Consider the following 56,400-nt stretch of genomic DNA (forward strand, 5'->3'; position numbering starts at 1 on the left):
AGAGGCAACTCAACCCGAGGAAGAAGTGCATGGGGTACACACCTTCACCACCAAGAGCCCTCATATTATGCTGAAAGTCAAATTGAACAGTATTCCGGTGTCAATGGAATTGGACACAGGGGCGAGTCAGTCAATTATGAGCCAGAAGGCTTTTGAGAAACTGGGGCAACAAGGCACAAGGGCCCAAACTGAGCCCAATTCAGACAAAGCTATGCACCTACACCAAAGAGCTCATACCAGTCATTGGCAGTGCGGCAGTTAAGGTACCATACGCTGGAGCTGTGCTTGATTTATCACTGTGGATTGTACCATGTGATGGCCCAACGCTATTTGGCAGAAGCTGGCTGGGAAAGATTCGATGGAACTGGGACGACATCAAAGCACTATCTTCAGTGGATGATGCCTTGTGCGCCCAAGTGCTGAGCAAGTTTCCGTCGCTATTTGAACCAGGCATCGGCAACTTCACAGGTGCCACGGTGCAGATCCATCTAGTCCCCGGTGCAAGGCCCGTTCATCACAAGGCTTGAGCGGTTCCATATATGATGAGGGAGAAAGTTGAGATCAAACTGGAGAGACTTCAACGAGAGAGAATCATATCGCTAGTTGAGTTCAACGAGTGGGCCAGTCCGATTGTTCCGGTGTTGAAAAGCGATAGCACAGTCAGAATCTGCCAAGACTACAAGGTAACGATCAACAGAGTCTCGTTACAGGACCAGTACCCGCTACCCAAGACGGGTTTGCAACGTTAGCAGGGGGGAAGTCGTTCACCAAGTTGGACCTAACCGCCGCCTACATGTCACAGGAGCTGGCTGAACCTTTGAAAAGATTGACGTGCATCAACACGCACAAAGGCCTGTTTATATACCACAGGTGCCCTTTTGGGATTCACTCGACTGCTACCATCTTCCTAAGGAACATGGAGAGTCTGCTGAAATCGGTTCCGCGCATCGTAGTGTTTCAAGACGACATTCTGATCACCGGTCGTGATACCACCGAACACCTGCACAACCTGGAAGAGGTTCTAAGTTGACTAGACAGAGTGGGACTCAGGCTGAAATGCTCCAAGTGTGTTTTCCTGGCGCCAGAGGTCAAATTTTTGGGGAGAAAGATTGCGGCAAACGGCATCAGACCCATGGACGGACTCAAAGACAGAGGCCATCAAGAGTGCACCCAGACCACAGAATGTGACGGAGCTGCGTTCGTTCCTGGGACTCCTCAACTATTTTGGTAACTTTCTACCCGGGTTAAGCACTTTGCTGGAACCTTTGCATTTATTGCTATGTAAGGGTGACGACTGGGTTTGGGGTATGTAGTGTCTCTGCATCTTGTTACAAACTCACACGAGGCATGGATATATCAGACACGGTCACTCTGTGACCTTCACTTTATTCCCAGGACTAAAGAGTGTTGATCCTGGGTGGGACCTCCCCTTTTATACCTGGAAGCCCAGGTGAGGAGCTCACTCCCTGTGGTCAGGGTGTGCATTACAAGGGTACAGGTACAGTGTGCATGAGTTACAGTTACATACTTACAGTCATTGCAAGATGGTGAAATACATGACATCACCTCCCCCCTTAGGTCTTTTAGTTTCAGAGGTTAAGTCTATCGGGTGGTCGGCGCTCTCTCGTGGAGTGCCGCAGTTGTGGCTCTGGTGGCTGAGCCTCAGCACGCGTCTCTGTCACTTGAGGTGATTCCGGCCTGTCCGGGCTGGCCGCAGGGGCTGTGCATGCTGAGGGCTGGCTTTGTTGCTCGTGCGCTGGCAGTGGTGTGGGTGCTATCTCATCATGCTCTTCTTCAGGTTCCTCCGTGTCTGCATTGAACCTTGTCTTTACTTGGTCCAAGTGTTTACAGCATATCTGCCCATTGTTTAGTCTGACCACCATGATCCTGTTTCCTTTTTTGCCAATTACGGTGCCCTCAAGCCATTTGGGTCCCAAAGCATGGTTAAGAACAAATACCGGGTCATCTATTTCTATACACCTCCTCCTTGAGCCTCGATCATGGAGCTCGGTTTGGGACTGGCGCTTGCCCTCAACAATGTCTGCCAGGGCTGGGTGAATGAGGGACAGCCGCGTCTTGAACGTAAGTTTCATGAGGAGTTCCGCTGGTGGGACTCCCGTGAACGAGTGCGGCCGGGACCTGTAGGCCAGCAGGAGGCGCGATAGGCGGTACTGAAGGGAGGGTCCTTGGATGCGTAGCATGCCCTGCTTTATGACTTGGACCGCCCGTTCCGCCTGGCCACTGGAGGCTGGCTTGAACTGCACTGTTCGGACATGCTTGATCCCATTGCCCGACATAAACTCCGAGAATTCATGGCTGGTAAAACACGGGCCATTATCGCTGACCAGGATGTCTGGCAAGCCATGGGTCGCGAAAACCGTACGCAGACTCTCCACAGTGATGGATGTCATGCACGAGTTCAATATGATGCACTCGATCCACTTCGAGTATGCATCGACAACGATCAGGAACATTTTTCCCATGAACGGGCCCGCATAGTCTACGTGAATGCGTGACCATGGCCTGGTAGGCCAGGGTCACGGGCTGAGTGGGGCCTCCCTGGGGGCATTGCCCAGTTGGGCACACGTCATGCACCTGTGAACCAAGTGTCCCAGGTCTGAGTCAATCCCCAGCCACCACACGTGTGACCGGGCAATGGCCTTCATTAACACGATGCCAGGGTGCTCACTGTGGAGTTCCCTGATGAATGCTTCCCTTCCTTTCTGGGACATGACTACCCAGCTGCCCCATAACAGGCAGTCGGCTCGGACGGAGAGTTCATCCATCCGTCTCTGAAACGGCCTGACTTCCTCGGGGCACGCCCTGTGTGCGGGCGCCCAGTCCCCAGTCAGGACACATTTCTTTATCATGGATAGGAGGGGGTCTCTGTTGGTCCAGAGTTTGATCTGGCGGGCTGTGATGGGGGAGCCCACAGTATCAAAAGCCTCAACGGCCATGACCATCTCGGCGCTCTGCTCCGACGCCCCCTCGGTGATGGCCAGTGGGAGCCTGCTGAGCGCGTCAGCGCAATTTTCAGTGCCAGGCCGGTGCCGTATGGTGTAGTCATATGCAGCCAGTGTGAGGGCCCATCGCTGTATGCGAGCTGACGCATTAACATTGACAGCCTTGCTGTCGGACAACAGGGATGTTAACAGCTTGTGGTCCGTCTCTAGCTCGAACTGTCTACCGAAAAGGTACTGGTGCATCTTTTTCACACCGTAAACACACGCGAGTGCCTCCTTCTCGACCATGCTGTATCCACTCTCTGCCTGGGAGAGCGACCTGGAGGCATAAGCCACTGGTTGGAGTCAGCCGTCATCGTTACCTTGCTGCAATACACACCCAACCCCGTAGGATGACACATCGCATGTTAAAACCAGTTTTTTACAGAGGTCATACAAAGTCAACAGTTTGTTGGAACACAGCAGGTTCCTCGCCTTATTGAAAGCCCGTTCTTGACAATCCCCCCAAGACCATTCACAACCATTATGGAAGAGCATGTGTAACGGCTCCAACAATGTGCTTAAGTTCGGCAGGAAGTTCCCAAAATAGTTCAAGAGTCCCAGGAATGATCGCAACTCCGACGTGTTGCCGGGCCTGGGCGCCCGGCGACTCACCTCAGTTTTTGATTCAGTGGGCCGGATCCCGTCTGTGGCAACCCTCCTGCCCAGGAACTCGACCTCTGGGCCAAAAACACGCACTTGGCCTTTTTCAGCCGCAAGCCAACCCGTTCCAATCGGCATAGCACCTCCTTCAGGTTGCTGAGGTGTTCGACCCATTATAAGGATGTCGTCTTGGAACACGATCATTCCAGGGATGGACTTGAGCAAACTTTCCATGTTTTTCTGAAAGATAGCCGCTGCTGAACGAGTGCCAAACGGGCACCTATTGTAAACAAATAATCCTTTGTGTGTCGTGATGGTGGTCAGAAACTTGAATTCTTCAGCCAGTTCCTGAGTCATGTAGGCCGAAGTGAGGTCCAGCTTCGTGAACAGCTTACCACCTGCCAGTGTGGCAAAAAGGTCCTCCGCTCTCGGGAGCGTGTATTGGTCTTGCAGCGATACTCGGTTGATGATGGCTTTGTAGCCGTCACAAATCCTAACCGAGCCATCTGCTTTGAGGTCAGGAACAATGGGACTTGCTCAGTTGCTGAAATCAACAGGTGAAATTATGTCCTCTCTGAGCAGCCTGTCCAATTCACTTTCAATTTTTTCACGCATCACGTACGTCACCGCTCTGGCTTTGTGGTGCACTGGTCTGGCATCCGGAGTGATGTGTGTCACTACTTTGGTGCCCTTGAACGTTCCGACATCGGCTTGAAAGAGTGGCTCGAATTTTTGCAATACCTGCGAGCATGAACTTCGCTCCACGGATGAAATGGCGTGCACATCCCCCCATTTCCAATTCATCTCAGCTAGCCAACTCCTCCCCAAGAGCGCGGGGCCATTTCCCAGAACAATCCAGAGTGGTAGCCAGTTCTGTGATCCATTATGCGTTACCACCAAGTTTGCACTGCCCAGCACTGGGATGATCTCTTTGGTGTACGTACGTAGCTGCGTCTCAATGCGTTCCAATTTGGGCCTGCTAGCTCTGTGTGGCCATCGTCTTTCAAATTGTTGGGTGCTCATGAGTGACTGGCTAGCTCCCGTATCCAGTTCCATGTGCACCGGGATGCCATTCAGTAAGACTTTCATCATCATGGGTGGCGTTTTGGTGTATGATCTGTGGACGTCAGCCACATGAACTCTCTGAACTTCAGCCTCCATGGTAGTTCCCCAGGCCTCATCCTGCATTTCAGACCCCTCGTCTGGTTCCTCTGTCTCGCAGACTAGCCTCGCTACTGCCTTTTTGCACATCCTGGCCAGGTGTACCTTGACATTACAAATCCGACAGGTGTAAAGTTGGAACCTGCAGATTTTTGCAGTGTGTCTGCTCCCACATCTCCAACATGAGCTGAGATTGCTGTTAACAAAAGGACTATTCCCAGGCATTCCTCTCTGATGGCCCTTTTGGCTGTTTCTAAGCACTCTGATGGGGGATGTTAATTGTCCCATCACAGGATGTTTTGTTCCTCGTGATGGCGTGAATTGCCGATCCCCTTTCCATTGTCCCTTTTGCCAGGAGCTTGTTGCTACCTGGGTGGTGTCGAATTGCCCTTGCCTGCATGCCTGGACGGTGTCGAATTGCCCTTGCCTGCCTGCCTGGACGGTGTTGAATTGCCCTTGCCTGCCTGTGGGGTTCTGTGTCATTTTTATAACATTGATTCCCTGTTTCAACGCAACTTTAAAACCAGGGCTGTGTGCATAGATTAGCTTGGTCTCTTCTTCCCCTGCCATAAAGGTCTGAGCTAGCAACGCCGCCTCTTCTAATGTCAAATCCTTAGTCTTTATGAGCTTCCTGAAAATGCCGGCATGATTAATGCCCTCGATGAAAAAGTCCCTTAACATCTCCCCCCTGCAGGCATCGGAGAACTTACAGAGACTGGCCAAACTCCGCAGTTCTGCCACGAAGTCCGAGATGTTTTGACCCTCCCGACGCCGGTGAGAGTAGAACAAGGACTTGTCCGCTGGTTTTTGGGGTGCGAGCAGGTCTTTCATTAGCGCATACGACTGTGGACCACAGCTGGTCAGTAGATGCGCCCTCCACTTGTCAGCCGCTGCCTCTTCCAGCCAGTCCTTTGTGACAAAGCTCTGCTGGAGTCTTTCCACAAAGTCGTCCCAGTCCTCACCCACACAGTAGCGTTCCTCTGTGCCACCGGTGGTCATCCTCGTGGTTCGGTGATTCCCGATTCTCATCGCCAGATGTAGTGTCTCTGCACCTTGTTACAAACTTACACGAGGCATGGATACATCAGACATGGTCGCTCTGTGACCTTCGCTTTATTCCCAGGACTAAAGAGTGTTGATTCTGGGTGGGACCTCCCCTTTTATACCTGGAAGCCCAGGTGAGGAGCTCACTCCCTGTAGTCAGGGTGTGCATTACAAGGGTACAGGTACAGTTATGCATGAGTTACAGTTACATATTTATAGTCATTGCAAGATGGTGAAATACATGAAAGGGTAAATCTCAAGAGACAGCCTTTGAGAAGGCCAGAAATCTACTTTATTCTAATAAGTTACTTGTACTGTATGACCCATGTAAATGATTATTGCTAGCTTGTGATGCATCTTCTTATGGGGTCGGCTGTGTGTTACAGCAAATCAATGTATCGGGCAATCTTCAACCAGTTGCATATGCATATAGAGGTCTGTCTAAGGCTGGAAGAGCCTACAGTATGGTCGAGAAAGCATGTGTATATGGGGTTAAGAAAATGCACCAATACCTATTTGGACTTCGGTTTGAGCTCGAAACCGACGACAAACCGCTCATTTTGCTGTTCTCAGAAAGCAAAGGTATGAACACCAATGCTTCGTCCCACATCCAAAGATGGGCACTAACATTGTCCGCCTATGACTACGTTATCCGCCACAGACCAGGCACGGAGAACTGCTGATGCCCTCAGTCGGCTACCATTGCCCACTACTGGGGTGGAAATGGCACAGCCCGCAGACTTGCTTCTGGTCATGGATGCTTTTGAGAGCGAGGGGTCACCCGTCACTGCTCGCCAGATGAGGACCTGGACCAGCCAGGATCCTGTGCTATCACTTGTAAAAAGTTACGTCCTCAATGGGAGCTGGTCGGCCGTTCCCGGGGAGATGCAAGATGAAATGAAGCAGAACAAAGATGAAATGTCCATCCAGTCGGATTGTCTCTTATGGGGTAATCGCGTGGTTTTGCCAAGTAAAGACAGGGAAACGTTCAGACGCGACCTACACAGTACCCACGCAGGCATAGTCATGATGAAGGCTATAGCCAGGTCGCATGTTTGGTGGTTCGACATTGACTCTGGCTTAGAGTCATGCATACACCAGTGCAACACGTGCTCACAACTGAGCAATGCACCAAGGGAGGCTCCATTGAGTCTGTGGTTATGGCCCTCCAAACCGTGGTCCAGGATCCACGTAGATTTTGCTGGCCCCTTTCTCAGAAAGATGTTTTTAGTTGTAGTAGACGCTTACTCTAAATGGATTGAATGCATAATCATGTCATCCAGCGCATCCACTGCCACCATTGAAAGCCTCCGTGCTATGTTTGCCACCCATGGCTTGCCCGACGTCCTTGTCAGTGACAATGGACCGTGTTTCGCCAGCTCGGAATTCAATGAGTTTATGACCCGTAATGGTATATCAAGCATTTCAGGTCTGCCCCGTTTAAGCCCGCATCCAATGGTCAAGCAGAATGGGCAGTCCAAACTATCAAGCAGAGCTTGAGACGCGTGATGGAAAGCTCCTTGCAGAGCCGCTTATCTTGGGTTCTGTTCAGCTACTGGACGTGACCCCACTCGCTCACTGGGGTTCCCCCTGCAGAATTGTTAATGAAGAGAGCATTCAAAACCAGGCTCTCCCTAGTCCACCCGGATCTAAATGATCATGTGGAAACCCGGTGTCACCGGCAAAACATGTACCACGATCGCGCAGCTGTATCGCGTGACATTGATGTTAATGACCCTGTGTTTGTCCTGAATTATGATCATGGTCCTAAATGGGTTGCTGGCACTGTCTTAGCCAAGGAGGGGAATAGAGTGTTTGCTGTCAAACTATTGAATGGACAAACGTGCAGAAAGCATTTGGATCAGACCAAACTGCAGTTCACCGACAACCAGGAACAACCTGAAGAGGACATCACCATCATCGATCCACCAACACACACCCAACCAGCAATCGACCTCACCGTCAATCAAGAGGATGAACCCACCATTCTCAACAGTCCTGTCAGACCAGCCGCGCCACAGTGCAGCAATGGTCCGACCAACTCACCCATGCCAGAGTTTGAACTCAGACGATCAACCAGGGAATGCAGGGCTCCGGATCATCTCAACTTGTAAATAACTTGTATCAAAGACCTTGGGGGGGGGGGGGGAGTGATGTTATGTATGTAAACATTGTAACTGTGTAAGACTTGTCATCAGAGGGTGCAACTGTTGGAGGACCAAGGGTCACTTGTGTCATGTATGTAACCATCATGCAACAGTAACTTTCGTGTAACTGTAACCTTCATGCAACTCCTGTACACTGTACTTATACCCTAGAAATGCACACCCTGACCACAGGGGGTGAACTTGTGGGAGACACTCCTCACCAGGGTTTCCAGGTATAAAAGGGGAGGTCCCACCCAGGATCAGCACTCCTTGGTCCGGGGAATAAAGGTTAAGGTCACATAGTGACTGTGTCTGCAGTATATGCCTCGTGTGATTTTGTAGTAAGGTGCAGGGACACCACATTTGGCGACGAGAAACGGGAATCACCGAACCACGAGGATGGCCACCAGTAGCACAGAAGAATGTTACTGTGTGGGTGAGGACCGGGACGACTTCGTGAAGAGACTCCAGCAGAGCTTTGTCACGAAGGACTGGCTGGGAGCGGCAGCGGCTGACAAGTGGAGGGCGCATCTACTGACCAGCTGCAGACCACAGACGTATGCGCTGATGAAAGACCTGCTCGCACCCCAAAAGCCAGTGGACAAGTCCTTTGAAGAGTTCAGCCAGCTGATCAGTGAGCATCTCAAGCCGGCGAGTAGCGTACACATGGCCCAGCACCGGTTCTACACACACCGGCGTCGGGAGAGACAAAAAATCTTGGACTTCGTTGCGGACCTGCGGCGCTTGGCCAGTCTCTAAGTTCACAGACGCCTGCAGGGGGGAGATGTTAAGGGATTTCTTCATTGAGGGCATTAATCATGCTGGAATTTTCAGGAAGCTCATAGAGACCAAGGACTTGACTTTAGAAGGGGCGGTGTTGATAGCTCAGACCTTCATGGCAGGGGAAGAGGAGACCAAGCTAATTTACACTCGCAGCCTGGTCCCAATGTGGTGATGGACCAGGGAGTTAACATGGTGAACACGGCTAGGGACCCCGCAGGCAGGCAAGGGCATTTCGAAACCGCCCAGGCAGCAACAGACTCTAGGGTGGGCCCGCAACAGGGACATTGGAAAGGGGATCAGCAATTCATGCCATCACGAGGAACAATGCGTCCCGCGATGGGATCATTAACACCCACCATCAGAGTGCTTAGAAAGAACCAAATGGGCAATCAGAGAGGAATGCCTGGTAACAGTCCTTTTGTTAACAACAATCTCAGCTCATGCTGGAGGTGCGGGTGTAGACATACTGCGAAAAGCTGCAGGTTTCAGCAATATACCTGTAGGATTTGTAACGTCAGTGGACACTTGGCCAGGATGTGCAAAAAGGTAGTAGCGAGGCTAATCTGCGAGACAGAGGAACCAGACGAGAGGTCTGCAATGCATGATGATGCCTCGGGAAAAGCCATGGATGCTGAAGTTCAGCGGGTTCATGTGGCTGACATCCACAGCTCATACACTAAAACGCCACCCATGATGATGAAAGTTTTATTGAATGACATCCTGGTGCGCATGGAGCTGGATACGGGAGCTAGCCAGTCACTTATAAGCACCCAACAATTTGAGAGACTATGGCCACACAGAGCTAGCAGGCCCAAACTGGAACGCATTGGCACGCAGCTACGGACATACACCCAAAGAGATCATCCCAGTGCTAGGCAGAGCAAACTTGGTGGTAACACATAATCGATCACAGAACCGGCTGCAACTCTGGATCATCCCGGGAAATGGCCCCGCGCTCTTGGGGAGGAGTTGGCTAGCCGAGATGAACTGGAAATGGGGGGATGTGCACACTATTTCATCTGTGGAGTGAAGTTCATGCTCACAGTCCTACAAAAATTCGGGTCACTGTTTCAAACTGGCGTCGGAACGTTCAAGGGCACCAAAGCAGTGATACATATCACTCCGGACGCCAGACCAGTGCACCACAAAGCCAGAGCGGTGCCGTATGTGATGCGTGAGAAAATTTTAAATGAATTGGACAGGCTGCTCAGAGAGGGCATAATTTCGGAAATTGATTTCAGCGACTGGGCAAGTCCCATCGTTCCTGTCCTTAAAGCAGATGGCTCGGTCAGGATTTGTGGCGACTACAAAGCCACCATCAACCGAGTGTCGCTGCAAAACCAATACCCACTCCCGAGAGCGGAGGACCTTTTTGCCACACTGGCAGGTGGCAAGTTGTTCACGAAGTTGGACCTCACTTCGGCCTACATGACTCAGGAACTGGCTGAAGAATCCAAGCTTCTGACCACCATCACGATGCACAAGGGATTATTTATCTACAACAGGTGTCCGTTTGGCATCCGTTTGGTGGCAGCTATCTTTCAGAGAAACATGGAAAGCTTGCTCAAATCCATTCCTGGAACAATCGTATTCCAAGACGACATCCTTATAATGGGTCGAGACACCGAGGAACACCTCCACAACCTGGAGGAGGTGCTATGCCCACCGGGTAGGCTTGCGGCTGAAAAAGGCCAAGTGTGTGTTTTTGACCCCAGAGGTCGAGTTTTTGGGCAGGAGGATTGCCACAGACGGGATCCGGCCCACTGAATCAAAAACGGAGGTGATCGGCTGGGCGCCCAGGCCCGGCAACACGTCAGAGTTGCGATCATTCCTGGGACTTTTGAACTATTTCGGGAACTTTCTGCCGAACTTAAGCACATTGTTAGAGCCGTTACACATGCTCCTGCGTAAAGGTTGTGAATGGCTTTGGGGGGACTATCAAGAACGGGCTTTCAATAAGATGAGGAACCTGCTGTGTTCTAACAAACTATTGACTTTGTATGACCCCTGTAAAAAAATGGTTTTAACATGCGATGCATCATCATACGGGGTTGGGTGTGTGTTGCAGCAGGGTAATGATGACGGCCGACTCCAACCGGTGGCTTATGCCTCCACGTCACTCTCCTAGGCAGATCGTGGATATGGCATGGTCGAAAAGGAAGCACTCGCTTGTGTTTATGGTGTGAAAAAGATGCACCAGTATCTTTTCGGTAGATGGTTCGAGCTAGAAACAGACCACAAGCCGTTAACATCCCTGTTGTCCGACAGCAAGGCTGTCAATGCCAATACGTCAGCTCGCATACAGCGATGGGCTCTCACGCTGGCTGTGTATGACTACACCAAACGACCAGGCACCGAAAATTGCACTGACGCGCTCAGCAGGCTCCCACTGGCCACTGTCGAAGACACCGATTCAAGGTAAGACTCTTAACACAAGCAGAACGTCAGATTGTTAGTTTATTGTTACTTGCATACAAGGGGAGAGTGCCCTAGACAAAGAAAGGCCTAGGGTACCAACTCCGACAATCTACAGAAATGTGGAACATTTATACACCCAAGTAAAGAAGTGCTATCATATGTGATGGTTCCTCTTTTTTTTTGTAATAGTGCGGAGTCTAGTAGTTTACAATGACCTCATCAGTGTTATCCAATGGAAACTTGTCTTAGTTACCCTTTGGGCTAACCTTTTCCTTGACCCCCCTGTTCACTCTGTCTGGTTTTTGGTTATCACATCCTTATTGTGATTATAATTAGACAGAGAAGACAGATGACCTTAGCTGTTGTGAGGTATTGCAACCCGTGGTTTCAACTGCTGACAGCTTGTTTGCTGAAGTAAGCTCTAATTCCTAGGTTGACCAAATATAATGTCCCAGAAAGCCTTGCAATCTATGGTTGCTCTTTTTCTATCTTTCCACACCACCACTGAGGGGACGGCGGAGCAAAGCGCTGAGATGGTCATGGCCGTTGAGGCTTTTGACACCGCAGGCTCCCCCATCACAGCCCGCCAGATCAATCTCTGGACCAACAGAGACCCTCTCCTATCCATGATAAAGAAATGTGTTCTGACTGGGGATTGGGCGCCCGCACACGGGGCATGCCCCGAGGAGGTCAGACCATTTCAGAGACGGATGGATGCGCTCTCCATCCAAGCCGACTGCCTGCTATGGGGCAGCCGGGTAGTCATGCCCCAGAAAGGAAGGGAAGCGTTCATCAGGGAACTCCACAGCGAGCACCCTGGCATCGTGTTAATGAAGGCCATTGCCCGGTCACATGTACGGTGGCCGGGGATTGACTCAGACCTGGAACACTGGGTTTACAGGTGCATGACGTGTGCCCAACTGGGCAATGCCCCCAGGGAGGCCCCATTCAGCCCATGACCCTGGCCTACCAGGCCATGGTCACGCATTCACGTAGACTATGCGGGCCCGTTCATGGGGAAAATGTTCCTGATCATTGTCGATGCATACTCGAAATGGATCGAGTGCATCATATTAAACTCGTGCACGGCATCCATCACTGTACGATTTTCGCAACCCACGGCTTGCCGGACATCCTGGTCAGCGACAATGGCCCGTGTTTCACCAGCCATGGATTCCAGGAGTTTATGTCGGGCAATGGTATCAAACACGTCCGGACAGCGCCGTTCAAGCCGGCTTCCAAAGGCCAGGCGGAACATGCGGTCCAAGTCATAAAACAGGACATGCTACGCCTCCAAGGACCCTCCCTTCAGTACCGCCTATCGCGCCTCCTGCTGGCCTACAGGTCCCACTCGCTCACGGGAGTCCCGCCAGCAGAACTCCTCATGAAACGCACGCTCAAGACGCAGCTGTCCCTCATTCACCCAGCCCTAGCAGACATTGTTGAGGGTAAGCGCCAGTCCCAAACCGAGCTCCGTGATCGAAACTTAAGGGGGAGGTGTATAGAAATGGATGACCCGGTATTTGTTCTTAACCATGCTTTGGGACCCAAATAGCTTGAGGGCACTGTAATTGGCAAAGAAGGGAATAGGGTCATAGTGGTCAGACTAAACAATGAGCAGATATGCCGCAAACACTTGGACCAAGTAAAGAAAAGGTTCAGCATAGACATGGAGGAACCTGAAGAAGAGCATGATATGTCACCCACACCACTGCCAGTGGACGAGCAACAAGGACAGTCCACAGCATGCACAGTCCCTGCGGCCAGCTCGGTCAGGCTGGAATCACCTCAGGTGACAGAGACGCATGCCAAGGCTCAGCCACCAGAGCTCCAACTGTGGCGCTCCACGAGAGAGCGTCGACCACCTGAAAGACTTAACCTTTGACACAAAAAGACGTAAGGGGGGAGGTGATGTCATGTATGTAACCATCATGCAACGGTAACCTTCGTGTAACTGTAACCTTCATGCAACTCCTGTACACTGTACTTATACCCTAGAAATGCACACCCTGACCACAGGGGGTGAACTTGTGGGAGACACTCCTCACCTGGGTTTCTAGTATAAAAGGGGAGGTCCCACCCAAGGTCAGCACTCCTTGGTCCGGGGAATAAAGGTTAAGGTCACGTAGTAAGGTGCAGGGACACCACAACTTGCATACCTCGTGCAAGGGAGTATAAAAGGTTGTCTGCCATGCTGCTTAAGCATGCTGGAGTTGTATTAAAGAGATTAATGTCACATCAGTTTTAGCTCACAGTACTCAGCCTTGTGGAGTTCTTCCATACGTAACACTCTTCATGCTTCTCAGCCTCTGCAGGCTGCTGCTGGCAAGCATCTGTCTCGTTGCCCACTATCTGGTGCAGGAGGTCAGCGTATCTGACCCTCCTTCTCACGCCAGTATGAGAGGAAGCTTGCAGGTAACATAAAAACTGACTGCAAAAGCTTCTATAGATATGTGAAGAGAAAAAGATTAGTGAAGACGAATGTAGATCCCTTGCAGTCAGAATCAGGTGAATTCTTAATCGGGAACAAGGAAATGGCAGACCAATTGAACAAATACTTTGGTTCTGTCTTCACTAAGGAAGACACAAATAACCTTCCGAAAACACTAGGGACCGAGGGTCTAGCGAGAAGGGTGAACTGAGGGAAATCCTTATTAGTCAGGAAGTGGTGTTAGGGAAATTGAAGGGACTGAAGACCAATAAATCCCCAGGACCTGATAGTCTGCATCCCAGAGTACTTAAGGAAGTGGCCATAGAAATAGTAGATGCATTGGTGGTCATTTTCCAACATTCCATGGACTGGATCGGTTCCTATGGATTGGAGGGTAGATAATGTAACCCCACTTTTTAAAAAAGGAGGGAGAGAGAAAACAGGGCATTATAGACCGGTTAGCCTGACATTGGTGGTGGGGAAAATGCTGGAGTCAATTATTAAAGATGAAATAGCAGCGCATTTGGAAAGCAGTGCCAGATTCGGTCCAAGTCAGCATGGATTTGTGAAAGGGAAATCATGCTTGACAAATCTTCTAGAGTTTTTTGAGGAAGTAACTAGTAGCGTGGACAAGGGAGAAACAGTAGATGTGGTGTATTGGGACTTTCAAAAGGCTTTTTACAAGGTCCCACACAAGAGATTAGTGTGCAAAATTAAGGCACATGGTATTGAGGGTAATGTATTGACGTGGTTGGCAGACAGGAAGCAGAGAGTCGGGATAAACGGGTACATTTAAGAATGGCAGGCAGTGACTAGTGGAGTGCTGCAGGGCTCAGTGCTGGGACCCCAGCTCTTTACAATATATATTAATGATTTAGATGAAGGAATTGCGTGTAATATCTCCAAGTTTGCAGATGACACTAAACTGGGTGGCGGTGTGAGCTGTGTGGAGGACGCTAAAAGGCTGCAGGGTGACTTGGACAAGTTAGGTGAGTGGGCAACTGATTCCAACATTTTCCCCACTACTGATGTCAGGCTAACTGGTCTGTAATTCCCCGTTTTCTCTCTCCCTCCTTTTTAAAAAAGTGGTGTTACATTATATTGTGTTCCTAACATAGATGAGACTGCACACAGGGAGGTTAAAGTGACCTCAGTCTTTATTAAGACACTCCAGAGTGAGGAACAGGCCTTAGGGGCCGGCTTATATACAGTGCTCCCAAGGGATGCTGGGATCCCTTGGGACTTCAGGGGATGCGTTCCCTGGTGGTGGAACATGGGAGTGCATGTTTTACAGAAACACAACACATTATATACCGTCCAGTCCATAGGAACTGATCCAGAGTCAATAAACTGTTGGAAAATGATCACCAATGTACCCACTATTTCTATGGCCACTTCCTTAATTACTCTGGGATGCAGACTATCAGGCCCCGGGGATTTATCGGCCTTCAATCCCATCAATTTCCCTAACACAATTTCCCGCTTTATAAGGATATCCTTCAGTTCCTCCTTCTCACTAGACCCTCGGTCCCCTAGTATTTCCGGGAGGTTATTTGTGTCTTCCTTCGTGAAAACAGTACCAAAGTATTTGTTTAACTGGTCTGCCATTTCTTTGTTCCCCATTATAAATTCACCTGAATCTGACTGCAAAGGACCTACCTTTGTTTTCACTAATCTTTTTCTCTTCGCATATCTATAGAAGCTTTTGCAGTCAGTTTTTATGTTCTCAGCAAGCTTCCTCTTATACTCTATTTTCCCCCTCCTAATTAAACCCTTTGTCCTCCTCTGCTGTATTACAAAATTCTCCCAGTCCTCAGGTTTGCTGCTTTTTCTGGCCAATATATACGTCTCTTCCTTGGATTTAACACTATCTTTAATTTCCCTTGTTAGCCACGGTTGAACCACCTTCCCCGTTTTATTTTTTACTCCAGAAAGGGATGTACAATTGTTGAAGTTCATCCATGTGATCTTTAAATGTTTGCCATTGCCTGTCCACCATCAACCCTTTAAGTATCACTTGCCAGTCTATTCTAGCCAATTCACGTCTCATACCATCGAAGTTACTTTCCCCCAAATTTAGGACCCTAGTCTCTGAATTAACTGTGTCACTCTCCATCTTAATAAAGAATTCTACCATATTATGATCACTCTTCCCCAAGGGGCCTTGCACAACAAGATTGTTAATTAGTTCTTTCTCATTACACATCACCCAGTCTAGGATGGCCAGCCCTCTAGTTGGTTCCTCGACATATTGGTCTAGAAAATCATCCCTAATACACTCCAGGAAATCCTCCTTCACCGCATTGCTACCAGTTTGGTTAGCCCAATCAATATGTAGATTAAAGTCACCCGTGATAACAACTGTACCTTTATTGCACGCATCCTTAATTTCTTGTTTGATACTGTCCCCATCTTCATTACTACTGTTTGGTGGTCTGTACACAACTCCCACTAGCGTTTTCTGCCCTTTGGTATTCCGTAGTTCCACCCATACAGATTCCACATCATCCAAGCTAATGTCCTTCCTTACTATTGCAATAATTTCCTCTTTAACCAGCAACGCCACCCCATCTCCTTTTCCTTTCTGTCTATCATTCCTAAATGTTGAATACCTCTGGATGTTGAGTTCCCAGCCTTGGTCACCCTGGAGCCATGTCTCCGTGATGCCAATTACATCATATCCATTAACTGCTATCTGCGCAGTTAATTCGTCCACCTTATTCTGAATACTCCTCGCATTGAGGAACAGAGCCTTCAGGCTTGCCTTGTTAACACCCTTTGTCCCTTTAGGATTTTGCTGTTTTGCTTTTTGCCTTGGGTTTCTCTGTCCTCCACTTTTACTTTTCTTCTTTCTCTCTTTTGCTTCTGCCCCCATTCTACTTCCCTCTGTCTCCCTGCATAGGTTCCCATCCCCCTGCCATATGAGTTTAACTCCTCCCTAACAGCACTAGCAAACACTCCCCCTAGGACATTGGTTCCCTGTCCTGCCCAGGTGCAGACTATCCGGTTTGTACTGGTCCCACCTCCCCCAGAACCAGTTCTAAATGTCCCAGGAATTTGAATCCCTCCCTTCTGCACCACTTCTCATCTGAGCTATCCTGCGATTCCTACTGTGACTAGCACGTGGCACTGATAGCAAGCCTGAGATACTACTTTTGAGGTCCTACTTTTTAATTTAGCTCCTAGCTCCCTAAATTCATCTTGTAGGATCTCATCCCGTTTTTTATCTATATGCACCACGACAACTGGCTGTTTACCCTCCCCCTTAAAAATGTCCCGCTCTGAAACATCCTTGACCCTTGCACCAGGGAGGCAACATACCATCCTAGAGTCTCGGTTGCGGCCGCAGAAATGCCTATCTATTCCTCTTACAATAGAATCCCCTATCACTATAGCTCTCCCACTCAGTCCCATGGTGAGGGAAATTGAAAGGACGGGAAAGAATGGAGTGGGGGGGGAAATGGAAGGGGAGAGGAGGAAGGATGAATGAGAGCGAGGAGGGTGAATGAGAGCAGGGAAAAGAGGGAGGAGATTTGCCGTATAGTTCATCCTGGCTGATCACGTCATTGCCATCTAACTGTGCAGCTTGTTGACCCTGTACTTTGCTGGCAGTACTCGCCCTCTGCTCAGCCCTTTTGAAAGTGTGGCCCGTTCCCGCCAGCGCCAGCAGTTTGTCGTCACTTCCCGCGGCAGTGGCTGTATTCTGGGAACTGCAACTGTGGCTTTAAGGAAGTCCCCGGGAGTCCCCGAGCGCGACACCGCCGCGGTCGCCAGATACAGAAACGTTTATAGATATATTTAATTTTTTTTTGCAAAAGTGTTTGCGGTGCAATGGCTGCTCTGCGGGCCTCCTCGACATTCAACAAGTTGAGCAGTGTGCGGAGGGCGGGGAGACAGTCCGGGGCCGGGGGCTTCACCCTGCTCCGCTCGCTCAGCTCCAGTCCAGATCCCGACTATCTGCACAGGAGCATCGTGCCCACCGACCACTTCCAAAAGAGCCTCCCGCGGTCAGTGTGAACCCAGCCCCGATGCCTCTAAACTCCGCTTCTCTCGGCAGCTCACTGGGTGAAAGGTCATCTCGCACAACCGGGGCGGCACCGCCTGCTGCAGGCTGCTGGTTTGCGGCGTTAAATGTACAAACAAACAAGAAGTGATTCGCCGCCGGGCGGAGCGGATTCTTGCAGCTATCAGCTGGAGTTGGAATGAATTGTAGTTTGGGAGCCGCAGTGGATTGAATTGGAGGTTTCCGGGCACGCTGAGACTTTTAATGCTGATCAGCTTTTAAATATTTACACATTGACCTCCATTTGTGAAACTTGGTGTTTCCAGTGAGTCACTTTGCTGGTCTAAATGCCGCTTGTGGCATTGGCCCCAAGCTGCTAACTCTAAATATGAGCGGGTTTATAGAGGTGATATTAACCGTCAGATAGAGCATAAATGGGTTACAATGAAGAAACTTTAAAAAAAAAGATGCATGGGGTTTGTAGCTTCCTCGCTTCCCAATGTTGCCAGATCTTAACCGATAAGGGGTCATGGGGAGCGGGCAGGGAAGTGGACCTGAGTCCATGATCGGATCAGTCATGATATTAAATGGGGGAGCAGGCTCGAGGGGCGTATGACCTACTCCTGCTCCTATTTCTTATGTTCTTATAATGGCCTGGAATTTGCGGTTCGGATGGCAGCATTCGCCATCATTCAGTCTTTGAAACTGACCGCAACTTTGAGGTTTATTGCATGCGCTGCCTAATGCCAATAACCTGTCATTCACTGCTCCTCCACAGGCTGTACTGTTTTTCTCCTCCCCGCAATCTGGGAAATCACTCAAATCAGGGAAACTGATACAAACTTTGGCTGTTAAATTCCCCACTAAAAGTTAGATCGAAAGGAATTAGGTGTAACTGGAGTTTTAACAGCGTATTGACTGCTAAAAGGTTATGGCTCTGAAAAACGAATTTAACTTTTGTGCAGTGTCAAATTTACCCATTTTACTAATTTAAATGTTTAACAAACTTTACAAAAAAAATTAATTTATAATCTTTTTTTCAGGTTTGCCTTTTCCCCATGTGAGAGCCCCAATCTTCGTTTCATTCTCTTTACATTTTTAGAAAGTTCGAATTTTAAGAACTTACTCACTTCCTGGTTCACTGTCCGAGAGAATTCTGCATTTTGATTGGCTGCTTAGACAGCTTGTTGATGTCACAGCAGCTTGCACTATGGAATTCCCACTATACTCCGTTGATTTGAATTACACGTCGGAAAACCTGAACTTCCCGACACGGAGTTCGTGAGATCATTGTGTGAAGCTTACTTTGGGGCCAGCGCGAACGCCATTGTTTCGCTGCTGACCGCAAATTCAGGCTCATTTTCTCTGGGTCAGGATTTTCAGGTCAGCCTGAAGTTGCAGCTCTTATTAACTGAGGCTGCAGTGGGTTGGGGAGTGTCTCCCCAAGGCCTAAAAAAGCGACATTTTAATATTGTTTTAAAAAAAGCTTAAGTATTCACTTTGAACAGAAAATATTTCTGACCCTTTTAAATTTATTAGTACTTGCTGAACCTATGCCACTTGCATTAGGGAGAACTCAGATATGCACAATTCTAGGAACTTGCCATGGTCCCCACTGGAGAAAATCATGTATTACTTTACAGTGACTTGCATTCAGTGTTGTGATTATACATGTGACTTTACAAGATAGATCTTTTTTAAAATGTATAATACTGGGGACAGAGTAGTTTATTTTGATATAACGTGTGACAGAGCCCTGTTCAATCAATGTTGTGAATATACAAGAGATGTTATAAGAAAACAAATCCCCCCCCCAATTGTATAATAATAGAAACTCAATGATGCTACGATGAGTTGTTTAGGTATTTGTCTTTCACTTCTGAGGTTTGGGCTCATATTTAACTCAGACAAATGTGACAGGAATCTCTACGGGCCCTACTTGAGCTGAGTTTGAAGTCTCAGTCTACTTTCTGGTGAGCTTGGAACCACAGCACCAAACTAGCCCAAATTTGGCACCGATTGCATTCACATGATAATAGAAACATAGAAAATAGGTGCAGGAGTAGGCCATTCGGCCCTTCGAGCTTGCACCGCCATTCAATGAGTTCATGGCTGAACATGTAACTTCAGTACCCCATTCCTGCTTTCTCGCCATATTCCTTGATCCCCCTAGTAGTAAGGACTACATCTAACTCCTTTTTGAATATATTTAGTGAATTGGCCTCAACAACTTCCTGTGGTAGAGAATTCCACAGGTTCACTGCTCTCTGGGTGAAGAAGTTTCTCCTCATCTCGGTCCTAAATGGCTTACCCCTTATCCTTAGACTGTGCCAATGACCTTAAGAGATCAGGATGGCTAGTGTGGAGAACGGGAAAATGTCACATTGGTGTAGTTGGGGTTGCCATTGTGAGGTTGTGGCTGAGGTATATTGTCCAGCGTACAGGGAGTTAATCTGCATCAGCCATGCTATCCCTGATCCGGGGGCACTTGATGCTATCACTAGCTGTCCAAAATAGAAAATATTTTAATCCCTGGTGCTACTATCCTTCCTCTTTAAAGTTATAAAAAAATGTATAATGTGATTTTTTTTTAAAAATGAGGTCCCCAGATACACTTGGGCTTCCGCAATAAGTCACAAGTGATTAACTGAGGGATATGACTGTATTGCAAGATGGTTTCTCTCATTGTCTGTTTATGCCATACTAAGTAAGTAGTTAAAACAAATTAGGGTAATTTTTAAATGGAAATTATATTGATACAACTGTAAACATTTTCTTATGACTCATCAATTTTCAGCTGTGAAATGTAACATTTCATGCAATTGAAGACCGTTACTGTGGTATACGCAATACTAAGTACACAATTCAACAAGATTACATTACAACTCCTAGGAGATAATGTTCCAAGCTGTGATACCAAGCAATATCCGTAAATGAAAAATGTCAGTGTTCCACAGTTGGGTTAGGAGAATCCTTGTTGATACACCTAACCAGTGTGACAAATGCTGATTAAAATGTAATGTAGAGCTGTATGCGTGAAAATTGTAAATGATGTAAATGACAACATTTCATTTGTAATTATACCTGCCAATCTATTTATTTTGTTACCGTGCAGGTTTAGGCTCTACTGGTCATGTATTTCCTAACCCATTTTATTTTACACCTAAAGGTTACCCATTCCAAAGCTGCAGGACACAATCCAGCGTTTCCTGACTGCACAGAAGCCACTTTTAGATGATGACCAGTATAGGTAAGTAAACAGAAGACGGAGTCTCAGGTAGCCAATATTTTAGTATTGTTATCTAATGATCTCAATAGGTAACAACAAGGAATAAATCCCCAGTCCTCTGATGATCTGTGTCTGTTCCAGTATTTTGTCGTTGGGATAAGTGTATCACTCAGCCACATTGACCACTCATCACGAGTTACAATAGCTGACTAAATAGGCAAGTATTTGAATAAAATACACAAGGCATGACAATCTATCCTGTCTTACCCAGAATCACAATAGTTTGTAGACACAGAGCACAGACCATCCAGAAGTGCTACATCTTTATAAGTTAAATTAAAATCTCTCTGGCAGTTTAAAATTATATTAAAAAATTTGCACTGTACTGTTATGGAACTCTGCAATTATCTTTAATTGTTATACTATTCTACAGTTTGTTATACTAGTGCATATTACTTGTTCAAATTATGACATTCATAAGTTCAATATCTACTGACAATGCTGCAAAATACCAGTTATCAATCAGTGTTGTGGAGTGGCAGAATGTAGGTTAGATTTCCAAATTCCCATGTTGCAGTAAAGAATTGCTGACTGGATATATGAGGCCTTTTTCCTACAGGGAGAGAGAAACTGATCACTCGAATGTGCCTCCTTAGCAGCTGGTTTAAACCCTCATTACCAGTACCTCATCGGACACACCTACCTAATCCTACCTGACCTTTGTGCCTACACAATGATCAGGACACAGGAACCCTGGCAGAGTTTTCCTCTCCCTGTTGCTGATGCTGAGGCCTCAGCTAAGATCAGTTAACTGGGCACAGACTGGAATCATCCTAGTGTGTAGGAGCTCGGGTACTCTTTGGATAAACTCAGTAAGTCATTAGAGAACTGGGAATTGTATAGGTTATTCTTACTGGTGGTTTTGTTTCTCCATAAACCATTCAGTTCTATATGCACCTTGATTTATATCAGATGCTGGTTGGTTTTTATACCTTGACTTTTAAAAAAGATTAATGTGTCATTTGAAAATTATAATTGTGATGTTCCATGGGGATTTACTATGTGCTGAATTAGCTGTTCTCTGCACAATGGGACACCACAGTAGCTTTTGTGTCCCCAGCATAGAGAGACAGAAAAATAAATCGTGGTTCCAACTCCTACTGGTTATTCAGCAAACGCCCCTACCAGAACTTGCATGTGTACAGACATTAGGGCCCCAAGTTTCGTGCCGCAGTGAAAACGGCGCACCTCCGAGCTGGGCGCCTGTTTTTCGCGCCGAAAACTGCGCCTAAAAAAAAGTCCGATATTCTGTCTGCTTGGCGCGGCGCGCTCTTCGCAGCAGGGGGCGGAGCCTAACACTCGCGCCGATTTTCTAAGTAGCAGGGGGCGGGTACAATTTAAATTAGCCTTCGTGGTGCCGGCAACCCTGCGCGTGCGCGTACGCACAGTCTCACACAAACATTGGCACTCGGCCATTTTAAAAAATACTGCAGAAAAAGTGAAGATTTGTTTCTTGGACCCCTGCAAAGGCTTGTAATTTAATTTTTTTTGATATTTCGGTGTGTGAGGGAGTGCTTTTAGCAGCACTGCTGAATAAATCACCTGCTGAAATCAGTGAGTTCAGCTTTTCACTGCTAAACTTGCAGAACCGGTGCTGCATTGGTGCATGCAAATTAAGGACTGTGTGTTTGGAGAAATAAGAGTGCCAATTCAACTTTGCAATAATACGTGGTGTTGACAATGCAGCACCCATTCTGCAAATTAAAAATAAAACTGTCGATGTGGCTGCCTCTCCCTGTCCAAATGGCCCCAGTCCCCCTCACAGCTCGAAGGCTGCTGCTGTATCTTCGGCTGCCGGCCAGCCACTGACATCCTATGGCCGAATGGCCTCACGTCCGTTCGCTGCTGATTCTTTGGCTGCCAGCCAGCCACTGACGCCGCCCCTAAAGCGTGGCCGAATGGCCTCAAGAACCTTAATGAGCTGCGTGTGTCCTGCATTGATTCTTCGGCTGCCGGCCAGCCACTGACGCCGTTGCTATCTCATAGCCGAATGGCCTCACATCGGTCCGCTGATTCTTCGGCTGCTGGCCAGCCACTGACGCCGCTGATATCTCATGGCCGAATGGCCTCGGATCTGTCCGGTGCTGCTTCTTCGCGGCCAGCCACGAAGAGAATGAAGGCCTGCCTCAAGCACTGCAGCTCAGCTCGAAGCTTGCTGCCGCTGCCGTCGAGACACTGACGCCACACCGCTGCCTGTCTCCAACATGAAAGGCCTGCCTGAAGCACTTTCACACAGGTAGGAACATGGTTTATTTAATCTTTTCTTTGCTTATAAATTTTTATTCAGGTTGGATTTATTTGTATAATATTTGTATAAGTATAACTAAGGATTGATTGTAGAATTTAATGACTTCCCTTCCCCCCTTCCTCGTTCCCTACGCCTAATTTGTAACCTACGCCTGATTTTCTAAAGTGTAGACAAGGTTTTTTCGAGCGTACAAAAATCTTCACTTACTCCATTCTAAGTTAGTTTGGAGTAAGTTTTCACTCACGAAACTTTGAAATCAGGCGTAAGTGGCCGGACACGCCCCCTTTTGGAAAAAAAAATTCTGTTCCAAAGTGAAACTGTTCTAACTGACTAGAACTGGAGCAAACTAAATGTGGAGAATTCCGATTTCTAAGATACTCCGTTCTACACCAGTTGCTCCTAAAAATCAGGAGCAAATCATGTGGAAACTTGAGAACTGAATCAGGCTCAACAGCAATGCCCTGTAAATAAATAGCCTACTGACGCTCACTGTTCAGACACAAGCAAGAAGAATGGCTACTTTGGTGGGGCACCCGAGAGCTGCTGGCACCTTGGAACTACTCCTGTATGAATCGCCACCTTCAGGAGAGCTGGGGAGAAAATTAAGAAAGGAAAATATTTTGCAGCTGTTTCTGCTATATACAATGACTTCCCTCTTCTTCATACAATTGATATTCCCACTACTTAAAAAGAATGATGGAAAAATAAAAATAAGGTTGTAAATGTAATATAAAGGAACATAGCTATGTCTCTCTATCTAAGATAAATAATGTTCCCAACTGTCCAATTTTGAATGGGAAAGTCCAGTGTTTGAGCAGATCATTCAGAAACCTGTAACATGTAAACCAGACACCAAAAGCTTGATTCCTCTGTCCATGAAGTGGAGCCATATTAAGGTTTGTGTCATTTCTTCAGCTAAGTAAATCTCTGAACTTAAGCTGTGATCTTACCCCTTTGCCTGATTTTAGACTTGGCAAATGTGGTAGTTAACAATTCTGAGCAAATTAAATTATTTATCTCTATTTAAACTGCATTGACTTATTGGTCAGATTTGTACACATCTGCTCACATTCTGTGGTCTGTTTTTCGATTGTAGAAGAACTGAACAGTTGGCTCAAGACTTTGAAAATGGAATTGGTAAACAGCTGCATGAAGAGCTTGTGGCCCAGGACAAAAGAAACAAACACACCAGTTACATTTCGGGTGAGGTCCACAAACTGCTTGATCTGATTTGCTGGACCAAGAGTAAAGACAGAACTGAAATATATCAAACTCTGCTATTTGCACATGGAAAGTGTCTGGCTAGTTCATAGTTCAGGAAAGACAACTGCTGTCAGTGCTTGTACTTCTTCAGTATCATGCTGGAAAAAATTACACGTACAGAACTAGGGTCGAATGGCCTTCTGTGCCGTAAACTTCTCTGATTCTATGACTATTTGGTATAATATTTGTCTTGTTTTTACCAACCTGAAGCAAATCCATTGGTTGAAAGGAGCCGTTAACAACTAAGTATAAAAAATTGATGTCTGATTTTGCCATTTTTGCAAAATGATGCAGCTAATGAGATTTTTACACGCGATGCTCCTTGTTTCTGTGCTAAATTTCTGGCACATTTGTTACTCTATACCTGTCCCAATGGCATACTGGATAATTGTAATGAGAATTGTGGTACTGACTCACTCGCATAAAAGTCCCATCTTCAACCTCTGACTGGGTGCAAGTGTCACAATTGGCCTCAGCACCCATGGCCTAGGGTAGAGAGAAATATGCCAAGGTTCACCGCTCACTCAATGATCTCTAGAGGAAAGAGCTTGTGTGAGCATTGAATGACGGCTGGATCAAATTCAACTGTGATGTCTACCAATGGAATCTCCTGCCAACACCTGCTAGGCTCATACATGGAGAATGGCTGTTTGGGTGAGTTACTGGAGGACTGACAATGCCGCAGCACGAGTCACTGAGTCAGGAAAGATGAGGATGCCAGAAAACAAACTGGATAAGCAAATAAAAAGTTCATTATGGGATATGTTACTCTAATGTAAAGATAAAATGTATATTTTGAATGCTTAATATATTCAGTGCTTTTAGAATCTTTTTTTCCCCTTATTTCTTTAGGACCCTGGTTTGATATGTACCTCAGTGCTCGTGAATCAGTCGTCTTGAATTTTAACCCTTTTATATCTTTTAATCCTGATCCAAATCCCGCATACAACACTCAGCTTATTAGAGCGACCAACATGACTGTGTCTGCACTGCGTTTCATGAAGACCTTTCGAGCTGGCTTATTGGAACCTGAAGTTTTCCACCTCAATCCTGCTAAAAGTGACACAGCTCTTTTTAAGAACATCATTCGATTTGTTCCTTCCTCCCTTTCATGGTATGGCGCCTACATGGTTAATGCCTACCCGCTTGATATGTCTCAGTACTACAGACTCTTCAACTCCACTCGTATTCCCAAAGCTGTTCGCGATGAGCTTCTTACAGAGGACAGCGGCAAGCACTTGCTGGTGATGAGAAATGGACATTTCTATACATTTGATGTTATTGATCGAGATGGAAGAATCACAAAGGCTTCTGAAATTCAGGCCCACTTCAAATATATTTTGTCTGATCTCAGGCCCCCACCTGATTTTTCTCTTGGATACTTGACGAGTGAAAATCGAGATACCTGGACTGTGCTGAGACAGAGGCTGCTGGAGGCTGGGAATACACAGGTGCTGAATAAAATAGATTCAGCTGTCTTCTGCATTTGCCTTGATGATATCACCATAAAGGACCACTTTCAGCTCTCCCACAATATGCTTCATGGAAATGGCCTCAACCGTTGGTATGACAAATCCTTCAGCATTATATTAACCAAAGACGGCAGTGCAGCTGTGAACTTTGAGCACTCGTGGGGTGATGGTGTGGCTGTCCTGCGTTTACTGAATGAAGTTTTCAGAGATACGATCCAGAGACCTGCAATTTCACCCACAATGTTGCCTGCAGCAGTCGACTCCTTTCAGACTGTACAGAAGCTAGAGTTTAAGCTTGATGACGTTCTGAAATCAGGTATTGAGAGTGCGAAGGCACAATTCAATGCCTCAGTGAGCACCTTGTCTATTGACGCACTGGAATTCAAAAAAGGTGGGAAGGAATTCCTAAAAAAGCAAAACCTCAGTCCTGACGCAGTGGCACAACTCTCTTTTCAGATGGGGTTTCTGAGACAGTATGGCAAAACGGTAGCCACCTATGAGTCGTGCAGCACCGCGGCATTTAAACACGGTCGTACAGAAACCATCCGCCCTGCCACCATTTACACAAAGAAGTGCTGTGAAGCGTTTGTGAAGGATCCGTCAACACACAGCATCTCAGACTTGCAGACGATGCTAGGCGAGTGCTCCAAGTATCATGGGCAGCTGACCAGAGAGGCCGCTATGGGTAAGTGCAGACGTCCCGTGGGTCCTGTCACTCACTTTGCCTTAATTTATCATTTTGTTTCTAGTATTCCTCTACTGAGGGTACTAGCAGCCTTCAGGTATTGTGGCCATTCTTAATATGTGAGCATTACACCTAAACCAAATCCTCGTCAACTGATATCCATAGAATTTTACTGCAGCAAAGGATATTTGGCCCGTCATGCCTTTCTTTGAAGTAGGTAATCAATTAGTTCCTTTCCTTTCCACCTAACTTTTTTAATGTTTTTATTCTATTTTCCAACATGGTTCACAGGGTAGTGATTAAGAGCAGAAAAGGTGGGTGATTTTTACCTTCTCTAGCTCAGAGCAGTTCAGCTTTCTGAAGTTCCACTGTAACTTTCATAATTAAAGTAGTAAAGACATGAGTAGTACTTTCTGATCAAAGTACATCTCCCTGACCCCATTCTGGGAGGGGAAATGGTAGTATATTAATTTGGTCCCTGTCAGAAATACTGATCCAATCAGCAGCTTGGGAGCCTGCTCCTTGGCCAGCAGATATTACCATCACTCCCTCTGATTTTTCTAAATGTCTCTAATCTTAGTTAAGATTGACCTCACCATTTGCAAATTAACCCATTTACAAGAAACCACATGTAGGTGCTATTAATGCACTAGAGGCCACATGCATCTGAGTCCTATTCTGTGCCCAATAGAGTTGGTCAGTGGCATGGGTAGCCTGCATGTAATGCTCATTAAGATTCACTACATAAGCCAGCAACTTGTTTCATGGGTCTAAAAGAATGGGTGACCCCAGGTTAAGGTGTTTTAAACTGGGAATCATTCTTGTGGCCCTTCTCTGAACCTTTTCCAAAGCCTCAACATCACCCACCATGTGAGGGAATAAAACTGGACTCCGCATTCTAAATCAGTCCTAACTAAGGTCTTGTACATGGACAAAATGGTATGTTTAATTTTATACTGGATAGAATGTAAGGGTGACTTTTCAAATGTATCTGTCGGAAACATCGGTCAGTATGTTTTGTTCTTACTATATTTTTTGTTTCTCAACAGCTCAGGGATTTGACCGCCATTTGTTTGCCTTGTGTTACCTATCAAAATCTAAAGGAATGTCTTTACCAGAACTATTCCAAGACCCTTCGTATATACAAATCAACCATAACATTCTTTCTACTAGCACCCTAAGCAGTCCTGCAGTCCATTTAGGGGGCTTTGCACCTGTTGTTCCTGATGGTTTTGGTGTGGGTTACGGTGTCCATGATCACTGGATAGGCTACAACGTCTCCAGCTATCCTGCTCGAGACGTTAAGGAATTCCTAAAGTGTGTGCACAAAAGCCTGGATGATATTTTTGATGTGTTGGAAGGACGACCCATCAGCAGCTGAGTTACATGAGCTGAAGGGATGGAAATGGATCAGTTGTAATGTAATGATAGTACTCTGCAATTATTGAAACTGATGCACTGTATCTCAAAGAACTGTAGCATTAGTTTTGTCACTAAGTTTATCAATATTCTACAGGGAAAATTGATACTTGAATCAACATTCTACAGGGAAAATTGATACTTGAATCAACATGTGGAGGATTGAGTCATGTAGTAGGTTGGACATTAGCAATTCACTTCTCTAATCTGGGTCAAATCTGACCCAGATTGATGGAGTGAAAGTCTCCTTTGATTACTGGCTATAAGGTGTCCTGTGAAATGAGTATGGGCCCAAACTAATTAAATGCTCAATGACATTAACTTGACATTCTCAATCAGGAGACCACAGAATGATTGCAAATATAACACTGATGCAATATAAGTGCTGTTCTGCAGTTGAAGTTGAAGGACATTAAAGAACCCAACAATGTGTATCCAACTGTGCTACTCGAAGTACTTGATAATAGAGGGTTGAGTGTTCCAATCCCTAGCACTAACATCCCTCACTTTTAAGCGCACAAAATTCAGTTATTTTAATTTTGTATGATATGCATTTTGTCTAATACTCTTATTTCATTACTTCAAATAGCTGCTGTGGCATTACTGTTATACAGCTGAAAATACTGTTCAGCCACAACCTGTGAATATTGTGTACATCTACCATTACTTTATTCAAATCCTAGTTACAACACTTAAAGAATAGTACTAGCTCATATTCATTATAAATTTTAACTTGGTTTAGTTAATCAATTTGAGATGATTTGTAAACCTACATTTTGTTCCATACACTTGACCTTGATTCTTTTCATATTTACACAGTCCTGTAATCTTACAATACGGATGTGTTGGGGACGTTTGAGCTTCCCTTGAATAATGGCTAATCATTTCTAAACATTGCTTAATAAATAATGTGATTTAAACATAAGTTCAGTATACATTCTATAGGTTTTAATATTAGGATGTAACACTTCACATGAAGACTTCTTTAGGGTTTTTTTTTATTTTGAGTTTTGATGCTATAGGTTTGACCAAAGGAATTTTATTTTGGGCACTATAAAACATTTACTTAGCATTCAGAGTGAAGTGAAGCTTTTAATTTTGCAAACTCAATGCAAATTCTGGGTACTTTGCCCTGTGTTCATTTTATATTTGAATCAGCAGTAGAAACATGACCTGACTTTACAATACTCATACACCAACTAATTGTCATGTTTCAAAATGAAGCTGGATGAATTATTAAAATGGAATTAGACTAACATTGTTGATATTTCTATTGTGCAAATATAAGGGACCTAATTTAATAGGATAATCACTGTTTTGAAATGAAACCAAAAATAAAAAGTGACTCGCTTAATATTTGCATTGGGATTTCCTTGTCTCTCAATCAGAACAATTATCTTCTGCACTTAATTTGTGATACGACTGCCATTGAAACAATTGGAAGACATTCGCCAGGAATTTCCAGAGTTACTCCCATTCTGGTGCTGTAACAGTCAGAGGTTTAGCGGAAACCCCATTTACATGCATAAATCAGGTTTCCTCCAAAATTAGTGATGGAATGGGAGACACCCGAGGAAATTCATCCCCATTCTTTCATATTTTGAATAACTGTTTGAAGTTATACTTCAATTACATAAAATACATCGTTGATATCGTGAAAAGTGACAAACATGTAATGGACGATTTCCACTGAAATGTATAGCAAAATTGTTAAAATATATACTTTACACAAATATTTGATTTCACTACAAATAGTAAACGGGATATCTACCTATTCTCCATCCCAATCATAAAATCTGCTAAGATAAAACTTGTGATCTTCCATTAGATCCATTTCTCAGTTTATCAACTTCGCATACAGCATCCATGGCACTAGGATCAAGAGATATAAAATGATCTGTTGAGCATAAGGCCGTGTTACTTAGAATGTGCAGTACAGACCCCAGGCATGTCTCAGAGATGAAGGTCGATTTATGCAATGGCCAACCTACCACCTTTTGGTTAACTCCGTATTGCCCTCTGCTTGGAGAGGAGAACTGCATGTGTCTACTAATTTAGCTCGTGTAGTGACAAAAATAAACAAACTAACGAGATTAAAAAAAGTACATTCTGACTAACTTGTTTAACACTACATCATTGTCATGAGTATTTTTTATTAGTATTTAACTTTAAACTCCTGAAAAAATGACTTGTAACTTAATATCCAGCTTTCCTGGCAGTAGCCTCAGAATGCTGAAGAGCTGCAGCAGACTCAGATACAGGAATCAAACGATGTCTTCCACAGGTGAACATGACAGAACCTTCATGAAGCCTTTTAATGCTAATTCAGCTGCCTAGTGTTAATTTTAATTGGACATAATATAATTAAACTTCTTCAACCTTGGTACAAGGTGTAGAACTGATGAATTGGCACAGTTGCTTCTCTGACTTGGGGATTTGTTGGTCATTTCAGTGGAAGAGAGGATCCTCAGCTGGCAAATGTCAGTCAGAGTCAAGTTCAAATTTTAACAAATTGATGCATGACTTCATAGATTCCCACTGATTCATGGATTTTCTCATCATATTCATTCCAGTCCTAAAAAAAATAAAATGTAGCACTAAATTATTCTAGTACAGGGTACTTGATTAGCAAGTGTTATTTACACTTTTGCTTTCCAACTAGAATATGTAAGGAGCTCACCTTTTCCTGCAGGTTAACCTCACCAAATTGTGTGCCAGACTCTGCCCCTTCTGCTGCAAATCCAGCCTAAAGGCACAGAAGGAATTTCAGTTAATAGCTCAACAACACTTTGTAATAATCATTGAATTTTCAATGAAGCTTATATTTTACTGGGGCAAAGAATACACATCAATGGGCCGGATTTTATTCTTAGCAGCGCCAGCTGTTCATTACACTTACACTTGCCCAGAGACTTTCCGTGGAATTTTGCACCGTAACTTAATGTGATCAGAATGCATTTTGGCACAGCGCCCTCGACAGGGGATCTGGGACCTGTGTAAACAGGGAAAGCAACTGTGCATCTCCTGAACCAATCAGATTGACGAATCGTTAATGGGGAGCGCATAGTCTGAACCAGGAAGTATCAGTTGGAATATTTAATATCAAATCAGGTACAGAAAGTGAAATAAAGAGGGAATGAGAGAGATAAAACTAGACAAAAAGAAAACGTAACAAAAATTACTTTATTTTTTAAAAATCTCCAATAATCAAAATCTGAAGGAATAAGACTCCATGCTTGTAAAAGTTAATTTTCAGTGCCAGAGAGGTTGTTTGGAAATAATTAAAGACTTAACACACTGTTAAAAATTGACTTACACTGGAATGGACACACTAATTTTTTCTGGTCAGTTTAGTGTGTATCTATGATGCAAATAATAGCAAATTCATGCCGTTTCGTGTATTTCAATGCCGAGTCTCTCAATGAAATACCATTATTGTACAGCTTCTGAAGGAGCAGGGCAATTCAGCACCTCTTGGAGGTGTTGGGGTCAGGGCCAAGGTCAAGTGGTTTAAAGAGATGGCTGGAAATAAGTCTTGCATTATCTTTGCTCTCCAGGATGATCCTCAGGTGGTAAATGGTTTTGAAAGAGGTGAGTGAGGCTCGATCGAGCTTGCCGTGGTCCATGTGCTGATGGATGGCTAAACCAGTTGTGCATCAGATATGTTCAAGCAAAGATCGGTACATTCCAGCGGGAAAGACCAGGATAAGAGAGACTAAAGGTTTTACTGGGGGCAATGCATCAAAGGTGGCGATGAGGGAGTGGTTGAGAAAAATCGATGACTTAGAAACTCGATGGCTGCAGAAGTATTGTGGCGAATGGAAGACCAAAGTGGGGAGTTTGAAACTGCAGCTGCAAGTGATCTGGGGGCAGTTTTTTTCCAGGATGTAGAAGGGTTGCAAGAGCATAGGGGAATGTGGGTGGTAATTAATACAAGGAAGTGATTGGAGATGGCCTTGTCAGGAAATTGATCCCATGAAAGTAGGGCAGCCATGGAAATGGCAGGGTCGAGGGCATAGCCATATGGATAGGCGAGTTTAAAATGGAGGGAGGGCAGTGAAATCAGAGGAAAGGACAAGCAGAGCTGAGTTTGAAACCTGAGAATGTCCCAGTCTGTTGGTTTAGCACAAGACAGGGCAATAATATAGATTCCTAAGGAAGTCTCTTATTTACCTGAGGTTGAAAATCCACTGGTTCCAATCCTCGACACTCGAAGTGTACTATAGTCTTAAACTTTTCACTGTCTTCAGCCTTAGTATAAAAGAATTACAGCCCGATTAACACCACATTCGCAGAATCATTCTGTAAGCAAATACATAGAAGTAGAAACAACATAATTCAAGAATTGCTTTAGGAAGAACAGCAGATACACATCCAAATAAAACAGACCAATCACCCACACAAGAAAGCAAGTTTACAATATCACAGAGCAGGATAACATTTTGTATGGTTCATAAGCCCACTTACATTGTACGGCGTGATGGTGTCCTTCAGAATATCTAAAAAACCAACACAAAATACATCAAGGGTTAAAACTGTAATTACATTTAAGTCCAAAAATGAAATTTTAATCACTGCAGTCGAAATAATGCAAAGATTAAAAAGCACTTAAGGGGTTAAATTCTATGATGTAACAACTATATTATGGGTTTTAAATATCACTGCACTGAACTGCCAAATAATTTTTATAGAGTTCAAATATTTGAATTAAGTAGTGGCCAACAAGCATAATTAGCGCAGTTTTTGCTTTTTGATCAGGATAATTAATGCTCTCCTTCTACAAAAGGACGATAATGTGAGGCTGCAGCAATAGATTTTAATGGACAATTACTGAATTGTATATCTGGCAATCAGATATCAGCAACTGGGAGTGCCAGCTGAGCCCAAGTAACAGTACAGTGGTGAGTACACTGCTCTGAGCCAGTGCCACTGGAAACCACGAGTAAATGTAATTTAGTCACGGCTTAGCGTAAGAAGTAACAAGCTGATTAAATGAGAAGTGGCAATGACAATAATTTCAACATATAAATAGTTTCTTCCACAGCCCCAACTAGAAGTACCACGGATACAAAATGTAACAATATCTTAGCTGGTAGTACATATTCCTAGTCCTATTACTGCTTTCTCATCATACTGAGCCCTACCATTTCAGATGTTTCCTTCCTTTTGGGAGTGAGTTTGCTGACATCAGCTGCAAGAGTGCCAATGAGCTGCTGCATAGGGAATACCAGATTGATATATTTCTAGCCCTGGGATAACAACAATTTGTATTTATATAGCACTTTTAATGCAGTAAAACATCCCATGGCATTTCACAGGAGCGTAATCAGACAAAATTTGACACTAAGCCACATAAGAAGATAAGATAGGTTTTAAGGAGCATCTTAAAGAGAGGTAAAGAGGCAGAAAGGTTTAGGGAGGGAATTCCAGAGCTTGGAGCCTAGACAGTTGAAAGCACAAATGGCAATGGTGGGACAAAGGAAATCAGGAATACACAAGAGGCCAGAATTGGAGGAACGTGGTTGTAGGGCTGGAGGAAGTGAGAGACAGAAAGAGGGGATTTGAATAAAACAATAACTATTTTCAATTTTAGACACTGCTGGACCAGGAGCCAATTGAGGTTAGTGATCAAGGGATGGTGGAAGAATGGAACTTGGTGCGAATTAGGATACGGGCAGCCATGTTTTGAATGAGTTCAAGTTTACGGAGGGTGGAAGGTGGAGGCCAGTCAGGGGAGCATTGAAATAGTCAAATCTGAAGGGAAGAAAGGCATGGATGACGGTTTTGGCAACAGTTGCATTAAGGCAGAGGTGGAGATGGGCAATAATGCCGAGGCGGAAGTAGACAACTTTGTGATGGGAGAGGATATGGGATCGGAAGCTCAGCTCAGGATCAAATAGCACAGTCTGGTTCTAAACACTCAACTACTACTAAACACTCAGCTAATATTGAATGTATACAATATGGAACTCTTCTTCTCAGCAACTAGCTTCTCGGACTGAAAAGGATTTCCTGAGGAACAGCTCAAGGATGCTTCCACAGCCGATGTCAGTGACACCCTGAAATGGGCACTTTCCACAAGAAGTTAAACAGCACCAAACCTGATAATATGCCACAAAAATCCTTTGCAAAGTTACTTGTTCTCTAGTGGCAGGGATTGCACAAGGTAGCTGTGTAACTGTTATGCTCTTCATAAAAATTTATGGCACACGAGGCCTTTCAGCCCATCGTGGCTGTGCCAGCCGAAAAAGACCTATCTCCAACGTAATCCCATTTTCCAGCTTGAGTTAATGTTTGTTTTGTTTTGCAACAAGAGTTGTTTACATGCTATAGCCTTGTAAGTTACGGCACTTCAAGTGCGTCTCTGCCAGTTTTGCAGGCAGTGAGTTCCAGACCCACAACACCCTCTGGGTGAAAAATTTTCTCCTCAACTTCCCTCTAATCCTTCAGCCAATTACTTTACATCTTTGCCCTCTGATTATTGACCTCTCTGCTCTTCATAGAAATGAAAAATATCAACATTAGTATTTTTTTCCTCAAAATCATTTTTACCATTGATGAGACACTTCATTTATTGTTGTTAATTCTGAAGAATTTCTCGGTCTTGTGATGTGGATTTCCAAGACACCCACAGAAGCGAAGCACAAGACATCACTGCCCACCATTTAGGTTATGGGCAGGCTAAGCTCTCAGCCCACTATATAAGCCAGCATGCATTGCTTATAAAAACTTTCCCCCAGATGCAAGACACAACCAAACATTTAAATGCCATGACTGTGACTTTTGAACAACTGAGCCTCAATACCTTGTATACTGGCAGTTGTTTCAGTATTGCTGCCAGCGCTCTGATGTTTCTTTGCAAAATGAACAAAATGAATTCAGAGCACCAGCACCCTCCCCACATTTAGATCTGTATTTAGTTCCCCAGCATAAATGCACCATTCAAAAAATTAAGCTTTTGTTCTCCAATTTTGGTGAGGTTTTCAATCTGGGTAGGATGCAAACCAAAAATAAATGATCAAGCAGAAATGTCATCATCATAGGCAGTCCCTCGGAATCGAGGAAGAACTTGCTTCCACTCTTAACATGAATTCTTATGTGGCTGTACAGTCCAATACAAGAACCACAGTCTCTGTCACAGGTGAGGCAGATAGTCGTTGAGGGAAGGGGTGGTTGGGACTGGTTTGCTGCACGCGTTTGATTTCTGCACGCTCTCGGCGATGAGACTCGAGATGCTCAGCGCCCTCCCGGATCTGCTTCCTCCACTTAGGGTGGTATTTGGCCAGGGACTCCCAGGAGTCAGTGGGGATGTTGCACTTTATCAGGGAGGCTTTGAAGGTGTCCTTGTAATGTTTCCGCTGCCCATCTTTGGCTCGTTTGCCGTGAAGGAGTTCCGAGTAGAGCGCTTGCTTTGGGAGTCTCGTGTCTGGCATGCTAATTATGTGGCCTGCCAAGCGGAGCTGATCAAGTGCGGTCAGTGCTTCGATGCTGGGGATGTTGGCCTGGTCGAGGACGCTAACGTTGGTGCGTCTGTCCTCCCAGGGGATTTGTAGGATCTTGCTGAGACATCGTTGGTGGTATTTCTCCAGCGACTTGAGGTGTCTACTGTACATGGTCCATGCCTCTGAGCCATACAGGAGGGCGGGTATTAGAAAAGTATTCAGACATTGACACACGTTTGCAAAATATAAAAAAACCTCCTTTTCACAGCTGTCATCATTGCCAACCAATAAGGTTGATTTAAAGAGTGTGAAAAAAATTAAAGAGAGTAGCGTAATTAAAGCAACACTGGCCACTGAAAAAGAATGAGCTTCCTGTACCAATTACCTACCAATGGAGTTCTCTCTCGAGCACAGCTTGCACTTCTGTATCATACTGGCACTTCCTCTCCCACCTTTGAGTGGGACACTGTCCTGTACAAAACAACAATAACTTGCATTTATGTGGCACCTTTCAACATAGAAAATGTCCTCAGGCACATTATAGGGGGAGTGGAAAGAGAAGAAAGCTCTTTTTGCAGCTCATCTCAGGGTTAAACAAGACACCAATGTTTTGCATGAACAGGTTCAAGTGAGTCGCAAGGGAATGGAGTTTGTGGTGGAAGCCATAAATAATGTCTTCAATCTTTTCCATGTTCAGCTGGAGGAAATTGTGACTGATCCATGACTTAATGGTGGTAATTTTGACTTTGATGGTGTAAAAAGGGAGATGGCGAATCGGCAGCCCGTTTTACATCTCTCCTGATTTTTATTTCCATTGAAATTACTCCCCAAAGTCAGTAAGGTAATCTGACAGCAGGTATTTCTTGAGGGGTCAAGAAAAATAGTGGACCACTACAGTTGGGCATCATCAGCAGACATATGGAAGTTGATCCCTTGCCTGGAAGAGATATCATTGAGGGTCTGCATGTATATGAAGAGGAGGAGGGGAGGCCTCGGACAGATCCCTGGAATACTTCAAAGGTAATGTTGCAGAAGCAAAGAGAGAAACCATTGCTAGAGAAGCACTGGCTGAGTTTGGACAGGTAGGAGTGGAACAAAGCAAGGCTGTCCCAGAGAGCTACAAGCAGAGAAGATGCAGTGGAAGAGGATGGTGTGGTGCAATATGTCAAGCTCTGTGGAGAAGTCAAGGAATAATGATGCACCATAATCGCTGTCATGGAAGATGTAATTTGAAACATTGGCCACAAAGAAAAAAGAAAGGCTTGCATTTATACAGTACCTTTCATGACCTCAGGATGTCCCAAAGTGCTTTACAGCCAATGAAGTATTTTTGAAGTGTAGTCACTGTTTTAATGTAGGACACATGGCAGCTGATTACTGTTTATGGGAGCTTGCTGTGCGCAATATGCTAATGATCAGATAATCTGTTTTTGGCATGTTATTGCGGGATAAATATTGGCCAGACAGTTTTCATGCTTTGAGTAAGGCAGAAGTCAAACTGGAGGAATTCAAAAGGTGAATTTTGGAACAGCTGGACATAGAGTTGGGAGGCGATAGCATGATTGAAGGCCTTAGAGAAGAAAAGCATGTTTGAGATGACTTAATAGTTAGAGAGGATAAGATGGGTGGAAGCTCATGATAGTAGTTTTGAAATAGAGAGGAATGTTGCCTGAGGAAAGGGAGTTGTTAACAATTTCACTTAACATGGGTGAGTAGTGGGGAGGGGCTCAAAAGAGCAGGAAGTGGATCTCTAAAAGAGTTGAGCTTGTAGAGGGCAGAACGAGGGGAGATAAACTGCAGTGATGGAAATCAGGAGTGTGTGGAAGTGAAGAGAGTCAGAGGAAGGGAGGTTTGTGGTGGATGTAGCTACAAGGATGATCTCAATCTTGGAGGTGAAGAAATCCATAGGTGGTGAAGAAATCCATAAGCGCGTCATGCTTGGTCTTGGAGGCAAGGCTGGGGGGTATGGGGAAAATTGGATTTGGAGAGATGATTGGCTATGGTGGTTACAGAGAAGAGGAATCTTCTATTGCCCATTAAATGGAGCAGGCTGAGAATTTGTAAACTGGGTAGAAGGGGAACACATCAGGTTATCACTTTTTTCAAACAGCAAGCTGACCAATTATGGTCCTATAACCAAATACGTGGAACTTATACAGCTATTTATTTTTTATTAATTAATGGGGAATGAGTAAAAGACGACATTCAAAATACAACTCACCATTAATGTGATATACTGCCATTTATCGGAAACTTCTCCACAATTCTGACATTTCAACTATTGCAAAAGCATATAGAAATTAGTTATAACACTAAAGAATAGTGCAATATAAATCACTGAGTTATGCTACATTTTGGCAATTAGTACTATCCAGTATGTTAAGATTTAAGTTTTGTCTGGAGAGCTATGTGTCCCTACCTAACACCATTGTGGAAGTATCATCACTACAAGAACTGCACTGGTTCAAGAGGAAAGCCCATGATCACCCTCTTGGGGTAACTAGAGATGGGAAATAAAAAGGGCTTTGCGAGCATCGTCTACATCCCTAAAAAACATTTTTAAGAGTTTTTAAAAGATATAAAGATTGACTTCAAAATGGGTGATTTTTCAGTATTATTTTAAGTGATGTTTAGGATTTGGGGCCATACATTTCATACAGTACATCACCACATGCTCACAAAATCAGAACTTGGACTGTTGCATGTGGAACTGGGGATTAGGGCCCAATGAAATCTGATATGGTATGGCTACAGCCCTACTAAACCTATGCTTTTAAGCAAGCATATAAATTCCAAGCAAAATCTATATCTATCTATAAATTAAAAATCTAACGACTGCACACACTTCCTGCATCAACTTTTTCTAAATTCCTATTTTCAGATTTATAATGGAAACTGCCCTTGTAAATGGAGCATGGTGTAATTACACCATCCCACCTGTGGTAGCAATGCAGCACCTCAGTTTTGCATCTCCCAGCCTGTGCTGAAAAGAAAATTCTACTCTCCAACCACATCTACTGCTCTGCTTTCCAAGTATTATATAAAAATAAGGACAGAATGTCCTATTCTAAAACGGAAACTGCGTATCATTTGGTCCAATAATCTCCCACTCTTATCTCCACTTCAACTGAAAACTACATTTGACTCTCATTTGTGCAACCCCACAGGCAATCAACTAATGATATTCTGAAAGCAACAGCAAAATCCATTGTAAATAGCTACCGTAACTTCCCTGCCGCCATTAGAAATAAACATTAATTCTATAAGATAGATACTGCATTAATCATGGACGATTTTAATCTTCACATTGATTGGACAAATCAAATTGGCAACGGTAGCTTTGAGGAAGAGTTCATAAAGTGTATTCGGGATGGTTTCTTAGAACAATATGTTGTGGAACTAACCAGGAAGCAGGCTATTTTAGGTCTGGTAATGTGTAAGAAGACAGATTAATTAATGATCTTATAGTAAAGGATCCTCTAGGGATGAGTGATCATAGCATGGTAGAATTTCAAATTCAGTTTCAGGGTGAGAAAGATGTGTCTCAAACTAGTGTCCTGAACTTAAATAAAGGCAATTACAAAGGTATAAACGCAGAGTTGGCTAAAGTGGACTGGGAAAATAGATTAAAGAGTAAGATGATAGATAAGCAGTGGCAGGCATTTAAGGAGATATTTCATAACTCTCAGCAAAGATATATTCCAGTGAGAAAGAAAGACTCTAAGAGAAGGATGAACTATCCGTGGCTAATTAAGGATGGTATCAAATTGATAACAAAGGCATACAATGTTGCGAAAGTTAGTGCTAGGCCAGAGGATTGGGAAATTTTTACAAACCAGCAAAGGATGACTAAAAAAATAAGAGAGAATATAGATTCTGAGAGTAAACTAGCAATGAATATAAAATGACAGTAAGAGCTTCTACACATATATAAAAATGAATAGAGTAGCTAAAGTAAATGTTGGTCCCTTAGAGGATGAGAATGGGAATTAATAATGGGAAAGAGAGAAATGGCTGAGACTTTGAACAAATATTTTGTGTCAGTCTTCACGGTAGAAGACACTAAAGGCATCCCAATAATTGATAATCAAGGGGCTATAGGGAGGAGGGAACTTAAAACAATCACGATTACTAGAAAAAAAGTACTAGGTAAAATAATGGGGCTAACGGTAGACAAGCCCCCTGGACCTGATGGCCTGCATCCTAGGGTCTTAAAATAAGTGGCTGCAGAGATAGTGGATACATTGGTTGTAATCTACCAAAATTCCCTGAATTCTAGCAGATTGAAAAACCGCAAATGTAACGCCCCTATTTAAGAAAGGAGGGAGACAGAAATGAGGAAACTATGGACCAGCTAGCCTAACAGGTCATTGGGAAAATTCTGGAGTGCATTATTAAGGAAGTAGTAGCAGGACATTTAGAAAATCATGATACAGTCAAGCAGAGTCAGCATGGTTTTATGAAAGGGAAATCATCTTTGACAAATTTGCTGGAGTTCTTTGAGGATGTAACGAGCAGGGTGGATAAAGGGGAACTAGGAGAAATAGTGTATTTGGATTTCCAGAAGGCATTCGATAAGGTGCCACATAAAAGGTTACTGCACAAGAGCTCACGGTGTTGAGGTAATATATTAGCATGGATAGAGATTGGCTAACTAACAGAAAACAGAGCGTCGAGATAAATGGGTCATTCTCGGGTTGGCAATCAGTAACTAGTGGGGTGCCACAGGGATCAGTGTTGGGGCCTCAACTATTTACAATCTATATTAATGACTTGGATGAAGGGACCGAGTTTAATGTTGCCAAATTTGCTAATGATACAAAGATGGGAAGGCAAGTTGTGAGGAGGATACAAAGTATCTGCAAAAGGATATAGATAGGCTAAGTGAGTGGGCAAAAATTTGGCAGATGGAGTATAAAGTGGAAAAATGTGAGGTTATTCACTTTGGTAGGAAAAATAAAAAAGCAAATTATTATTTAAATGGAGATTACAAAATGCTGCGGTACAGAGAGATCCGGGGGTCTTTGTACATGTAACACAAAAAGTTAGCATGCAGGTACAGCAAGTAATTAGGAAGACAAATGGAATGTTGGCCTTTATTGCAAGGGGGATTGAGTATAAAAGTAGGGAAGTCCTGTTACAACTGTACAGGAGTACTGCGTACAGTTTTGGTCTCATGATTTGAGGGATATACTTGCATTGGAAGCAGTTCAGAGAAGGTTCACTGGGTTGATTCTTGAGAAGGGGTTGTCTTATGAAGAAAGATTGAGCAGGTTGGGCCTATACTCATTGGAGTTTAGAAGAATGAGAGGTAATCTTATTGAAAGGTATAAGATTATGAGGGGGCTTGACAGGGTAGATGCTAGATGATGTTTCCCCTCATGGGGGAATCTAAAACTAGGGGGCATAGTTTCAGAATAAGGAGTCACCCATTTAAAACAGAAATGAGGAGGAATTTCTTCTCTCAGAGGGTTGTGACTCTGTGGAATTCTCTACCCCAGAGAGCTGTGGAGGCAGAGTCATTGAATATATTTAAGGTGGAGATAGAGAGCTTTTTGAACAATAAGGTAGTCAATGGTTATGGGGAGCGGGCGGGGAAGTAGAGATGCGGCCAAGATCAGATCAGCCATGATCTCATTGAATGGTGGAGCAAGCTCAAGGGGCCAAATGGCCTACTCCTGCTATTTCTTATGTTCTTATGTATGCAGCTATACTTTTCAGATGAATACATGCATAATGCAAACTTGTTTTTATATGGACTTGCTCGTATCTAGAAATCTTGCTTTCCTTCACCCTCATTTTCTCCTTCTCGTTTGTAGATGGTGACTCCTGCTGCATACAATTTGAGAAGCATCAGTAGCCCACTAATATCTTGCCAAACTGTCCATTCTTCATGTGCTGATCATTCATGAAGGGCACCACAGCGGAGACCAATTTTGTCCTCAGACAATGTAAACACATGCATAGTACATAGGATTACATAGGATACATGGCACAGAAACAGGCCATTCGGCCCAACCAGTCCCAGCTGGTGTTTATCCTCCATTTGAGCCTCCTCCCATCTTTCCTCATCTAACACTATCAGCATAACCCTCTATTCCCATCTCCGTCATATGCGTGTCTAAATGCATCTATACTATTTGCCTCAACTACTGCCTGGATTCGTGAAGGGGAAATCATGTTTAACTAATTTACTGGAATTCTTTGAGGATATAACGAGCATGGTGGATAGAGGTGTACCGATGGATGTGGTGTATTTAGATTTCCAAAAGGCATTCAATAAGGTGCCACACAAAAGGTTACTGCAGAAGATAGAGGTACGCGGAGTCAGAGGAAATGTATTAGCATGGATAGAGAATTGGCTGGCGAACAGAAAGCAGAGAGTCGGGATAAATGGGTCCTTTTCGGGTTGGAAATCGGTGGATAGTGTGTGCCACAGGGATCGGTGCTGGGACCACAACTGTTTACAATATACATAGATGACCTGGAAGAGGGGATAGAGTGTAGTGTAACAAAATTTGCAGATGACACAAAGATTAGTGGGAAAGCAGGTTGTGTAGAGGGCACAGAGAGGCTGCAAAGAGATTTAGATAGGTTAAGCGAATGGGCTAAGGTTTAGCAGATGGAATACAATGTCGGAAAGTGTGAGGTCATCCACCTTAGGAAAAAAAACAGTAAAAGGGAATATTATTTGAATGGGGAGAAATTACAACATGCTGTGGTGCAGAGGGACCTGGGGGTCCTTGTACATGAATCCCAAAAAGTTAGTTTGCAGGTATAGCAGGTAATCAGGAAGGCGAATGGAATGTTGGCCTTCATTGCGAGAGAGATGGAGTACAAAAGCAGGGAGGTCCTTCTGCAACTGTATAGGGTATTGGTGAGGCCGCACCTGGAGTACTGCATGCAGTTTTGGTCACCTTACTTAAGGAAGGATATACTAGCTTTGGAGGGGGTACAAAGACGATTCACGAGGCTGATTCCGGAGATGAGGGGGTTACCTATGATGATAGATTGAGTAGACTGGGTCTTTACTCGTTGGAGTTCAGAAGGATGAGGGGTGATCTTATAGAAACATTTAAAATAATGAAAGGGATAGACAAGATAGAGGCAGAGAGGTTGTTTCCACTGGTCGGGGAGACTAGAACTAGGGGGCACAACCTCAAAATACGGGGGAGCCAATTTAAAACCGAGTTGAGAAGGAATATCTTCTCCCAGAGGGTTGTGAATCTGTGGAATTCTCTGCCCAAGGAAGCAGTTGAGGCTAGCTCGTTGAATGTATTCAAGTCACAGATAGATAGATTTTTAACCAATAAGGGAATTAAGGGTTACGGGGAGCGGGCGGGTAAGTGGAGCTGAGTCCTCGGCCTGATCAGCCATGATCTTGTTGAATGGCGGAGCAGGCTCGAGAGGCTAGATAGCCTACTCCTGTTCCTTGTTCTTATGTTCTTCCTGCCAAAATATAATACCTCACATTTATCTGTGTTGAATTTCACTTGCCAATTATATGCCCATTCTTCAAGTTTATTAATGTAATTTGTTGCAATCCTCCTCAGTATTAACTATCCCCCCCAATTTGGTGTCATTCTCAAATTTATAAATTGTGTTTTTGATCCAAACTCTAAATCTTTAATATAAATTGTGAACAGTGGGGTCCCGGCATTGATCCTTGTGGAACACCAATACCCACCTCCTGCCACTGTGAATAGCTACTCTTTACCCCTACTCTCTACCCCTACTCTCTGCTTTCTGTCTTGATGCCAGCTAGCTATACATTCTGCTATTTGTCCTCTGACTACGCATTCTCTGACATTCATTAGTCTATTATGTGGTACTTTATCGAAGGCCTCTTGAAAATCTAGATAAATTACACCTACGGCATTACCCTTGTCTAACTCTCTGTTAACCTCTTCAAAAAATTCAATGAGGTTGGTCAAGCAAGACTTTCCCTTTTGAATTTCATGCTGACTATTCATTATTATATTTTTGGCTTCTAGATGTTATTCTATTTTTTCCTTTAGTTGGAATTTCATTATTTTTCCTACCACTAATGTTAAGCTGACTGGCCTATAGTTCCCTGGACATGTTCTATCTCCCTTCTTAAATATAGGTATTATGGACTAGAAATTCACCAGACTGTCGTTATGTGACAAATAACACCATTTTAGTGAAAAAAATAGTAAGAAAAATTGCACCATTTTTTTAATGGGGTAAGTTTGGCCAAAAAATACCCCCGTCGTTAAAAAACGGCATTGCTGGAGGAATCGTGTTGGAAAACACCACCCTCTCCAACTTTACCGCAAGGCCGATATCGCGAAAAATACAGGGGGAATAAAACCAAAAGAATTTTTCAAAAATAGTAAAATAAAAATTGAGAAAACATTCACAAAAGCATTAACAACAGAATCGCTGAAAATTTTTTTTTAAATTCAACTTACCTTTTTTGTAGGTCTTCTTACTTACTGGCATTTTTGAAGCTGCAATGCCAGATTTTTCAAAACGGTGTTTTGCGAAGCGAGTACGGCGGTGCCAAAGGGTCAAACTTAGGCGGTACGTTTTTTTAGGTATGGCGTTACTGAAAATGGCGTTATTTTGACAACGCCATCCTTAAGGTTTGTGGAATTTTAAGCAGTTTATTTTTAGGACAAAAACTTTATTTTAAACACGAAAATAATCACGTTAAAACGCACGTTATAGTGGTGAATTTCTAGCCCTATGTTAGCTATCCACCAGTCCTCTGGCGCTACACCTTTTTTCTAATTAATTATTACATATGTATAGTAATACCGCTGCTATCTCTTCCCAACATTCTTTTAAAATGTGTGGATATAATCCATCTGGACAAGAGTTTATTTTCCTCTTTGAGTTTGATTAGTTTATTTAATATACCTCCTCTTTTTATTTTAAGTGCTGCTAATTCATTACTAATCTCAATGTCATGTCCACCTGTCCAACCTCTCTGGTAAATACTGAAGCAAAGTAATTATATAATATTTCTGCCATCTATCACTGCCTGTGGTATTATCCTGTCCATCCCTTAGTGACCCTATTCCCAGCCCAATCTTCCTTTTTTATTGATGTGCTTGTAAAATATTTTATTATGGTTTATTTTCCTTGATAATTTAATTTCAAAGTTCCTCTTCGCCTTCCTAGTTGTTTTTTTGACTTCTCTCCTAATCTCTTTGCATTTTCCCTTATCATGTTCTCCACTGCTGTCCATGTACTTAGTGTGTATGCCTCTTTCCTTACCCTCAATTTTTCTCTGTGGCTTTATTCATCCATGGTGTCTCATTAGTGTTTAACTTGTTCTTGTTTTTGTTTTTTAGCAGAATATATTTTTCCTGGGCCCCGTTTCCCATTGCTGGCCAATATAAGAACATAAGAATTAGGAACAGGAGTAGGCCATCTAGCCCCTCGAACCTGCTCCGCCACTCAACAAGATCATGGCTAATCTGGCCATGGACTCAGCTCCACTTACCCGCCTGCTCCCCATAACCCTTAATTCCCTTATTGGTTAAAAATCTATCTATCTGTGATTTGAATACATTCAATGAGCTAGCCTCAGCTGCTTCCCTGGGCAGAGAATTCCACAGATTCACAACCCTCTGGGAGAAGAAATCCTTCTCAACTCGGTTTTAAATTGGCTCCCCCGTATTTTGAGGCTGTGCCCCCTAGTTCTAGTCTCCCCGACCAGTGGAAACAACCTCTCTGCCTCTATCTTGTCTATCCCTTTCATTATTTTAAATGTTTCTATAAGATCACCCCTCATCCTTCTGAACTCCAACGAGTAAAGACCCAGTCTACTCAATCTATCATCATAAGGTAACCCCCTCATCTCCGGAATCAGCCTAGTGAATCGTCTCTGTACCCACTCCAAAGCTAGTATATCCTTCCTTAAGTAAGGTGACCAAAACTGCACACAGTACTCCAGGTGCGGCCTCACCAATACCTTTACAGTTGCAGCAGGACCTTTCTGCTTTTGTACTCCATCCCTCTCGCAATGAAGGCCAACATTCCATTCGCCTTCCTGATTACCTGCTGCACCTGCAAACTAACTTTTTGGGATCATCACGCCCGGCAACCAAATTTTAATTTGATTTTACGTTTTTTTTTTAAATTTTTTTTTTTTTAAGTTTAATTTGTTTTAATTGCCGGTGCTTTTAGTGTCCCCCTTCCCTTTTATAGGGGGCACTGGAAAATTTGATTTTAGCGCCCCCAAAAAAAACCAAAAAACAAAAAAAAAAGAAAAGGGGCCTTGAAAATGTCTGGAGTGTCACCCAGGTCGGGTGGCACCGTTTAATGTTTTTATGTTTTGCAGGTAAACTCAAAAGAGTTTCATGCACAAGGACCCCCAGGTCCCTCTGCACCTCAGCATGTTGTAATTTCTCCCCATTCAAATAATATTCCCTTTTACTGTTTTTTTCCCCACCAAGGTGGATGACCTCACATTTTCTGACATTGTATTCCATCTGCCAAACCTTAGCCCATTCGCTTAACCTATCCAAATCTCTTTGCAGCCTCTCTGTGTCCTCTACACAACCCGCTTTCCCACTAATCTTTGTGTCACCTACAAATTTTTTTACACTGCACTCTGTCCCCTCTTCCAGGTCATCTATGTATATTGTAAACAGTTGTGGTCCCAGCACCGACCCCTGTGGCACACCACTAACCACCGATTTCCAACCCGAAAAGGACCCATTTATCCCGACTCTCTGCTTTCTGTTAGCCAGCCAATTATCGATCCATACTAATACATTTCCTCTGACTCCGCGTATCGTTGTCTATTTTATTTTCCCAAATTCGATTCTCAGCCCCTCAAAATCAGCTTTTCTCCAATCTATTACCATGGTCTTTGTCATACTTATGTCCTTCTCAAATATTATGTTAATGTTGTATTGCCTATAAGTTCCCCTACTTTTACTTCTCTTATCTGCTCTGGTTCATTCCCCATTCCTAGATCCAATAGCGAATCCTCCCTTGTTGGGCTTTTTACATATTGGGTTAGAAAGGAGTCCTGTATAAGAACTCCATTCTCTTAACCTACCTCTTCTGTCCAATTAATACCAGGGTAGTTAAAATCCCCCGTAATTATTATTCTATGTGATTTACTAATGTCCCCAATTTGTTTACGTATTTCTTCCTCCACCTCCTTTCCACTAGGTGGCCTGTAGACTACCCCTATTAGTGTGATTGATCCTTTATTATCTTTTATCTATAGCCACATGGATTCTATTTCGGTTTTGCTGATGCCTGCATCACTTTTTTTCTACTGCCATTGTTATTCCTAATAAGTACAGCTACTCCATCTCCCCTCCGCCCCCCCCCCCCCCTCTATCTTTTCTAAATGTTATACCCTGCAATGTTTAATTCCCAGTCCTGATTTTTCTGTAGTCATGTCTCAGTAATCCCTACTTAGGTCTGGTTTCTCAAAATGCATGATTGCCTCCAGTTCTCCTGTTTTATTACAGATACTGTGTGCATTGCTGTACAGTTACTTATTTTTAATAGCATTTTCTTTCACTTTATTTTTAAACTGTCTTTTTATACTCCTGTTCTATAACTCTATTTATTCCTTGGCCATCAATGTACTCTCTTACTTTACTCTTTCCTATGCTCTCCTTTCCTGTTTTGTTGATATTTAGGCTGGTTTCATTTCTTGTAGATACTTTCCAATGGGAATCATTGGATAGCGATTACAAGAGAAACCCTGGCAGATTCCTGCCTCCTCTCTCTCCCCTCCCACTTTGCCTGCCTTCCTTACCTTCTGGTCAACTGAGGCTACTTGTAGAGCCCCACCACAGCTCTGTCCAAGATCACTTAACTTGCCACAGACCAGGGATTGGAGCTAGAACCTTCTGGTCTGCTTGGCTCCATGGAATTACTCACAATCAGAGGAAGCCCCGTGGAATTTTTTTCCCCTTGATTTTCAATATTAATTTCTAAATTTTAGTGTGGGCAAGGTGTTAAGATATGTTGGGGCAGCACAATTTTTTGCAAAATTAAATTAATGATGGAAAAATCAAGCAGACAATACTTCATTCCTGATGTTTCTCTATTAGCTGTGCCCAGTTGATTCTTTACACTCAAGTCCAATTAGAGAAATATATGCCCCCTTGAGTCTTACATGTCTACCTATTTTGTACCAATGCACAACTATTTGATATGATCAGATTTGCAGTTTTGAGCTTCTCTTTATCAACCTGCAGTGAGTTTAACAGAATCAAGAAACTCAAAATCACCATTAACCATTTTGTTTATAAAACAGAAATTTGCAGTGAGAGTTAGTCACTGCAGGGTAAGGGGGCTCCCCTGATCCACTGACACACACACACACAGAATAGTCAGACAGTAACTGGGCTCCCGGGTGCACTGACACTGACATTGACATTGACACACACACAGAAGAGCAGCTCCACCTTCAGGAACCAGCGGAAATCCTCGCCGTCCGGCCGCACCTTGCTGATATTTTCCAACGTCGCTTTAAACTGCAGCCCAAACTTCTGCAAACAAGAAAGTGTAATCTGAAAATTTTTTAAAAACCCTGCGGACACGGAATTAAAAGTTTAAAAACCCAATAAAATACTCCAGACTGTCACTCACCACCATCTTGGACTGGCCACAAATCAATTTACGGCCTGTCGGGCTCAGTGATCACGACAACAGCCGCCGTCTGCCGGCGCGGCGCCCCCTATAGGTGGCAGAAATATCGAGGGGAGAGGAGCCTGCACAGGTGCTAAAGCAACATCTGCAACTGTGTTGTAAGGTGGGTGGGAAGTACTATTCATAGGAATTAATTTAATAGTTATGGGTTCAAGGAGAATCCTCAAAAATTTTGGAAGCGAAAGTCAAATGTCATTGTATGAATTTTACACAATTACTTTTTTGTGCATGGGTACAACAGCGATAATGTTACTGGAGTCATAATCTGGAGAATTTGGGAGTACTGTGCAGTTCTGGTCTCCACATTATAAAAAGGATATTGAGGCACTGGAGAAGGTGTAAAAAAAGATTCACAGAACCAGAGCTGATATACTTTTCAGGAAAAGCTGGGGTTCTTTTCTCTCGAAAAGAGAAGGCTGAGGGGTGACCTAATAGAGGTGTTTAAGATCATGAAAGGTTTGATTGTGTAGATGTAGATAAAATATTTCTACTTGTGGGGGGAAGAGCAAAACTAGGGACATAAATATAAGCGTTACCAACACATCCAATAGGAAATCCAGGAGAAACTTCTTAACCCAGAGTGATATGAATGTGGAACTCACTACCACATGGAGTGGTTGAGGTGAATAGCAGAAATGCATGTAAAGAGCAGCTATATAAGCACGAGAAAGGAATACAAGGATATGTTGATATCATTTGTATTGTGTTCCTAACATAGATGAGACTGCACACAGGGAAGTTAAAGTAACAGTGACCTCAGTCTTTATTAAGACACTCCAAAGTGAGGAACAGTCCTTAGGGGCCGGCTTATATACAGTGCTCCCAAGGGATGCTGGGATCCCTTGGGACTTCAGGGGATGCGCTCCCTGGTGGCGGAACATGGGAGTGCATGCTTTACAGATACACAACATCACTCCCCCCCCCCCCCCAAAGTCAAAGTGAAAACTATTTACAAGGTGAGGTGGTCGGGAGCCTGTCTTTCCCTGGTGGACCGCCCTCGGTACAAATGTCTGTTCTGGTGTGTTGGCTGTGCCCTCGCTGGGCTGGCGTGTTGTTGGTCCTGCAGGGCTGCTGGGTGAGCCTGGCCTTGCTGGGCTGTTGGGCATGATGGGTTTGATTTCCTGGTCCGGGGTGGTGTCGTTGATCCTTTGGGTGTGTGTTGTGGGCTCGAAAAAGGTGGTGTCTGCTGTGGGTTGTTCAGGGCAGTCTGTGAACCGCAGCCTCGTTTGAACCAGGTACTTTATGCAACTTTGTCCATTGTCTAGTTTGACTACAAACACCCGACTCCCTTCATTTGCTATCACCGTGCTCGCGATCCACTTGGGACCATGTCCATAGTTTAGCACTTACACAGGGTCATTCAGATCAATTTCCCATGGCACGACCATCACGCGACCATCGTTTACATTTTGTTGCTGTCGCCTGCTCTCTACCTGATCATGCAGGTTGGGGTGAACCAGCGAGAGTCTGGTTTTAAGTGTCCTTTTCATGAGTAGCTCAGCCAGGAGCACCACTGTGAGTGAATGGGGTCTCATGCGGTAGCTGAGCAGTACTCGGAACAGGCGGGTTTGGAGTGAGCCTTCTGTGACTCATTTAAGGCTCTGTTTGATTGTTTGTACTGCCCGCTCTGCCTGCCCGTTGGAGGCTGGTTTAAACGGGGCCAAAGTGACATGTTTGATCCGATTGCGAGTCATGAATTCGTTACATTCGGCACTGGTGAAACATGGGCCGTTGTCACTGACCAGTATGTCAGGCTGTGGATGGCAAACATGGCCCTCAGGCTTTCAATGGTGGTGGTGGCAGTGCTTCCCGACATTATTTCACATTCAATCCATTTTGAAAATGCATTCACCACCACCAGGAACATTTTACCGAGAAACGGGCCCGCATAGTCAACATGGATCCTCGACCATGGTCTGGAGGGCCAGGACCACAAACTTAGTGGTGCCTCTCTGGGCGCGTTGCTCAACTGAGCACACACGCTGCATTGCCGTACACAGGATTCTAAGTCAGAGTCGATACCGGGCCACCACACATAGGTCTGGCTATCGCTTTCATGATTACTATACCCGGGTGTGTGCTGTGGAGATCCAAGATGAACGTTTCCTTGCCCTTTTTGGGTAGCACTACGCGGTTACCCCACAACAGGCAGTCTGCCTGAATGGAGAGCTCGTCCTTTCGCCACTGGAACGGCTTGATTAGCTCTTGCATTTCAACGGGGATGCTGGCCCAGCTCCCATGCAGTACACAGTTTTTTACTAGGGACAGCAGAGGATCTTGGCTGGTCCAAGTCCTAATCTGGCGGGCCGTGACAGGTAATTTATTATTTTCAAACGCTTCCATGACCCTCAACAAGTCTGCGGGCTGCGCCACCATCAACAAGTTTGCAGGCTGCGCCATTTCCACCCCCGTGGTGGGCAATGGTAGCCGACTGAGAGCATCCACACAGTTCTCGGTGCCTGGCCTGTGGCGGATGGTATAGTTATACGCTGATAGCGTGAGTGCCCACCTTTGTATGCAGGCTAAGGCATTAGTATTTATCCCCTTGTTTTCAGCGAACAGGGATATGAGGGACTTGTGATCGGTTTCCAGCTCAAATTTGAGACCAAACAGGTACTGATGCATTTTCTTCACCCCGAACACATACGCTAATGCCTCTTTCTCAATCACGCTGTCGGCCCTCTCAGCCTTAGACAAGCTCCTGGAAGCATAGGCGACAGGTTGCAACTTCCCCGCAACATTAGCTTGTTGTAATACACACCCGACTCCGTACGACGATGCATCACATGCTAGCACAAGTCTTTTACACGGGTTATACAATACAAGCAGCTTGTTGGAGCATAAAATGTTTCTGGCTTTCTCAAAAGCAATTGTTTTTTTTCCCCATACCTAGTTCTCACCTTTACGCAATAACACATGTAGGGGCGCTAAGAGGGTGCTTAACCCCGGTAGGAAGTTACCAAAATAGTTGAGGATTCCCAGGAACGACCGCAGCTCCGTGACGTTCTGTGGCCTGGGCGCGTTCCTGATAGCCTCTGTCTTGGCGTCTGTGGGCCGAATGCGGTCTGCCGCGATCTTTCTCCCCAGAAATTCCACTTCTGTTGCCGTGAAGACATATTTCGACCTCTTCAGCCACAGCCCTACGCGATCCAGTAGCTGGAGGACCTTCTCCAGGTTTTGTAGGTGTTCGACGGTGTCCCGACCCGTGACCAATATGTCGTCCTGAAAAACCACTGTGCGTGGTACCGACTTGAGTAGGCTCTCCATGTTTCTCTGGAAGATCGCTGCAGCCGACTGAATTCCAAACAGGCATCTGTTGTAGATGAACAGTCCCTTGTGCGTGTTGATGCAGGTGAGGCCCTTCAAAGACTCCTCCAGCTCCTGTGTTATGTAGGCCGAAGTCAGGTCGAGCTTGGTGAACGTCTTGCCTCCTGCCAGCGTCACAAATAGGTTGTCTGCCTTAGGTAGCTGGTATTGGTCCTGTAGCGAGAAACGATTAATAGTTACTTGATAATCGCCACAAATCCTGACCGTGCCATCACTTTTGAGTACTGGAACAATCGGGCTGGCTCACTCGCTGAATTCCACTGGGGAGATGATGCCCTCGCGTTGCAGCCTGTCCAGCTCGATTTCCACTCTCTCCCTCATCATGTGAGGTACCGCTTGCGCCTTGTGGTGGATGGGTTGTGCCTCTGGGACCAAGTGGATCCGCACCTTCGCCCCGGATAAGTTTCCAATGCCAGGCTCAAAAATGGAAGGAAATTTGTTAAGAACCTGGGTCCATGAGGATTCATCGACATGTGATAGCGCTCAGATGTCATCCCAGTTCCAGCGGATTTTGCCCAGCCAGCTCCTTCCAAGCAGTGTAGGGCCATCGCCCTGGACAATCCAGAGTGGCAGATCGTGCACCGTGCCCTTGTTGGTGACCTTGACCATGGCGCTGCCCAGGACAGTGATGAGCTCTTTGGCGTACGTTCTCAGTTTCGTGTGGATGGGGCTCAGGGCTGGTCTGCGTGCCTTGTTGCACCACAGTCTCTCAAACATCTTTTTACTCATGATGGATTGGCTAGCGCCAGTGTCCAGTTCCATGGCTACAGGAAAGCCAATTAATTTTACATTTAGCATTATAGGTGGACATTTTGTCGAAAATGTGTGCACTCCGTGTACTTCAGCATCTGCCTCCTCTCTGAGGCTCGAAATTGTTTTGATCCACCATGGACCGATCTTCCTCTGCCACGTGGTGGTTAGCGGGTTTTGCAGAGCTTGCAGCTCATCTGCAAGCTCGTTGGAGATGCCCCATTGTTCCACAGCTCTTGCAAACATACCCTTTGAAGCGGCATGAAGCCCCCACAACGCCAACAAGGTGTGAATTGCCTTGCATTCATCCTTTGTTGCAGACTCTGAGTCATCTGGATCACCTGAGGCCTGATGGCAGTTGCAGACTCGTGGTTTCTGCCCTGTACATATCTGCTCGCAAACACAGTTCCAGTTAATTTATGAACATTGCTAGCACTTGTGTGCTGAGAGATTTGTTTGGTATTATCACTGGTGGACATAAACGTCTGTGCTGTCACAATGGCCTTACTCAGGGTCGGTGTCTCTACAGTCAAAAGTTTTCGGAGGATGGTCCCGTGGCCAATGCCCAGTACAAAAAAGTCTCTGAGCATTTGCTCCAGGTAGCCATTAAACTCACATTGTCCTGCAAGTCGCCTTAGTTCGGCGACGTAGCTTGCCACTTCCTGACCTTCAGATCGTTGGCACGTGTAGAACCGATACCTCGTCATCAGCACGCTCTCCCTCAGGTTAAGGTGCTCCCGAACCAGTGTACACAGCTCCTCATCTGTGGGTTTCACCGGAGCTAGAAGATTCTTCATGAGGCTGTAGGTCGGTGCCCCGCAGACCGTGAGGAGGACCACTCTCCTTTTTGCAGCGCTTCCTTCTCCGTCCAGCTCATTGGCTACAAAGTACTAGTCTAGCTGTTCGACACAGGCTTCCCAGTCCTCACCCTCTGAGAACTTCTCCAGGATGCCCAGTTTGCTGCATCTTTGCGTTTGATTCGTATACTCGCCAGTTATTGTGTTCCTAACATAGATGAGACTGCACACAGGGAGATTAAAGTAACAGTAACCTCAAGTCTTTATTAAGACAGTCCAGAGTAACAGGCCTTAGGGGCTGGCTTATATACAGTGCTCCCAAGGGATGCTGGGATCCCTGGGAATTTCAGGGGATGCGCTCCCTGGTGGCGGAACATGGGAGTGCATGCTTTACAGATACACAACAATTTGATGGAGAAGGGTGGGAGGAGGTTTGTGTGGAGCATAAACACTTCTGAGTTGGGCTGAATGGCTTGTTTCTGTGGTGTATCTAATTCTATGTAACACGACTTCAATTTCACCATGGAAGTGTGAGAATTTGATTTTGTTTTTAAAACTGGAAATAAAAACCTAACACCAGTAAAATTGATCATGAAGCTGTTGGATTGTTGTAAAAATCCAACTGGTTCATCCTTTAGTATTTATTTTCAAGCTAATTATCTTCCAAAAGAATTTAGGAACACTGCATCAAGTAATGTTTATGGCAAAGAATGGCACCTTCTAACTACCCTGTGAAAATATTTTTCCAACATCCCCTTTAATTATTTTTTGCCATTACTGTATCTTAAATTAGCTGCCAATTATCTTAGTGACCAGTAGAAACAATCGCCTTATCATAGTTTCGATGACCTCCATCAAGTAGCACTCAACCTTCCATTAAAGGAATACTGTACCCCAATAAGACCATGATGGCTTTATCCTGGAAAGTTTGTGGGTAAATGCCACTTTCCTGCATTTAAATTATATCAATATGTACATGCTCCAGTTAAAAAATTCTTCCAGAAAAGCTTGCAATTAATTTTCTGTGTTCATGTTTTTGTCTTCTTTACCAAAGACTCTGATTAATGCTGGGATTCCTTAGGCATGTTGGCTCTCGTATCTTATCCAAATGCTGTTTTTCAAAGGAACCAAGATAGTGATCATCAGGAAATCCAAGAAACAAGAGGGGTAGATTTTGATCGAGCCCATTTTTCGGCGCACTTACCTGAGTTGTGGCGCTTAAGTAGGTGCTCCGGAAAAAAATGTTGTAACTTTGGCCGCTGTTTGGCCTCTTCACTGCTGTCGCGCAGCGCGGCCAGTCGACTTGGAGGAGGTGGGGGGTGCGGGCGTGGAGCCTGCGTTTTGCGCTGGAAACTGTGCCGGAATGTCTGCACATGCGCAGTGGAGATTAATGATGTCCGCGCATGCGCAGTAGCGCTGCACGTTGGCAATCGGCCATTACAGATCGGGCACTGTTCTGAAAACAATAGCCAGCTCCTCCCATGAGGAAGATTACTGAGGCATAGCACTGAACAGAAACAGATAAAGACTTTTAATAAGGAGGTCGGATGAAATGAGTTTTGTCTTCACCCAGCAATTCTTCCGCTGCCAAATGACATCAAGGTAAAATACAAGCTTTTTATATTCCATTTAACTTTGCTAATCCTCATCTGGGTGCTTTTTTGTGACACTGGATGCCCAAAATGTAGAAGTTTTGTTCCCTTTCCCAGCCCCAAGCAGTAAATAAGGTGAATTTTAATGATAACATTTTGAAGGCTTGATACTGTCTCGATGCCAGCCAGTTCGATCACTCCCGCCCTTAGCCCAGGCCAAAAGGCCCCCCTGTTCGTTCTCCCGCCCCTAGCCCAGTCCGAGTGGCCTCCCAGTGAATTCCCCTGCCTGCCGGTGAGTTTTAAGAGTTCTCATGCCTGCTGGTGAATTCTCCCACCCTAGTCCTAGCTGAGTGGCCTGCTGGTGCGATCTGGGAGTTCTCCTGCCTGCCGGTGAGTTCTGTGAGTTCTCCTGCGTGCGTTCTGAGAGTCTTAGGCCAAGTGCAGAAAGGTGAATTGCAGTTTGATGCTGAAGGTAGGACTTTAATTTTTTATTTCTTATTTTAATTGTGCGAAGGATGGTTTTGTAAGTCTATTCCCTAATGCTTCAGGTCCAGGTCTTCTCCGCTTCCTGCCCCTATTCCAGGCCGAATGGCCGCCGCTGTACTTAGCTGCGCCGATTTCTTTAATTCTCCTAAAGGGTTTTCTCAAGTGACCACATACGCTGGCCTAAGTAGAAATGGAGTAACTATTAGCTGGCCAAAGTTGCCTAAATGGCCAAAACTGGCGTAGGTGGCTGGTAACGCCTCCTTTTGAGAAAAAAAAAACTTGTAACTAAGTGAGTTACGCTGGTGCAAATTGATTGGGGAAACTGGGGATTTTTTTTAGTTAGGCCAGAAAAAGCAGCCTAATCCAAAAAAACAGAGCAACGCCTGGCCAAAATTGAGCCCAGAATCTCAGGCTGATTTTTATACATCACAGCCAAGGATTTCAGAAGCAAATTGTTATCTCAATTAGCACATGACTGAAATCAGCTAAGTAGCCATGAAGCATTTAAAAAAAAAAACCCTACTTCTCTCCACACATCCCTATAACAAGTACTGTTTTTGTTACTTTCTTAAAAATGAAAATCTCTCCTGTGCAACCAAATATCCCAAAAATCCTTAATATAGCTGCAAAATTTTCTGTAGTGAGTTATCAAAGATGAGCGTCATAACTTTTCAGTGTAAAATATGGTAATTTATTTTGCATGAAACACAAAAAGTTAGTATGCAGATACAGCAAGTAATCAGGAAGGCAAATGGAATGTTGGCCTTCATTGCAAGGGGGAAAGAGTATAAAAGCAGAGTAGTCCTGCTACAACTGTACAGGTATTGGTGAGGCCATACCAGGAGTATTGCGCGCAATTATAGTCTCCGTATTTAAGGAAGGATATACTTGCATTGGAGGCTGTTCAGAGAAGGTTCACTAGGTTGATTCCGAAGATGAGGGGGGGGGGGGGGGTGACTTATGAGGATAAGTTGAGTAGATTGAGCCTATACACATGAGTTCAGAAGAATGAGAAGTGATCTTATTGAAACTTATAAGATAATGAGGGGGCTCGACAAGGTGGATGCAGAGGATATTTCCACTCAGGGGAAACTAAAACTAGGGGATATAGTCTTAGAATAAGGGACCGCCCATTTAAAACTGAGACGAGGAGTAATTTCTTCTCAGAGGATTGTAAGTCGATGGAATTCTCTGCCCCAGAGAGCTGTGGAGGCTGGGTCATTGAATATATTTAAGGTGGCGATAGACAGATTTTTGAGCGATAAGGGAGTAAAGGGTTATAGGGAGCGGGCAGGAAAGTGGAGCTGAGATCATGATCAGATCTGCCATGATCTTATTGAATGGCTGCGCAGGCTCGAGGGGCCAAATGGCCTACTCCTGC

The 56,400-nt window shown here is 44.7% G+C and overlaps 2 protein-coding genes across 7 annotated transcripts; one reads left to right on the forward strand and one right to left on the reverse strand.

Annotated features, from left to right (window-relative positions):
- Positions 1–17,306: 17,306 nt before the first annotated feature.
- cpt2 (carnitine palmitoyltransferase 2) lies at positions 17,307–30,090 on the forward strand. 3 transcript variants are annotated; one of them, XM_070886955.1, is made up of 5 exons: positions 17,307–17,596; positions 20,762–20,842; positions 24,226–24,332; positions 25,245–26,549; positions 27,599–30,090. In XM_070886955.1, the coding sequence occupies exons 1-5, from the start codon at positions 17,421–17,423 to the stop codon at positions 27,928–27,930; spliced, it is 2,001 nt and encodes a 666-aa protein (XP_070743056.1). In that variant the 5' UTR covers positions 17,307–17,420; the 3' UTR covers positions 27,931–30,090. The 3 variants fall into 3 exon arrangements, with proteins under 3 accessions (XP_070743056.1, XP_070743057.1, XP_070743058.1); XM_070886956.1 differs by having other exon boundaries at positions 17,509–17,596; positions 25,349–26,549; XM_070886957.1 differs by lacking the exon at positions 24,226–24,332 and having other exon boundaries at positions 17,509–17,596.
- Positions 30,087–48,103, reverse strand: czib (CXXC motif containing zinc binding protein). 4 transcript variants are annotated; one of them, XM_070886959.1, is made up of 8 exons: positions 48,008–48,103; positions 47,788–47,907; positions 37,632–37,688; positions 35,800–35,881; positions 32,436–32,467; positions 32,142–32,219; positions 30,649–30,714; positions 30,087–30,543 (listed from the first exon to the last, which is right to left on the reverse strand). In XM_070886959.1, exons 1-8 carry the CDS (start codon positions 48,011–48,013, stop codon positions 30,466–30,468), a joined length of 519 nt encoding a protein of 172 aa, XP_070743060.1. In that variant the 5' UTR covers positions 48,014–48,103; the 3' UTR covers positions 30,087–30,465. The 4 variants fall into 4 exon arrangements, with proteins under 4 accessions (XP_070743060.1, XP_070743061.1, XP_070743059.1 ...); XM_070886960.1 differs by having other exon boundaries at positions 47,824–47,928; positions 48,008–48,042; XM_070886958.1 differs by having other exon boundaries at positions 47,788–47,928; positions 48,008–48,042.
- Between the last annotated feature and the right edge of the window lie 8,297 nt (positions 48,104–56,400).

The sequence above is a fragment of the Pristiophorus japonicus genome, chromosome 8, assembly GCF_044704955.1.
Source record: "Pristiophorus japonicus isolate sPriJap1 chromosome 8, sPriJap1.hap1, whole genome shotgun sequence".
NCBI lineage: Eukaryota > Metazoa > Chordata > Chondrichthyes > Pristiophoridae > Pristiophorus > Pristiophorus japonicus.

Bases quoted from the DNA above. Each gene is read 5' to 3' on its own strand.
- cpt2 (XM_070886955.1), top strand. From the start codon at position 17,421: ATGGCTGCTCTGCGGGCCTCCTCGACATTCAACAAGTTGAGCAGTGTG. The intron at 17,597-20,761 runs GTCAGTGTGAAC...TTACACCTAAAG, and splicing joins TTCCAAAAGAGCCTCCCGCG to GTTACCCATTCCAAAGCTGC. The intron at 20,843-24,225 runs GTAAGTAAACAG...TTTCGATTGTAG, and splicing joins TTAGATGATGACCAGTATAG to AAGAACTGAACAGTTGGCTC.
- czib (XM_070886958.1), bottom strand. The intron at 32,468-35,799 runs GTAGGTAATTGG...TTGGTTTTTTAG, and splicing joins CTCGAGAGAGAACTCCATTG to ATATTCTGAAGGACACCATC. The intron at 30,544-30,648 runs GTGAGCTCCTTA...TATTTTTTTTAG, and splicing joins AGGTTAACCTGCAGGAAAAG to GACTGGAATGAATATGATGA.